The following is a 72089-nucleotide window of genomic DNA, read 5'->3' as shown; positions in this document are numbered from 1 at the left end:
ATATTTTCTCATATTTTAGTTCACTTGTTACAATTGGTGATCTTATTTTTATACTGTTCTTTGTTTAGTGCTTGCCTCTCTACCAGAGCGCGATTAATGCAGCCAAGACGTGCCCCCCGGAAACAACCGATAGAATCACTTCCCAGCAGGATACCTGCCTGCATAACATATATTTTGAATGAGTGAATAAATGTAGGGATACTCCTAGTCCCCCCTTGTTGACTCTTAGTTTTAGAAGAGCTTCTTTAATGAAATTCTGTGCGCATATCAAAATATTCTAGAACATAAAACCAATCAACCGTAACCCAAAAGTGTTTTTGTTAATGAACTAAGGTACTGAACTAAGTAGAAACGTCCTTGGGTGCCGCCTGCAAAAATAGACTGCTCTTTTTGTATGCTTTCAACCTGTAGGGGAGTGGGTGTTGCAACCCTGCTCAGCATTTGTGCTGTTAGAATCCCAGTTACCAGGGGAAGCCAGCAACACCTTTGCTAAAGCTGTTCTGTCTCAACTCACATGTTATTTCTGGTAACGTAACCTACACTAGAAGTCCTTATGTCATCTTGTCCACCCCAGTTTTTCAGCTTCCTGTAATGGCACACCAGCCTTCTACCTTTTAAAATAGGACCACAGCTGATCTGTTCTACATCCTCCACGTTTAGAATTTTCCCTGTGAGGAAGGAGGTGATAAGATGGAGAAATGCAAGAAAATCTCCCTACCAAAAATACCAGTTCTCTGGGAGGAGAAAGACAAGCAGAAATCTAATCCTGTGTTCGTGAGTCAAATGTTGCTTGCTTTTCTTAGATGAAATTTCGTGAAGAGTTTTATTAATGTGCAAACTTTCTTTCCAAGCTCCCAAGTGACATTTGTCTTGTTCTCATTTACCATTTCCGCCAGAAACATCTGCATGTACAATTGATACCAGTCCTAAAGTATTTTACTCTAGGAATTGGTTAAATTTCTTTAAGTCCTATGCAATAGAAACCAGAGAAGATTTTTTAAAAGATAACAAAATACGAAAGAAATGTGTTGGATGGACTCAAAGACATCAAAGAAAACTTGGAAAATGAAGTAGTACAAAGGATGAGGACAAAGCTGGTCCAAATTCATGAGCTTTTTCTCTAAAATTCCAGAATGAACATGTGTCAGATCCTTTCTCCTTATTGTCTGCTGCTTAAAAGTCTCAAGGCACGCTTCCGATCGGACCACTCTGAGTCAGGTATCCGCTTCAGTATCCAACCAGGAAGTGCCAGCCAGGTCCTCTTCTGTGGCTGGAGTGGGCATAGAAAGGCACTTGGGAGATATCTTAGCGGATGCTCATCATACACAGTGTATTGTTGAAACAATTTATTTGCTGATTAATAAAAAAAAAAAAGCCTATACACAAACATGGATAACTCACAGAGAATTTGAAAGAGCCATATTTTTTATTTATTAAGTTTTTATTTTAATTCCAGTATAGTTAACATACGGTGTTGTATTAGTTTCAGATGTGCAACGTAGTGATTCAACAATTCCGTACATGAGCTAGTGCTTAGCACGGCAAGTACCCTCCTTAATCCCCATCACCTATTTCATGCATCCTGCCTCCACCTCCCCTCTAGGAACCATCAGTTTGTTGAAAGAGCCATATGGTAATAGGGTTCTGTAGTGACCTACTTTAACTGTATCCAAATACAGAGAAAGACATAGGAAACTGAGGCTCACAGGAAGTCTGTATGTTTGGGTATAGAATGCTGACCTTTGAGCAATATGGCTTCACTCTTTATAGTCTCCTGTTGGGTGGAAGAGCTTTCTAGTGCATATGGCGTCTTCTTAGTTTTGGTTGTCTGTCTCCTTTCTCACTCATCCAAATTCTCATCCTCCGTTCTTCTGGTCCCTTTGGTTTGTCATTTCCCCCATCCCCCCCCACCACATTATCTTTGTAACCTCACACCTTATTCCCGAAGATTGACATTGGCTCCTAGGCTTTCTTGCTAGTTATTGACCTCCTTTATTTCATCTTGCCTGTGCTACAAGAGGAATCTTCCTCAAACACTACTTTTGTCATGATGTCTTATCTCGGCCAAAACATTTTATCCCCTCTGTTTGCCTACTTAATAAATCCTAATCTCCTCTGCTAATCTGTTCAAGTCCTTTGATAGTTTGGCCATTCTTTACTACGCTTCGGTTTCTATTCTTCCTTAGTCTGAATGCTTTGGTCTCCTTAATGTTCTCCTCCAACTGTAGCTATATCCATCCACCTACTCACAATCCTGACTCACTTTTGGTCTTTTACTGCCCTAGAATGCTATCCTTCATCTCTCTGTTCACCCACTGAAATTCAGATTATTTTTCTAAGCTCATCTCAAGTCTCAGCCTCCTGTGAAGTCTACTTAATGCCTACTGCCCATTTCATTTTTTTAAATTAGTTTCTTTTTGAATGTATTACATGTGATAGCCTTATAAAAGACTATACTATTCTTTAATATCTGCACACATTTTGCAAATTTAACATATCAAAATATAGAAAGAATCTAATATTCTTTCCATTCATTCATTATTCATTCATTATTCACAAAAAATATTAATTAGTTACCTCTTATGTGCCTGACACCATTCTAAACAACACAGATACAAAGACCAAGAATGGTAAAGACATCTACTCTCATTGGCTTTGATTCTGGAGGGAGAAGATAGCCTGCACCCTGGACAGGGAAAGAGGTGATAGTAGTAGGTCATGTAATTACAAGAAATAGGGAGGCCCATACTGTGTAGGAATTTGAAAACTGTGAAGCTAGGAAAATAGGATGATGATTTCTTCTCCTCTTCTTCCCTCTCTCCCACTCCATGACAGTGCAAAAGAGTGTGGATTTTATCTTGAGTGCAATCGATGATCATGGAATTCTATACAGGACAAGATTGTAGGAGGGCAGAAGGAAGAACAAAGGGAACATGAAAAACAATTTAGGGATGAGATTATGGCATCTTGGGCCAGTGTGATAATAATGGAGTTGGAGGGATTATCTTGTATATTTTTGTGCAACCTCTCCTACCATATTAAACGCACTACCAGAGACAAATGTCATATCTTAAACCAGGAGGTATTGCACAGGTAAAAGCACATAGCAGATGTTCCATTTATATATATATATATATATATATATATATATATATATATATATAATCTGTTGGCAAATTGGCCAAATTTAATTTTATCTTTACTTATTAAAAAAAGAATGATTTGCAAGATAGAAGACTGGTAGGACGTACTCCATGAGTTGACCATTCTTTTCATTGATTATTTCCCTTCATCATCATGATGGATAGCTGGTAATTTATTCGTTAGATTTTTCAGGCACAATGATATTAAATCAAGACAGACCCAAACTACTAAATTGAAACTTCTCTACATTGTTGAAATTTTAGATGTGTCCCCAATGTGTCACAATAATTTAAGGATTTTTAATAGGAAAATCTCAAGGCAATGTGAGATATTTTGTCATCCCACAAGTATGTTTCTTTTTAGCCCAACGTGTTTGCTTATATATATCTAAATACCATGGTAATGTTGCAAATAATTATATAGTCCCCAATGTATAGTTTTTGAGTAGGATGTGCCAACGATTAAAGATCTATGTATGGAAATAAAACTGCTGCTTATGAAGGCTGCTAAGTCTCAAGACTGTGCTTGGGTGTGTAATTCATATTTCTTTTTATAACTGCAACTTGGCTATTTGAAAATGAACTTTTCCCAAGTAACTTTTAAAAAAAATATTAAGTGCCCACAGGAGAAAAACATTCATATAAAGAAGTTGACCCAAAGATCTAGGTAATCTGCTCCTCAGAGAACAATGATATGGCTGATGGAAAACCTGGAATATCAGGTTTCTAGTGTAAAGCTCTTCTGAAAAAAAGTTACAGTCAAAGGCAGAGAAAATGAAATAACAGATACGAAAACACTTTGAAGAATTCAAAAAACATCTGGCACTCTTTATCACAACAGCTTCTCAATTCTTCATTCAGACCACCTCCAAGCTCTTGGATTCTAAAGAGTTTATTTGGAATGTTCAATTAAATATTAAAATTCATTTCACCAGCCTAAGCATCTTCTACTACCTTGCTTTAATTTATAGAAGTAATCTTCAATGGGAGAGCGGCTTCCTTCAACTACATCTACAAATACCATTTGAGGGAATACTTTTGGCCGGAATTATGGTCCCATTGGAGCCACAGAGTCACAGAACTTTAGAGATGCAGGAGACCATGTAGCTCAATTCCCTCATTTGTCATATGAGTAGCAGAAAGCAGGCTGCCTTCCTGTGAGAGAGCATGGACAAATGAAAGGGGATCCATGTGCTCTTATATTTACAGTAAATGTGGGCCCAGTTTACTGACTTACCAGAACCGTTTTGCAGCAGTGCCAAGGTTCATCCTCAAGTCTTCTGAAACTGAGGCCAGTTCTCCTTACCCACAACCCGCTTGTTTACCCTAATTTTATTGTATCATTGAAACCATATCTTAACTGTAAAAAAAAATCAAATAAAAATGTTTCTGTGAATTTACTGTGTTCCAGGAACTATTCCAAGCACTCTATTAAATTGTTTAATCATCACTCTACAACCCTATGAGGTACATACCATTATTGCCATTGTGCAGCTGAAAAAAAAAAAAAAAACTGAGGCACTAGAGCTGTCTAGCTATTCATCAAAAGCTACTGAGTGAGAGAGCATAAATATGAGTCCACAATATGGAGGCTAAACACTTGTCTATTGCTTTATCTATGGCTATCCAAAATAGTTAACTTAAAAATATAAGACTTAAGAAATCAAACTGTGTTCTTAAAAACAAAGTGTCTATGAAATTCTGATAATGACTGCTTCTTGTTTTAGAATAATAATTCATCTTTGAGCATTATAATTTTAAATCCATTATCAAAAAGAAAGCCTGAGAGATACTTGTTAATGTAAGGAACATATTTCCTAATTCACATATTCTTTTTTTTATTATTATTGCAGTTCAATTTGCCAACATATAGTATAACACCCAGTGCTCATCCCATCAAGTGCCCCCCCTCAGTGCTCGTCACCCTACCCTCTACCCACCTCCCCTTCTACTACCCCTTGCTTGTTTCCCAGAGTTAGGAGTCTCTCATGTTTGTCTCCCTCTCTAATTTTTACCACTCATTTTCCCCTCCTTTCCCTTATAATCCCTTTCACTATTTCTAAGCCTAACCCTAATTCACATATCCATGTGAAGGCTTCATCTGTTCCAGTTTTGTCTCTGTCCCTAGTTACCAACACAGTGTTTAGGACATGGTAGGATCTCAATAATATCTGTTGAATAAGTGAAGGATTTTAGTGTCTGATGAATTATTAAATTATAAATAAGCTTTATGACTAAAATTGTTAAAGATTTTTATTATAGCAAATCTGAAATGATTCATGTCGCTTCCTAAATATTGCCTAAATCCTAAAATATACTTTACAGAACAAGCTTAAATATTATAGATGTTGTTAAATAAGTTTATAAGTAATTTTATTGTCTTTCTGTAAGCATTATGAGTTGAATTGTACTTTTTCAATCTGGAACATTGGAGTACTTACTATGAGAAAACTGAATTGTAGAAATTGAATTGGTACTATCAACATATTTTTTTTCATAATAAATAAGTTTCTTACCCTTAAAATCAAGCAGATTTAATAATGGCAGATCAATTAATCCACAGATTGAGAGACTTTTACCTGGGAAAATATAAACAAGATCATCCTCTGTCTCCTTCCTCTCCTCACTGCAACCCCCACTCAGTCTTTATTGAACTCCAGAGTGGTAACACACAGGGTATAAATAAATATCTTTACCAGGATTTGTTCTATGTTCTTCACAGAATATTTAAAATTTAGTTACTGAAAGAGAGCCTTTACCAGGAATAAGTTCAGAACCCTTGCAGATGCTCTGGACTGAGGCCCTATTAGCCTTCATTTGATCCCTTTCATCAGAGTTTCCTTCTCCCATTCTTGGAAAATGATTTTCTGGTTTCAAAGAAGCATGTGGTATGCAATTTTTAAAGTGAATTCCACAACTATTTTTCTTCTTGCTCCATGATGTAGAAAGGGCTTCCCATGTTTCGGGGAAAGATCTGTCCGACAACGCCCTAAAGGTCCACCAAATCTGCCTGGTGTCCCTTCTGAGGGGACCCTGTGCTGTTGACAAGTACATGCTCCACGGATGACGCCGTTTTGTCTCCCAGAAACTGCTGACCCTAGTATCACTAGGCTGTAGCCTTACAGAAGTAAGTGAACATCCTTCCTCTGCTCAGCAGTAGGGCGTGCGGCACGGGATCTCCGAGCTCCTAAGCCACGTCTGCCGGCCGGTTCATCGCAGCGTCTGTGTGCGCCATTAGCTATGCGGTAAGGAATTCCACTTGCTCTTTGTGTTCTGTGAAGCAGAACAATAGGTCACTCTCCTCTGGAATAGCTGCTGATGCCTTCAAAGTTCAGTCAAAGCCCACATTTTTTCCCCACTGAATAATGTATGAGTGGGGCTCACCCACGTGCTGCTAATCTAGTAGGGAGGGAACTTCCAACAGCTTTCAGCCTTCTTGGCTGATGCCACTGAACAAACTCACTGGTTCACACAGGAAGACCTTGTGATCCGACTTTGTTTGGCAGAGGGGTGTGATGAAAAGGTACAAGGGGGAGAAACCAGATGCATATGCGTGAGCACGCCGCAGCCTGGAACGCTGACCTGGGAGACGACGTCCGATTCAACGCCACTCACCTCCAGGCTCACCTGGTCCCCCATGCCCAGCAAGAAGTAGCTGTTCTGTGGAGGGAGTACCGCCTCCATTTCCCTTTCTGAAGTTCAAGGCCCAGTCAGTGGTCACTTCTCAAGCCCTATCATTCTACTTAGTCAGCAGCCCCATTGAGAGGCCAACTTCTGTCATCTACCTGTGCACGCATCTCCTAGGGCCGCCATAACAAATTACCACAGACCGAGTGGGTCAAAACAACAGTATCGTATTCTCTCACAGTTTTGCAGACTAGAAGTTCAAGATAAAGGTGTTGACAGGGCCATGCTCCCTTTGAAGGCCCTAAGGAAGCTTTCTTCCTTGCCTTTCCCAGCTTCTGGTGGCTTCTGGTATCCCGTGGCTTGTGGCAGCAGAATTCCAGTCTCTGCCTCCGCCCTCGCATCTCCATCTTCCCTGTGTGTCCTTGCATATCTTCTTATAAGGACACCAGTCATTGGATTTAGGCTCTACCGGAATCCAGTATGTTCTCATCTCAACTAAGTATACTTATGTCTAAAGAAGGTCACATTCTGAGCTTCCATGAGAACATAAATTATAGGGGGATGCTGTTCAACCCGGTGTAATCTATAAAGGTAGAAAAGTGACCCTTAACCTGTAGAACCCTACTCTCATCTCCAAAAATATCTAAAAAGCATGCTTAATACCTAACCATGAGAAGGGGGGTGAAGAGGCTTCTTAGGGTTATATTCCACTTCCACAGGCAGAGGGAGGCACATACATGCCTGCATGCCTGCTGGCCTCCTAAATAGACTGGCTTTCCCTTCAGATGTATTATCAAATGCACATCCATCAAGGTCCTCCTCTCACACCTTTTTCCTAAAGCTGCTTTTTTTTTTTTTCAGACAGTATTTATTCTTCTTTTAACCTCATAATTCAAGGAAAAGTTTTATGGATTTGGAACTTCACGTAGTCCCCAAAAATCCACTGTTCCAGGATTTTTGTGTAGGAGGGACACTCAGAGCAGCCAATGAAGAATCACAAAAACTCAAAGTTTGAAGGAATTTTAGGGGCGAGGTAACTAGACCTTTTTATAAGATGCCATTTTGAATTTTTAGTTAGCACAGTAAGTAGGAGTGACCAAGAATAGAATCTAAGATATTTACCTAGGGAAGATCTCTAAAGATGGAAAAGTCTATCATAAAGAGAGTAGGTGAGCCCCAAACGAGCCTCATGTATTTTATAATTTTGCCTCAAACTGTTGCTGAAGCTCACAGGAAACTCTTTTCATTATCTCAATGCTTGTGCACCTAAAAACCAATGTGGGTGTTGTGTTTATTCCCTGTGTCATAGTTGGCCAATATCTGCCCTACTTGAACTTGTGAAGCCTTCTAAGAGTGGAGGAATGTGAGGGGGTGGAGTGTAAGTGAGGGCATTGTCTATGCTTGGGTTCCAATGAACACACTAGCCCTCTTGTGCCCTGCACAGTGATTGGGGAAAAGCAGGAACTACATTCTCTAGGGGACTGGCTATAAATTTGAACGTCAGAGCAAAACTCCTCTAGCTTAACACCACCCTTCGTCCCTTTCTAGACTTTTTTCATCAATGCGTAATTTTTCCTATCAGTTAGAATACTTTCACTTGTGACTAATGGAAGACCCAAGTAAAAGTGGCCCATAAAACAAGGGATTTATTATCTCAAAAGCAAGAATTCTTGAGTCTGGGCAGTTCTCAAGGTTGGTTAATTTAGTAGCTTAATAATGTTAAAGACCTAGGTACTTTTTGTCTTCTTTAACTTGGCTGTGCTCCTCTAATGGTGTCAGATAGCTGAGGCAGATTGAGGTCACACATGCAGACATGAAGATGAGGGCTGGTTTCATGAGTATGCAGACAGTGTGCTTGCTTGGGGCTTCAGGATCAGAAGAGTGCCATGCCTAGGGGCTATACACTGTAATCACCATCTTGAAATTCTTAATAATGTTACTTTGGATTTGCATTTTGTGAGGTTAAATGGGGCAAAGGAGGATAAGACCAAGAGCTTGGAGCCTTGACTCATGTGCTGTCCTGTCTTACCATCTGAGTTGAACAAGTTTTAGATCATCTGCTCCCTGGCCCCTGCCCAATAATACTGCCCCCCCACCACCACCTCCAACGGGGTTCTGAGCAAAGATGTGGGAAGGGTCAGGGTCAGGGTCAGGGTCAGGGTCAGGGTAGTATGAACTCTGCATGCTGAGTTGCAGGGTGAGGCTTCAGATGCCAGTGAGGTTACCCATGCCTAAATAGCAAGTAAAAAACACCACAGCAGGTGGAGAGTGACAGGTGAAGAAAGGAACAAGGGTCTTCACATTGTAAGTCTTTGCTGATCCACACAAATTTTTTTTTTAATTTTTATTTAAATTCTGGGTAGTTAACATACAGTGCAATGTTAGTTTCAGGAATAGAATTCAATGATTCATCACTTACATACCACACCCAGTGCTCATCACAACAAGTGCCCTCTTTAATAACCATCACCCACATCTAGCCCACCCCCACCTCCCTCCCTCCATCAACCTTCAATTTGTTCTCTATTGTTCAGAGTCTTTTATGGTTTGCTTTCCTCCCTCCTTCCCATATGTTCATCTGTTTTGTTTCTTAAATTCCACAGATGAGTGAAATCATACGGTATTTGTCTTTCTCTGATTGACTTATTTGGCTCAGCATAATACATTCTAGCTCCATCCACTGCAAATGGCAAGATTTCATTCTTTTTGATGGCTGAGTCATATTCCATTGGATATATATACCACATATTCTTTATCCATTCATATCCATAAACTATATGGGGCTGGCCCTAAAAACTGAATTCCAGCAGATGAAACAGATTTACTGTGTGTCTCTTTTTTTTTTTTTTTTTTTTCTAGCAAAGGAAGGCTTTTGCAACCACTCCCAGGAGATTCTAGTTCTACAAAGCCCAGAGTAAGAGCATATGTTCATGTTAAATCAATCACTGGCTAGTGATTAAGATTGCTATGATTGGCTAGACCAGTCAAGATTCACGTAGGCCAGGGTTGGTCTCTATCCCTGAAGCTATGGTTGCTCTAAATATCAGAACAAAGTCAGAGATCTGTGAACAAGGAAAGAAAGGAGTGAGATGGAGTGGAGGGTGGGATCTATATAAAAACTGGTAATGTCTGTCACACTATTCTCTCCTACATTCATCTCTCTCTTTTTTTTCCATTCTATCATATCTGCTACAGAGGCCATAATGATCCTCAGAAATAAACGAATTCAATGCTTTTCTAGTTATTTTAATAGTAGCAACTATTTTTTTCCATGAAATCACACCAAGATCCTCAGTATCAGGAGGCATTTAAGAATAAAAGGGAAAAAAAAAAAGAATAAAAGGGAGCTACTTTGGTTGGAACAGCTGAGTATTGCTTAGGTCCTAATAAATTAGGAAATGGTTATCCCTAAATGAAAGTCTATCAAACCAATTCAGTAGTGTCTCAAGTGTTGTGCTCTGAAACGTCTTTCTGTGCTACTTCAGTTCATTTTCTTCAGGTCTCAAAAATATCCTAAAAATTGGTATTTGGCGAGGTACATGTGCACTGCAGCTTACTTCATTTTCTAACTGAAGTGCAACATTTTTTTTTTCCTCTTTTGGGGCATGTAAAATAAACTAATCCATTAGGAAGTGATACTACAACAGTTATTGTTTTTCTAGTTTAGTTCTTGTTTTATCTAGGATCTAGTATCTCACCATGCCTTCTGATAGTTGGCTCCTACACTTAATCTCTGAAACTCCAGAATTACATTAAAATCATTAAATGTCCCAGTTTCGATGACTTGTTTGACCGGCATAATGTTACTGGGCAAATTGAGAATTGATTTTATTTTCTTTCCACATCAAACTCAGCTTCCAGGCAGGGGGATATTACATCCTTCTTTCCTCATTGTCCGAGAAGATTTTTACACCAACCATTCAGTACCCAGCCACTCAGGTACAGTCCCACGGAAGTACAAATGTAACCAGATGGGAATGTTGGGAAAGGAAATCCACGCCTGTCTGTCCACTTGGGATTTATAGAAAGTATCTGGCAACCTGGAAAGGCCTCAACAGAGTGTGTCCAACGCTCCCACATTCCATCCATCACTTCCACATGGTACAAAATCATACACTACAAGCCTCACCCCAGAAATTCACACCGTAATCCACCATACTGCGCCCCTGTGTCAACCTAGTTGGAAACACAGCGGAATTCTTCTGCACAGAGATTCTGAAAACAAAGGCCAGAGTCTGAGGTTTTCACCACAAAGACTCCACCAGGATTAAAACAACCACCTGGGAAAGAAATGCCTCACACAAGTTTAACTGAGCCAGGCTCATGGAAGGGAAGGAAAGACCCTAAGACTCCTGCAGGCTGCAGTGTCCTACTGGCCTTTTTGTAATTCTCGGGATTAGGCTTTAGTTCAGCAGGTCTGGTGCTCTGAGGCCAGAGATCTGTCTATGATGTCTGCCAGGGTTTCTTAGCTTTGCTCTAATCTTAGCCCTATGACATCAACTAACTTAGGTCGGTTACTTGGAAGGAGCGCGGCAAGAGGACGGGCTAAGTGGTGGGCACGGGTTAGAACTGGAAAACAAAGAAAACCCAAACCCTTAATATACTCAGCTGCTTGAGTGGCACCTTTGATATAAAGAAGGATGTGGTGGAAAACAAGAATCACACCTTGCCCTGCTAGCTCTAGACTGTCCCCCGGCTGCCGAGCTGGCTCCAGCATTTCCAGGGGCGTTGAAGCAGGGCAGGGTACGTGAAAACGTCTTGTAAACCAGAAAGAACCTTTTCTTGCTATTTGGTCCAAACTCCTCATTTCCAGAGTCCAACTGAAACCTGAAGTGGGCGTGACTGACCCATGACTTCAAGCCTCCTGGCCTTCCGTCTAGTCACCACAAAGCAGACAGGTCTAAAAACAAATATGCAGAGCAGATTTTTCTCGGCTTGGCTAACTCTGTCAAATACATCGTTATGCGTGTAAAGCTGGTCGTGCCAATCTCTCTGGAAACCGACATCATTTACTGCAGTAAGTTGTGGATGGCAGTTTTGAGGCAGGCATTTTCCTTGGATCCTTCAGGTGATTTGGGAACTCCTAGAACAAAAATATGTATCCTTTGCCTTCTATGGCCAGTCAACACCTGCCTGAGTCTTCTCGTAAGACAAAGGGGACACAGACCGGTGATGCACACATGACCCAGAGCTTGGGGAGGCTTGTTAGTGTTGCCCTCTCAAGGGCATGCTTACCGTGTGTCCTCAGCCTCCCCAGGTACTCTGAGCTATGCCAGTGTCATGGTCACCGTGGCCCCTGGCCATCAAGTGTGGGATGATGAGTCCGGCAAGCTTGAATCAAGAGCGTGAGCCAGGGAGAAATTAAAGTTCCGTGTTATTGCACTGTTAGTGCTGAGGAGAGTGATAATGGGCCAACAGGGAACAATTTCGATCAAGGAGAGGACTACTTTATGGAGGGGTACTTCTTTGACTCTGGCTCTATTTAAAAAAATAAATAAATGAAGTATGCGTACTTCACCCCCAGTTTTGCTGCTTTCCTGGTATAACGTTGGTATAAATTGAACATAAGCGTCTTTTTGACCTGATTTTTCTTGCCCATAGCATGTGATCTAGTCATTCCCCTAAACCACTGGGTTCTCTTACCAAGGGGTCAGCCCATCTTTTTAGTAAAGGGCCAGGCAGTAAATATTTTAGGCTTTGGGTCCGTATTCTCTCTTCTGTAGGAAGCAACCTCACCATTCCAGCATGAAAACAGCCACAGACAATTGGTACAGAAATGAGTATTGCTGTGCTCCAGGAAAGCTTTATTTATAAATCAGGCAGCTGGTGGGATCTGGCCTGTGGAGTCATAATTTGACAACCTCTGCTCTCATAGTTCTGAAGCTTCTAGACTCACTACAGCGAGCGAGAAGGCAACTCTTGACGGGCTCTGAGAAGCTCTCAACCTGGAAGAGAACCATGTAAGAGTGGAAAGAAGAGGTCAGAGTTCTCTGCTTTACTCATCATTAGGAATCTGGGGAGGGAGAGATTTATGAAGTTCAAGGCACACTAAAGATCCACCGCGGCTCCCCTAGAAAGGTTCCGGATTCTCCGTGTGTGGGGCAGCTGGTTGAACTGATCCTTTTGCCACATTCTGCAAGTCCTTTTTATTAAAAACAGTAGAAATCATTTCAAGGAGGCACCGCCAACTCTCCACAGTGCTCCCACTGCAAGCTTGGAAACAAGCTGAACCCCATTCGACGTGGTTGCAGATGCCAACCAACGTATATGTGGAGCTGACACCGCAGCGTGTGGTTAAGTAGAGTTTTGGCCAGGGCCAGGTGGCCTGGAGGCACGGAGGCGTCGAGTCCGCGTGGCCGGGGCCCTGCTCAGTGTGCAGGTGCACCTGGCAACACAGAACAACGGTGGCCAACTAAGTGGGAGCTCAGAGCCAGACGCCGAGCCGCAGACACAGGCACCCGAGCCCGCCAGCTAGCCTTAGCCTCCACTTCCTCCTCTTCCAAGAATCTATTAAAGGCCTCAAAAGGGCTGTTCAGCATCAGAGAGAGGAACACGATGCTCAGGACACACGCTGCAGTGTCGGAATGGCCCCGTTTGGGTGGCAGTCCGGGCAGCGGCCCTGCCCAGCACAGCCCAGAGGTCGGGGTGGCGATGGGCCCGAGAGGGACCCAGCCTCCCCCCGACAGAGCCGGGGCCACACAGCTGCGGGGGCAAACTCTGGGCTGCTGCTGCTCCGCACTCGGCTTCCACCTACCTGCGAAATGTGTAGCTTGGCGCTCTCAGGTAAAACTTGGGAAAAGTAAGTTCAGTGACAAAGAAGACTTTGATCCATGCGCAGAAGGGGCCCGAATCCCAGGGACTCCGGAGCTTGCCGGTTCTTCCAAATGTTTGCCTTTACACAAAGTGAATTGCTTATCAAGTGAATAGCATTTTCACATCAAATATATATTATAGAACTTCTCACACGTGAGAGAATGTACTAGAATATGTAACAAACTCCTCTGTATCCACTACGCAAACGTACCGAGTACTAACCCGTCGCCTTCCTTGTGTCACTTTTTAGAGGAATATTACAGATATAGTTGAAGACCCCTGTGTCTCACCCTCGTCTCCTCCGCTGCAGTTCCCTCTCAGAGGTACCCCCGTAGTTCCCGCATTTGTCTTTCCCAAGCATATTTTATACTATTATACATGCTTAATATATATATAAATAATCTACAGCCATTTTGTATGTTTTTACTTTTTATATACATTTTTGAAGATTTTATTTATTTATTCATGAGAGACACACAGAGAAAGGCAGAGACCCAGGCAGAGGGAGAAGCAGGCTCCCTGCGGGGAGCCCGACGTGGGATTTGATCCTGGGACCCCAGGGTCATGCCCTGGGCTGAAGGCAGACGCTCAACCACTGAGCACCCCAGGTTACAATACTTATGACACACATGTGTATTTTATACATACAATTACATATATATATATATATGTATACGCACTCTGTATATATAGAAAGAGTTTTTCAACCTTTTTTATAAATTACACTTTTAAGAAACTCTCCATGTTGGTACATTGGACCCTAATTGCTACACTTTAACTTTTGTAAGGTTTTATGAATATACACAATTAAACTGGAAAATGGACATTCATTAGATAATGAAGAAAGCATGCTACTGTCCTCTGTGCTTCATACTGTTTTATGCTCTGAGTATGGAGAAGTGAATAAAATAGACACAGTTTCCTGCCCCATGGAACTGACCCGGTGGAGGTAACCAGGAAACAAGCACATAATAGAATATCCCTTTTGAGGAAATGTGATGTGAATAAAGAGCAAAGTAAGGGTCAGAGCGAAGAGATGCAACTTTAGAAGATCCTCTTGGAGTTGGGACGGTTCAAATGAATCCACCAAGTGGCTTCCAAGGCTTTGTCATCATAAACAATGCCGTCTGACAGTGTAGACGATGCTGTAGGCCCGTATTTGCAGCCCCTGTGCTTATCACCTGGTGAAAGCGAAGGCACACGTTCCGGGCCAGGGATGGGTAACATTTTCCGTGCGTAGTGAATGAAGACACGTATGCGGCATATTTATGGAGACGGGCGAGTGTCCAGAAGAAACCAACACAGGGCTTCCGGCCACTGTGGTCCCTTCCCTGCCCTCCTGTCCCCGAGCCTCCCGGATCAAAGTCCGAGCACCCGCGAGGCCCAGGCAGAGCTCGCTGCCCCGTCTGCGGGAAGCCTGCTCTAGAACGAATTCCTGGGCAAGGGCGTGGGGGCATCTCCCACCTTGGGAGATAATGTCAAGTATCTCCTCCCCAAAGCGGCTTTACCAAATCACGCTGCCCTCGGGCAGCACCTGAGACTTGTCGTTCCACCATTGCCCCAGAATGTGACATTATGAGCGTCGAAAATTTTTGCCAAAACTGTTTATAGCTGCATCTCCCTAATTATTTGTCACATGGAACATCTTTTCCTCGCTTTATCGGCCAATGCTGTTTCCACTTCTGGGATTTACATCTTTTTTCCATTTTTCTACTCTGCCATTAGTTTTTTCTTATTAATGTCTGGAACTACTTTCTATAATCCAGGTACTAATCTGTCACTTATGTGCAGATGTCACCTCCCAGTCGGTGGCTTGTCTGCTCATTTTGTTTATTAGTACTTTTTGTTCTGCAGACATCTTAAACTTTGATGTAGTAAAATCTGGTAATATTTCCCTCTAGGGTTTGTGCATTTTGGCCTTATTTGAGACTCCTTCCCTGACTCGAGGTCATATGGTAGATGTCCATAGTCTCTTAGGAAGATTTTCCTGTTCACATTGAAGTTCACATTGAACTTTGTCATTGATTTCCTGAGATCCACATTGTGAGGTTTATTTTATTTAATGATGACTTTTGGTCCTATGACCATTTATTGAATTATCCTTCATTTCCCCATTGACTTACAGACCACCTTCATAGACATGCAAGCCTTCTTTTTGCAACATGTGCTCCCCTATTTGAGAAAAAGAGAGCCTAGGAGCAACATTTAGCACCTCAACACGAGCTCCCTTGATGGCCTGGGAGTTGACGCTTGCACGGCCCAACACAGCAGCTGGGAGAAACTCCAATGCTGGAGGGAATCTCTCTTTGTGCGTTTATGACTCGTGGTAATTAAACTTTGGGAGAACTTTTTGACTCAAGACCCATTTGAAAATTTCAGTGAATTAGTCATGCCAAAGCTCATGTGCTATTATCATGAGCTCCAGCCGTCAGAGCTTCAGAATAAATCACAGCCAAGATACAGTGTGTGCCCGTAGTTCTCTACAGACTGGAGCCAACCATCAAATTTCATATATTCCAGGTTTAAGAAATGTAATTAGTTGACCTACAATAAACACACTGTATCACTTATGGGTGTTTTGCTCTGTTCCCTGCAAACTGTGAGACACGTGCACTATAATCCTCATACATTATTAAAACAGCTTATTTTCTTTAAAAAAAAATAGCTTGGCAAAATAATATTGGAATTAAACCAGAAATTCAACTTTGTGGACTTAAAAATGGCACAGATCCAGACCAAGAATCAGAAAAAAACAAAACAAAAAAACAAAAACAAACCCTCAGCTATTTTAATTAATACACCACCACCACCACAAATCAGCAATTTGAAGAAAAACTTCAGAAATAACCTTATGGTAGAAATTTCTGTTAATGGAAACACCATGGCAATGCTAACAAAGGCAAAGAGAAGGGGATCTACCCTTTACTGGACACCTACTATCAATCGGTCACCACGGAAAGCACTTCTATATAGACTGTGCCATTTAAAACCTACCACAATTGTAAATGGGATTGACTCCTTAATTTCTCTTTCTTCAGTCTCATTGTTAGTGTATAGAAATGCCACTGATTTCTGGGCATTGATTTTGTATCCTGCCACGCTACCGAATTGCTGTATGAGTTCTAGCAATCTTGGGGTGGAGAATTTTGGGTTTTCTATGTAGAGTATCATGTCATCGGCGAAGAGAGAGAGTTTGACTTCTTCTTTGCCAATTTGAATGTCTTTAATGTCTTTTTGTTGTCTGATTGCTGAGGCTAGGACTTCCAGTATTATGTTGAACAGCAGTGGTGAGAGTGGACATCCCTGTCTTGTTCCTGATCTTAGGGGAAAGGCTCCTAGTGCTTCCCCATTGAGAATGATATTTGCTGTGGGCTTTTCATAGATGGCTTTTAAGATGTCGAGGAATGTTCCCTCTATCCCTACACTCTGAAGAGTTTTGATCAGAAATGGATGCTGTATTTTGTCAAATGCTATCTCTGCATCTAATGAGAGGATCATATGGTTCTTGGTTTTTCTCTTGCTGATCTGATGAATCACATTGATTGTTTTACGGGTGTTGAACCAGCCTTGTGTCCCAGGGATAAATCCTACTTGGTCATGGTGAATAAAGCATAAGATACCTAGGAATAAACCTAACCAAAGATGTAAAGGATCTATACCCTCAAAACTATAGAACACTTCTGAAAGAAATTGAGGAAGACACAAAGAGATGGAAAAATATTCCATGCTCATGGATTGGCAGAATTAATATTGTGAAAATGTCAATGTTACCCAGGGCAATATACACGTTTAATGCAATCCCTATCAAAATACCATGGACTTTCTTCAGAGAGTTAGAACAAATTATTTTAAGATTTGTGTGGAATCAGAAAAGACCCCGAATAGCCAGGGGAATCTTAAAAAAGAAAACCATATCTGGGGGCATCACAATGCCAGATTTCAGGTTGTACTACAAAGCTGTGGTCATCAAGACAGTGTGGTCCTGGCACAAACACAGACACATAGATCAGTGGAACAGAATAGAGAACCCAGAAGTGGACCCTGAACTTTATGGGCAACTAATATTCGATAAAGGAGGAAAGACTATCCATTGGAAGAAAGACAGTCTCTTCAATAAATGGTGCTGGGAAAATTGGACATCCACATGCAGAAGAATGAAACTAGACCACTCTCTTACCCCAGACACAAAGATAAACTCAAAATGGATGAAAGATCTCAATGTGAGACAAGATTCCATCAAAATCCTACAGAAGAACACAGGCAACACCCTTTTTGAACTCGGCCATAGTAACTTCTTGCAAGATACATCCACGAAGGCAAAAGAAACAAAAGCAAAAATGAACTATTGGGACTTCATCAAGATAAGAAGCTTTTGCACAGCAAAGGATACAGTCAACAAAACTCAAAGACAACCTACAGAATGGGAGAGGATATTTGCAAATGACATATCAGATAAAGGGCTAGTTTCCAAGATCTATAAAGAACTTATTAAACTCAACACCAAAGAAACAAACAATCCAATCATGAAATGGGCAAAAGACATGAACAGAAATCTCACAGAGGAAGACCTAGACATGGCCAACATGCATATGAGAAAATGCTCTGCATCACTTGCCATCAGGGAAATACAAATCAAAACTACAATGAGATCCCACCTCACACCAGTGAGAATGGGGAAAATTAACAAGGCAGGAAACAACAAATGTTGGAGAGGATGCGGAGAAAAGGGAACCCTCTTACACTGTTGGTGGGAATGTGAACTGGTGCAGCCACTCTGGAAAACTGTGTGGAGGTTCCTCAAACAGTTAAAAATAGATCTGTCCTACGACCCAGCAATTGCACTGTTGGGGATTTACCCCAAAGATACAAATGCAATGAAACGCCGGGACACCTGCATCCCGATGTTTATAGCAGCAATGGCCACGATAGCCAAACTGTGGAAGGAGCCTCGGTGTCCATCGAAAGATGAATGGATAAAGAAGATGTGGTTTATGTATACAATGGAATATTACTCAGCTATTAGAAATGACAAATACCCACCATTTGCTTCAACGTGGTTGGAACTGGAGGGTATTATGCTGAGTGAAGTAAGCCAGTCGGAGAAGGACAAACATTATATGTTCTCATTCATTTGGGGAATATAAATAATAGTAAAAGGGAATATAAGGGAAGGGAGAAGAAATGTGTGGGAAATATCAGAAAGGGAGACAGAACGTAAAGACTGCTAACTCTGGGAAACAAACTAGGGGTGGTAGAAGGGGAGGAGGGCGGGGGGTGGGAGTGAATGGGTGACGGGCACTGGGGGTTATTCTGTATGTTAGTAAATTGAACACCAATAAAAAATAAATTAAAAAAAATAAATAAAAAAAAATAAAACCTACCACAGCCCTCAGATGGATTATTTAAATTTCCACTTTAAGGATGAAAAGATCAGATTTAAAGATCTTGGTAATCCTGTCAAAGGTGCAGGGCTGGTAAACAGTAGTTTGGGGATCTAGACGCAGATCCCTGTTGCCCAGTGTCTTTGCACACCCATTTCCCGCCATAGCTTCTGGTTCTAGCACTTGGATGTGTCACTGTGAGAAGAATCATTCAAATAGCCTCCGTAGTTTCAGGACCAGGGATCAAGTGGAAGCGTGGGACTGGAAATGCGTGACATCCCTGATGCTGTCTTGAGCCTCCTCTGGAGCAGACCCAACACGTGGCTGGTGATTGAACAACACACCAAATCCACCCAGAATTGTGACATCTTGTCATCAGGACATCTTTAAGCTGGGTCGCAGGGACTCTACTCCATATGACGAGCCCCATGATGCTCCAAAATCTCTAGGGCTATATACACATTGCGATCCTGGATGCGTGAGTTTTAGAAAGATAATGTGCTGTGTTAGCAACTATTACAGGACACGACCTACAGGCGTGAGGCAGCAACTAATAATTATATTGATATTTCTGCTACGCAACAAATGAATATTCATACTGAATAGGGGAAAACAAGATAATAAATAGGCCTGTCAGTTCAGGGAAGACTTTGCTGCTAAACGAGTTAAAAATACTTTTGGTTTAGAGTTCTGGGGATTTCAGAATTGCAGATAATGGATTACGTACCTGTTTTTCAAAAACTGCATGCTACCGGAAACCTATATACTGTCAGCTATTTGCAGGGGAGTAAAGGAGAAAATATGACATAAACCTTGAATAATACTTTGCTGTTGACAAACTGTTTTCACACGTTATTTCGCCCTCAGAGTAACAATGTGAGAGATTTTTATCCTATTTTATTAGTGAGGCTGTTGAAGTTCAGAGCTTGAGAATCTTGCAGACGGTCACGTAGATAGGAAACAGTAGGACTGTAAATCTGACCTCTATACAAAATCTGACCAGATCTACAGGTTCTAATTCTAATTTCATCTCTTTGTACTGTGGGGCCTTACAAGCCACTTGAGTCCTCCTCCCAGGTTTTCCTTGATTCTCACCATGACTACCACATGGTGAGAGTCACTTCTGACACCAGCTATGTGGGATGTGTTCCTGCACCAAGCAATTCTGTATCACCAGCCGGGGGTCCTACAATTTAACTCCATTCTGACACTATCTACCTGGAGATAGTATTGATCCCACATGTTAAGGGTTCAGTTAAAGTGGGTTAAGTATCCCCCCACTTCAGATACCAATCCCAAGTCTAGGTAGTTACCTGTCCTTTTGCTTGATCAGCTATAAATTGGAGGTTCCTTCAACATCCCTCCTTAGATTTGATTCATTCACTCGAGTGGCTCCTAGGACTCAAGAAAACAGTTGACTTAGTATTTATCAGCTCATTATAAAAGGATGTGATAAAGGATACATATGAACCTCCAGATGGTAGAGATGCAGAAGGCAAGGTATGTTTAAGGGCCACAGTTTCCATGTCTTCCCACAGCGTCTCCATGTGTTCACCAACCCAGAAGTGGAAGTGCTCCCAACCACATACTTTTGGGGTTTTTAATGGAGTTTTCACCATATAAGCATGATCCATTACTATCTTCTTTTCCAATCCCTCTCTCTTCTCTGGAGAAGGGGGTGAGGCCAAAAGTTCCAAGGCTCTAATCATAGCTTGGTCTTTTTGGTGACCAGCCTCATCCAGGTGTCCACTCAGAGTCACCTCATTAGAAGAGGAGACACTCCTATCACTGAGGATAGTCCAAGGGATTTAGGAGCCCAGTGTCAGGGACCAGGGTCAAAGACCAAATATTATAAAAAAAAAAAAGTGCTTCTAATGGCTCTTACCACTTAGGAAATTGTAAGGGTTTTACGAGGTCTGTCAGGAACCGGGGACAGAGACGAATTACATGGTTTTTATTATCTCATACCCCTAAGCCTCGCCAAAGTTTGGTTTCCTTGCTTATAACGTAGAGACAATTAGTTTTCTGCCTAATTCAACAGGTTGCAGTGAGAAGCAGATCATACTGTGCTATACAAATGTAAGATCTTATTACTGTACACCTGCGTCGTTTGGCTCAAAATCCATGCGGCCTGGTCAGGACAGGGAGTATTATCTGTGACTCCCGGGGGGGCTCATCAGAACTTACAGAATGGCCAGAAAGGGACCTGTCTTCTCCTGCTGAGTCGAAGCCTATAGCCACAGCTGCAGAGTTCTCATGTTTTAAACTTTCAGCTGATCCCTGAGCACATTCCATTCTCATGATGTGCAAATTTTAAAGGACATTTGCCTTCAAGCGTACTGGAAAAAAATAAATTGAAACCTCTTTTTCAGTCTTTGGACCTTGGGATATATAATTCAAGCAATAAAAACTATGTCACATGTTTTATTGTACATTTCTATGTAATACAGAAATAGATATTAGGGTGGAAGTTATCTTTCTTTTCAATACAGTCTTTTCAGGACCTCATGAGAAAGCAGCTATGCCAAAATCTGCTTCATGGAAAAACTCTTTAAAAGCGTGTCCAGAAAAATGCAATAAAGGTCATTATTATGCCAGGAATTCGGTTGAAATACTGACCAAACCAGTTCCCACCTACATATTTTGTAGGTTACTACCACTCGTCCTCTAATACCACAGGACAAATTGGGCATAGCCTTGTTTTCTCAACACTGGCGTGACGGAAATCTTATACTATGCTTGTCATTTTCTTCCCTCTGATTTTACACGCCCACCAGATTTCTCATAAATAAATAATTAATTAATTTTAATAATTTAAAATTATTGTGTGCCTGCATATAAATGTTGCACATATATGTATGTGTATGTGTGTGTACATTGGACGCATCTTTCTATTGCACATTCATGTACAGATACATACACGTACATAATGTATGTACACATATAGACATAAACACGTTCTATGGGCGGTCTTTCATTCAACAAACAAATATTAGTTATCTCAAGTGAGGCATTGGGAACAGAAAAAAATAACATAGCCTAATTCCTAGCCTCTAGCAGACATACATTCATGAAAATGAGTAATTTCACTAGTGTAGTAGAAGAATATCATCATAGTTTTGAGGATCCAAGGAAATTGCATAAGAGAGTCTATCTTTTCAATTAGAGAATCTAGGGCTACAGGGTTACTATTTTATATTTTCAGACATGGAATATTGTTTCGTATATAGTATATGCTTAATTTGTATTTCGTTGATTAATATTGGTTGGTTTAAAAAATCTGGAATGCATTATTCTGAAAAAGCAATCAAACGTGTGTCATCCTTGTGCAGGGGCCGTGCAGATCTTCTCTGTATTGTTCCAACTTTAGTATAAGTGTTGCCAAAGCGAGCACTCAAACTTCAGATTTGAAGGTAATGCTTGCTGGAGTGATTTCTGTATAGGACCAACCCGAACTAATGCTTTTTAGATCCAGATTGTGCAGACAATATGCTGTCTTTTCATTTGTTAATAACTTCTTAAACTCCAAAACACAGCAATTAGAATTGGATGACACATATAAAAATTCAGATAAAATGGAAGAAAAGTTATGAATTAAAAATATGTGTGTGGTTTCAAAATGCTTTGGTCATTTCTTTGCTAGCCTCTCATATTTCAAGCCAGACTTTCTCTCTTTAGAGTCAGATATACCAAGTTTCACCGTTGCTTATTGGAAATTTTGATAGGCGATAAGACGGGGAGAGGTCAAAATTCATAAAAAAATATATATATATGTATATATATGGATGATTACCTGTGGGTTTTAGTGACCCTTGGGGGACTGAAGATGGCTCTGACAGCTGAGACAAAAGAGGCCAGGAATGTGCCTCAGATGAGACATTAGGGAGAGAAATTCTCGAAAGTATTCAGTTAGTGGCCTTGGCTTTCCTTGGCATCCTGTTGGTAGGGTCATACACGGAGACAGGGTTGTCACTGTTAATTTCTGTTTATGAGGCATTCCAAAGATATTGCCGAATAAAAACAATAAACCGACATTGTTATTCTCAGGTATGCGAGCTGTAAAGCTGACACTTTAGCCCTCTGGCCATTTTTCAAGACGTTACCTAATACCTAACCTCATCATGGCGACTGGAGGGAAACATTTTCCAAAGCACGGCCATAGACTGCTGCGACAGAGTCCACCCTAAGCCGTGGACACGAAGGCCTCCTGAAGGGAGTTGGAGGCCCTTCCCCAGAACCGCGTGCGGAAGCCAGGGTGTGAGCTCACACGGCTGGTGAGCGGCTCCCTCTCCACCTGCGCCGCGGAGTCCGACTCTCTGGGCCTCAGACCCGCGGCCTCCACAAGAAACACCTCAACGGGCCCCGTTCTCCTCGGTCGTGATGGGTCTGACTTTCTTTCTTACTCATTTCCTACCCTACATCCCACGCCTTTCCCTCCGCCCTCTCCGATCCAGAGCTCCTGAGAGCTTGTCCCAGGTGAGAGGTTGCCCCACGCCCAGCTCGACACTCGGTGTGCATCAGGGTCACCCGAGAAGCCCTAAGAAATGCCTGCGCCCGCGCCTCGCTGCTCAGCTCTTGTAACTCGATGGCCCAGGCCTCAGCACGTGTACGGAACTCGCCGGGTGACTCCGATGGGCAGCCAACACTAACAACCATTGACCTCAGGAGTTGGGGCTTTTTAAACTAAGTGATGAGTCGACAGCAATGCTTCTGGATTTGGGAATGTGTGAGAACGACAACTCCGGTGACATTTGGCAGGGCGTATCGGAGGGGCAGAAAACGGAGGTGGAAACCATGGGTTTATCAAGCCCATCCACATTCGAAGGGGGATCATCCGTGGTGGCTGGAATGTCATTGCAGGTGAAATGGCTCCACTCAAAATCTTCGTCTAGGCCCCATTAAATATTTTGTTTAGATGTCATTTAAAATGTCTTCCGTGATAAAAGATAAAATACTCTCAGAATGCATTTCTGGGGAGGGGGGTTTGTAATTGACAGTGATTCGCACTTGGAGCTAAGGGAAGGTACTTTGTCTATGAATTCTGGGATTAGCTGTCCTTCAGACCGAGGAGAGATGCAGATACCTTCAAACCTATTCTCCATTTTTATGGTAGGTGGTGAATTTCTCCCTGAGATAGTCTGGCTGGGGCCACGCGGCTTATGTCAGTCCAATTGGAGATGGGGAATAGAATAATCCCATCGATTCACTCGGGATCAGAAGCCATGGAGTCACGGAAGCCACCGCTCTGCAAAGGTAATCTGGCCAGAAGATAGGGAAATTGGGAGAAGTTAATTAGAGAACATATTCAGGCCACTGATATGGAAGTACAATTACATGTTCATATTGCTCTCTTGTGCAAAATGGAAGCCGAGAGAAAAAAGTGATCCTGATTTGCCAGCTAAATGCTAGAAAGATATAATAATCCATTCAATCATGAATTCATTCTTTTAAAATGATTCTACTGAGGTGAAATTTCAAGCAACATAAAATTAACCATTTAAAAGAGGAGTGAAATGTCATTTACTGCATTATACAGTAATGCATAATATTGTATATTGTGCCATCACTACCTCCACCTAATTCTAAAACATTTTTTAACATCTCAACATTAATTTACTCTTTAAATATTTATCCGTGACCCTGTATACAACCCCTGCTGTGCCAAGCATAAGAAACTTTATGAGGAACAATAAAACAATAAAACTTACTTTACTTAAAAAAAAATAAATTTTGGAGGGCACCTGGGTGGCTCTGTGGTTGAGCATCTGCCTTTGGTTCATGTTAAGATCCTGGGGTCTTAGGATCAAGTCCTGCATCAGGCTCCCCGCAGGGAGCCTGCTTCTCCTCTGCCTATGTCTCTACCTCTCTCTGTGTGTGTCTCTCATGGATAAATAGATAAAACCTTTACAAAATAAATAAATTTTCAGTAGGGATCATGGCCATTCTCCTATTAAAATATAAGACAATATACGGTAATGTCTATAAGACCATGACACCGAGTAAAGGAGAGCTGATTTCTGATTTGTGGATGCCAGTAGGTTTGGTGTGAAAAACTTCATAAAGGAGGCAGTATTTGAGACAGGCTTCAAATGATGGGTGGAAGGAGACAGCATACTCCTGGTAGCGGGAGTACCATGAGCCAAGCAAAGAAAGGAAAAGCATGAGAAATACTCAGGGAGTGTTGCATGACTATACCTGGGCAGGATGGGAGGAGTGGAAGGTCAGACTGGAAAAGTAGGTTAAGCCAGTATCATTCCTAGAGATCTTTGAATAACTGATGAAGAGTTTTGGATTTTATTTGCTAAGCAATGACCAGCTCCTGAGTATTTTTTTAAGCAGGAAGAAATACAGACAATGCGGTATTTTAGGGAGATAAGTTATGTAATGACCAATTAAGGATGGATTAGAGAGAGGGAAACTGTCCCTTTAGGTAACTCCAGCAACAGCAAGGGCACTGGTCTATCGGTGTGTAAATTGGAGGAGAGAAGCCTCCAAGCCCCTGAAAGCGAGCTAGTGGTGGCCATAAAGGAGGAGGGGGTTTTTTTTGTTTGTTTGCTAGTTGGATTTTTTAAGTAGGCTCCATGCCTAAAATGGAACTTGAACCCATGACCCCAAGATCAAGAGTCGATACACTATGGACTGAGCCAGCCGGGCACCTCAAGGATGAGGTTTAAGGAACCTCAACCACCACAGTGGCTTCTAGTCTAAGAACCAACCTTAGTTGCCTTGTCTTAGAGACTCTGTCTAAATACTTGGCCAGTCTTATTGATAAATCTCAGGACCGGCTATATAGGTAAATCATGGTCAGGAAGTTAGTAATTTTCTTTCAGTGACAGCCCCTCTAGAGACTCCAGTCCAGTGACACATGGGCCTCTACTGTGACCAGGGCCTGTTTGACCACATGCATGTCATGGAAGGGATGGCTATTCAATTGACAAAGGCAATGTCCTCTTTAGCAGAAGCTGATGGTCAGATATGCAAAGAATCCTCTAGCACATGAGGTATGTAGATTTGCTCCACTAGTCATGTTATTGTCGTTCAACAAAAATGTACTGAATGCCTACTCTGTGTTAGTCCCTTTCTCATACTCTCTCTCAGGGCTCTCCCAGGGTGGAGAGAGAATATCAAGTCCATTTGCACTGTTTCCCTAAATAATTTACAAATGACGGGTACATGGCATGTTTGCCTCCGCTTCCTGTTTCTCAGTCCAGGTAGCGCAGCCCACAGTCCTCAACATGCTCAACATGGAGCTGCGGGCAACCTCCACATACACTGAGTAGAGGGGACCTATCCGTGTGCCTGCCTCGAAACAGTCTCTTCTTGCTTCCAGTGCTAAAATCCCTAAGCCAGGGCAGTATGGCTTTATCCTCTCCTTCAATTTTAAATGTCTGCCTTGTTTGGGCCTCCTTCAAACTAGGAGAAGTACAAGGAATAAAATAGGTTTATTCAGTCTCTCTTTGATATGTTTGCTACAGACTCCATGTTATCTCCTATTTTCTAGGGTCAATTAAAATGTGTAGGATCAGAAAAGGTCTTATGGGACTGGAAAAGTTTCACTGGAGACCTCTGGGTGCAATATTCGAAGATGAGTCTCCATTGGGTATTTGTATGACTCATCCTTTCACCTGCTGGCAGCCCTCAAGCTTTGAATAGTCCTTCTGTCTCCATCCATCTCCTCACTCCTGCAGAGTCCCTCTTGAGGACACTCTTCCAGGTGGGCATCTGGACCACAAGGACATTTTTTTTTTCCTTTTCCCTTCAATTGTGGAAATAGAGCCACCTCAAATCTGACCCTTCCCTCTGCCACCAAAAAGGAGAAACTCCAGAGGCACCTGGGTGGCTCAGTGGTTGAGCACCCACCTTCCACCCAGGTCGTGATCCCGGACTCCCGGAATAGAGCCCCACATCGGGCGCCCTGCTCACTTGTGAGTCTGCTTGTCTCTCTCCTTTGCCTCTCTCCCTGCTGGTGCTCGCTCTTACTCTCTCTCTCACCTAAATATAATCTTTAAAAAAATTCTAAAAATGGAAAAACTCCAGATATAACCTTGTTCATTGACTAAGTCAAATCCAGTCCTCACATCTTCTAGTTGTTCATAGGTCAGATTCTCTCTGAGCTCCTCCTGAAGCCATCCCTCACTTGGATTGAGATGAAGAGTAAGTGCCCATCATGTCCTCCATGACGAATGTTCAGAATGCCAACAATTCTCCCTTTAAAATCTTACTATTAATCCCTTTAGCCCCCAAATGAATTCTTGGCCATATCTTCTATAGCCCGGAGGTGGATGAGGGGGCTAATCTTGACGGAGTAAGTACACAGTCTCCCAGTATGTCCTTCACGAGTGGTTTAGCATCTGCTTTAGGCCACTGCATTTTTCTCTCTGAAAATCCAAGACAATAGGAAAAGTTAAATTTAACGTCCAATTATATTTCTATTTTTTGTGTGAATTAAAGTCCTGACAAAATTTGCAAAACTATGTGTCTCTGTCCCTTGCCTGGAACTCCTCAGAGCAGATACGTTTCCGAACTCATGATTTTTCAGATTTAATAAAAGCAATATGATGCACACATCATAGATTACGCCATAATGACAAATGAATGGCCTTTTGTTGGTTCTGGTCAGATTTGGCCGCCAAATGACTGGTTGCCCGGACGAAATCGGTAGTGGTAGGAATCATGCTCTGCTTTCTCTCCTCCTTCTATTCCCTAACCTTCCACCAATGACTTCCATTGGCCATTAACCAGCAGGTGAGAGAACTTGAGAAATCCAGTCTATGGAGTGAGCCTCCCTCGGAGGGGGAAAGGTGGGAAAATGATGTGAGGCAAGCAAGTCTGGGAAGGCACATTTACCTTCTTCAGTCAGGACTCCCCTTTCAAGGGTCTACCATCCCTGATTGTATGATTCATCCCCGTCTCCTTTCCGTCACCAACATTTCTTCTCAGCAAACTTTAAACAGAGACCAGCATTGAACTGAAAACTAGATAGTCTGGACTCTCATTGAGGGTCTGCCATCATCTCTTACTGTATCTAAAGTTTCTACAATGAGAGAGAGCTTTCGGAAAGTGCGCATAATAATTGTGTACCGTCAGAAATGCCAGAGGGCTGAATCTATGTGGTTCAAGCATATCTAGCTAAAGGTTGGACTCAAGAGATTCAGAGTGAATAAGAATGAAGGATAGATGAAGCAGTAGTTGATAATTTAAAGATCAAGACCTCTCTACGCGTTTGGTTAAATCTTTATATGACAAAGACAAAAAAAATCACTAATAAATACATATTCATAATGTCCTTCTACAAGGGGTCATGTTGGTCTTGGCCTTTTCGAATTGTTCTACTCTGTTGTGAAGAACTGATACAGAACCGACATAGTTGAAAAGACTAAACTAATTTCCATGCGGAGTCACATGCCATTTCATTATAAAGAGTAATTGCCGGGGCTCCTGGGTGGCTCAGTCGGTTGGTTAGGCGTCTTGATTTTGGCTCAAGTCATGATCTCAGGATCGTAAGACTGAGCCCCCACACTGGGCTCCACGCTGGGCATGGAGCCTGCCGAAGATTCTCTCTCCCTCTGCTCCCCTCCCCGCCCCACTGCTCACACGCATGCTCATTCTCTCTCTCAAAAAATAAAAACTAAAAAAAAAAAAAAAAAAAAAAATTGCTATTCTTGGTCCTGGGTGTAAATACGTGAGTGTAGGGGCAGAGGGAAAAGCAGAGCCAACACGCACTCAATTGAGGGAGAGAAAGTCTGATTGTATGTGGAGGAAAGTACTGAGGGCATCAACTCTGCTGTGCAAACTCCGGGAAAGAATCTTTAGGAAGTTTTGGTTTTGTGCGGTCAATGGCAGTCCCCTTTGGTGCCTCTTCACGAGACTTCCCTGTGTCTTTAACTGCTTCTCGATACCTCTTGGGGTGTTTCTTTTTTTGTAGGACACGTGCTGAGATAGGTCACAGAGAGGTCCAGTTTTATTGGTTATATTTTTATGACCTCTTTTTGAGCGCTCTTCAATGCCGCTGTTTGACCTTATGAAATAATTCTTCTTTTGAATTTTAAACAGTGAGTAAAAAAGGCTCAGTAATCTTTCTCTCCCTCAACCGCGGCTCCATTGGAACCCTGGCAATTCTGCACAGGTAGAGAGAACTGAAGCAAAGCCCCTGGGGCAGTCTTTGAGCGGCAAATTTGAAAACCGGAACCCAAGATGTTATGGCATGAACTATCCCAACAGAAAATGTGTTTTGTTTCCTAGTTTGTGAACATTCTGGGTTCTTAACTCAGAAACAGGCACACTGAGATTTCTACAGGCGTTCCCACGGATGCACTTCAGGAAAGCTGCCTCGTTGTTTGTGATGAAGTGTGTGAGGGACTCGGCCTCGACTCTCGTTAATGCCATATGCCATCCCCCCAGCCTGTAGGATCCCAGCCCCACATGCCCTCCCCCCAAGCTGTAGGATCCCAGCCCCTCATTCCCTCCCCTGCAGGCCACATGCCCTCCCCACCAGGCTGTAGGATCCCAGCCCTACATCCTCTCCCCAGCAGGCCACATACCCTCTCCTCCACCACATGCCCTCCCCTCCAGGCTATAGGATCCCAGCCCCACATCCCCTCCCCTGCAGGCCACATGCCCTCCCCTCCAGGCTATAGGATCCCAGCCCCACATCCTCTCCCTTGCAGGCCACATGCCCTCCTCCCAGGCTGTAGGATCCCAGCCCCACATCCCCTCCCCTGCAGGTCACATGCCCTCCTCCCAAGCTGTAGGATCCCAGCACCTCATTACCTACCCTGCAGGCCACATGCCCTCCCCACCAGGCTATAGAATCCCAGCCCCACATCCCCTCCCCTGCAGGCCACATGCCCTCCTCCCAGGCTGTAGGATCCCAGCACCTCATTACCTACCCTGCAGGCCACATACCCTCCCCTCCAGGCTATAGAATCCCAGCCCCACATCCTGTCCCTTGCAGGCCACATACCCTCCCCTCCAGGCTATAGAATCCCAACCCCACATCCCCTCCCCTGCAGGCCACATGCCCTCCCCTCCAGGCTGTAGGATCCCAGCCCCACATCCCCTCCCAGAGGCTCACCGCCCCTTCCCTCCCTGCAGCTTTCAGCGCGCTGCACCTTCCACACGTTGTGTGTCTGTCCGGCCTGAACATGAGCACGTGTCCTTTTCCCAACGATCGCAGACCTGGGTGTTAAGTTCCCATCCCTTTTCCAGTTCATTTTGTTTATGGAAAAGTATTTCTGGTTATTTTCTAGATTCTGACTGTTAGCTGATGGACTGATAGGTTCTGCTGGCAAAGTTGAGCAGTTCTCTGTGTTTCCATCTGTTTCTTCTCAGGAGCACCCAGTGCTCGCCTGCTTGCTGGCCAGCAGCCCATTTCCTCCTCTTTGGCCAGGTCCCCATTTTAAAACCATAGGACCTCCACGATGCGCCCCGAAGTAATTACCAGTGCTTCGCCCAGATGCGTGATGACAGGAGCGCGGGAGGCATTTCTTTCTGCTGGAAGCCCCCTCCCAATAGATGTGAGGTATTTCCTTTCTCTGAAGTGACTTCAAGCGTCCTATGGTGGCTCTTTCACCGCCGTGCACCAGTGCCTTGCCTCGGGTTGGTTTATCAGCCTTTGCTTTGTTCTGTTCAGCGTCTGTGCACGAGACCCTGTCCGTTTAGCTGCACTTACGGTTCTCTTTGTGTCACCGTACTTTTTCAAAAGGTGGTTCTAGGGACTCCGAAGGATACAATGGGTCGTATCTTGGTGTGTGTTCATGTCTATGATTTTTCAGGTTAAAAAAAAAAAAAAAAAAAGAAATCTGAAGTGGTTGACAAAAGCTCTGATTAAGAGGCATTTCTCATCTACTAAGAAGGCCTATCACTTCACGACGAAATATTGTTAACGGGTCAGCTATGCAGAACTCTAATAATGTTTTTACTTTCCAGTTATCTAGAGAACGCATGCGGTCCAGTCAGGCTTCAGGATGGCCGAGTTTGAACACTTAGCTTCAGGAGGCAGGGTTGCAGAATGGAAAGGACGCGGACTCTAGACGGGACAGACTCGAATTCAAGTTGTGCCGTTGAATAGCTCTCACAGCCTCGTCTCTCCAGTTAATAAAATGGGAACAACAGGGGCGCCCAGGTGGCTCAGTTGGTTACGTGTCTGACTTTGGCTCAGATCCTGATCTCAGGGTTGTGGGATCAAGTGTCCCATTGAGCTCCCTGCTGGGCGGGGAGTCTGCTTGTCCCTGTCCCCCTCCCTCTGCCCCTCCTCCTGCTCATGTGCGTGCTCTCTGTCCCTCTCTCTCAAATAAATAAATAAAACCTTTACAAAGAAGTACAGAGAATGGGAACAATAATGTGTGCTGTGCAAGATAGTTAAGGTCCATCATACCTAAAAATGCCTGGCCTATAGTAAGCATCCCCCCAGGTGGTAGCCGCTTCTACTTTTATTACTGATGTTTCTGAAAATGCCCTCAGTCTGCCTCACTCAAGTGCTCTCACTGGCATGATTAATTATTATTCTTGAATTTCATAAACCACATTTGGCTTTAATGAAATGATGCATATGTCCATCTGGAAAGTAAGTTTAAAAAATAAATATAATTCTACAGAATGACTAATAGCCCCTTGGGAAAAAAAGCAAAGCACTTGGCAGGCTGAGGATTTTTAGGTATAGGACATAGAGATTTTGTCTGGGAATAAACAATCAACGCCTACTTTTTCATTAAAAATGCCAGGAGAAATGTGTTCCGAGTCTATATTTCCAAAGGTTCATTTCTGCAACTCCCCCACTGTAAACTTTTATTGTATTCAATTTATCTCCTTGGAAAACCAACTTAGTTCTGGGATATGAGGTCTGAAGGAATATTCCACTCGCTGACTCGACTCTCAAAAGTTTTCTGAGATGCATCATGAATGAGCTTTAAAGAATTTAATTTCTCAGGAAACATAATCATTCTTGCTTGTCTGGATTAAAAGCCAAAAGATGTAAATGGGATAAGGGTCTCTTGATTTGGCAATAGAAACTTTTTGAACTCTCTCAGGGATTCCCATGTAAGGCAAATGGTTTCGTAGCAGCGTTGGTCCGACCCTAGAGAACCAGAGAAAAAAGAATGGAGACAAAAAGGAGTTCTATAAAAATCATAACAGAAGATTAAGTTTATGAGTTATAATAAAGATATTCATGGATGGTTTCATTTTCTGGCAATTCTGTGACTTAAAAATTTTCCTTGTTGCAATTAAATTCAAAGCATGTGTAAAAAGGTACCATGCATATGAGAAAAAGCAAGTTTAATTACTTACTGGAAAATATATTTTGCATGTTTAAAGTAAATCTTTTAAGCCAGGTACTCTTTTGATGCTTCATTATGCATGGGGCTAGAGTGGAGCATTGTTTTAATTCATTCATTCATTCATTCATTCATTCATTCATTCTTACATCCACCGAGACGGTGGCTCTTTTCTTAATGCTTCCCCATTTACTCTGAGCAAGTACTTTACACTACTTCACCAACATTCTAATAATTCATATGTAAGTTACTTGACATAAAGCTTCTAATATGAACAACAGCCCGATGTCTTCAAACGATCTGAATTTTGCGGCGAGGTTTCTAATGGCAAAGTAAAACTCTTCCAAGGAACAGACTTAAAAATCCGGTCTTAATTTTTAAGGCTCCCAGAGACCAAAGACAGATTCACCATTGGTTATGATAAAGGGACGTGAGAATTGCTCACAAAATGTGGGTGGAACTGGAACTGACGACCAGGAAGAGGGGTGGTGCCGGGTCCTGAGAACAGGGAGTACGGCTGTGTCAGGGATCATCAACTTTGACATTTAACTACGCCTTGTCTCCAGAAGGTGGTGCTTGTCAGTCGCTCCTGGACGGTGTGAGACTGGACTAGACTATATCCTGGTTCTTTAATAAGAGTTCCCCTCTCTAAAAGAAGCCAGTGGACACAGAAGCACTACTAGTAGGGCAAGGAGACCTAATGTGTCCCCCTATCCACGACTCCCACGAAATGGGCACCAGGGAACTTGTGCTGGAGGAGTGGGTGGGGCTAGACCAGCCCTTGAGCCCTGGAGAGGGAAAATCCATGGAACCACGAAATTTTAAGCTGAACGAGTCTTTATTTAAACATCATCTGACCTAAGAATTCTTAACCAAACCCTAAGAGGTGTGTGGAATATTTGGGGTCTGGAGTTATATTACTTCGAAGTCCTTTTCAATTTTCATATGTGTATTTACTGAGGAGGGGGGTTGATAGCTTTCGCTATGTTCCAAGAGACGTCTAAAAATAAATACGATTAAGTAACGCTCATTCTAAAAAGGAGGAAGTGGAACCAGAGCATGGTTAGGGGACCTGTTTGTGTCTCTCTCAGCACAGCGGTGGCAGGGCTGGACATGGGACTCTGAGGGATCTTGCAACTACACAGAATTTCAACAGGATTTCTGTATTTTTTTTTTTTAATAGGGGTGTTTACAGGGTACTCTGCTGAATTTGTTTCTGTGTCGTCTCAAAATAACTGCAGGGTTGGTTAAATATCCAAAGCTATTAACATTATGCTAATCATTTGAAAAATGCTTAATTGACCAAATGTTTCCATTTTGATTGATTATGTGGGCATTATCCAGACATAGTCCAAATAACAGCACACTCCCATGACCATGATCCTGTAAATACTCTGGCATCTCCCCCATTACCAATAAAACTATTCAGCACAAGTATGCGGCATAAAAGGGAGAAAAATGGGAAACATATGTCGGAGTTCTCCATGTGAAATCTATAGTCATTAAGGGAATGATTTGCATTATGTGACCTAAGCATGCAGTTAGTTAGCAACCATGGGACTCAGCAAAGTGAAAAGAAAGAGCAATGTTGGAAGAGGTATTTCCAAAGGAGACAGGATTACAACTCTTGTTTTCTAAACCAAAACAGCCAAAACAAAGCAAAAGTAGTGAGAAAGCATTTATACAGGACAAAAGAAGTACAACACCTTGTACTCCTATGATAGCACATAGTTCCTAAAGATTTAGGGTGGGCTGATAAAAAAGGCAAATATTCTGAGAAAACCTACAAACTAGTAACTGTTACAAAGTGACTTTAATCACGTGGCCCAAACCTGAGTGAACTAAAAACCCTCCACGACACTATCCACCAAGTTATACCTGTGTCCAAATGGGGTGTCATAGCATGACAGTTATTAGCCTGACCAGTGTTCATGTCCTTCCCCACCTCTTAGCACTTCGCTTTTCTTACCACTGAGAAAGGTTAGACGTCAAATTTTCATGAGAAACCAGAATAAAAAGAAGGTAAATTCCCTGGGGTCGCTGCATTGAGCAGGAGCCTGAGAGCGTGAGCTCACATGACAGTACGCAATAGGGCACAGGGCCTCGGGGCGGCAAGGGGAAGAGAAGGCTGTGGGGCAGAAGAGGGAAAGACTCTGGGGGACAGGGTTATAGAAAATAGGAGAAGATGAGACAGCTTAATGGGGTTGGCATGAGCCAGTGTAACGGAAGCCATGATAATCTTGAGAGAAATGCTTGACAATTCCATTTTGGGGGATGTCTCCCTAAATGTGACTCAGCGGAGGGGGAGGCAAGGGCAGAAAGCACCCAAGGCTCTATGAGAGACTCACACAGGCAAAAAAGCAAAATAGCAGGATTCTCTAAAAAAATGTCCGGGTCGCCCGTGTTTCTGCAGATACCTCAGGGGTGACCAAATTTTCGCAACGGGGCAATTCACCTTCCATGTAATGGGTATGTTTGTCACCGCACCTGCCATAAAAAGAGATGTTCGGTGCGCAGCGGAATCGCATCATATTGATGGTGATAAGGACTGGGCTAGAGGGAAGCGACGGGTGGACGACAAAGGCTAGATACTGAAGCATGTGTCGAGGTCAACTGCAAGTCCCAACGCTTGGTGACGCCAGGAAGCGGGTTAAGTTAGTAGATCCTTTCTATATTTGGGACGGCTGCCATCCACATTCGTCAACCAAAAAAATAAACCAGCCTTACTCTTCGTGCTTGCGGAGGTGTGGAGCACAGCAGGTCACAGTGAGTGTCCGTGGCCGTAAGGGACCAGCTCAATCCTGCCGTAAACAGGCAGCGTCTCGGCTGCTGTTTCCTTTGTCCTGTGTCCTGGAAGTCTTCACTGCAGTGACTTGCTTGCCAGGGCAGCCTTTGGCGCAGGGATCACACATCGAATCTTCAGATTGGGATTCCGTGAAAACGGCTAGGAAGGAAGAAGTCTGTCGGCTTGTCCTTCGGTGGAAGCCGTCTCCAGGTTTATGTGGCCAGCTGTCCAGAGAATACCCTTCCTGTGGGGCAGTCACGCTTCAGTGGCATCGAAGCCGAGTTTGGATCCACTTTACCAGAACTCCGGTAGGCCAGGCCGCATTCCGGGCGGTGGGTCTTGCCCACTTACCGTTCAGCATCGGCCAGCGTCCGCAGGATTCAGGTCCAGCCCCGCCTCGGTTCGCGTATATGCGATGTTTCCATTGTGTTCAATAATCTGGAACTCTTGCCAAATCAGACACCCATCCCATTGTTTGCGAACTAGGTCGACAGTGACACTTCCTAGCAGATACTATTTTTCTCTTCAAAACTTAGAGGAGAATGCCCCCATCTACAGCATTTTTTTTTAATTGAGGTATAATTGACATGGAACATTACATTGGCTTCAGGTCTACAACACAATGATTTGTTATTTGTATATATTGTGATGTGATCACTACAATGAGTCTAGTTAACATCCATCACTGTACGTAATTACAATTCTTTTTTTTTAATTTTTTTTTTAAGATTTATTTATCTATGATAGACATAGAGAGAGAGAGAGACAGAGAGAGAGAAAGAGAGAGAGGCAGAGACACAGGAGGAGGGAGAAGCAGGCTCCATGCCAGGAGCCCGACATGGGACTCGATCCCCGGAGACTCCAGGATCGCTCCCTGGGCCAAAGGCAGGTGTGAAACCGCTGAGCCACCCAGGGATCCCCAATTACAATTCTTTTTCTTATCATGAGCACTTTTAAGATCAGTCTCTTAGTAAATTTCGGATGTACGATCCGGCGTTATTGACGATAGGCACCAGGTTGTATATTACATCCCTAGGATTTACTTATTTTATAACTAGATGTTTGCACCTTTGGACCCGCTTTCACCCATTCTGCGCACCTCCCACCTCCTGCTTCTGGCAACCACCAATCTGTTCTCTGTATGTATGAATTTGTTTGTTTTTTTAAGAGTCTACATGTAAGTGAGATCATATGGTATTTTCCTTTCTCTAACTTATTTCACTTACCGTAATGCCCTCAAGATCCATCCATGTTGTCACAGAGGGCAAGATTTCCTTCCTGTTTATGGACAAATAATATTCCATTGTATATATGCCACATTTTTTTTTTTTTTTTTTTATGATAGGCACACAGTGAGAGAGAGAGAGAGGCAGAGACACAGGCAGAGGGAGAAGCAGGCCCCATGCACCGGGAGCCCGACGTGGGATTCGATCCCGGGTCTCCAGGATCGCGCCCTGGGCCAAAGGCAGGCGCCAAACCGCTGCACCACCCAGGGATCCCTATGCCACATTTTCTTTATCCATTCACCTATCCATGGACCCTTTGATCCTTTCCATACCTTGGCTATTGTAAATAACACTGCAATGTGTGTGTGGGAGTGCATTTTTTATTTTTTTATTTTTTTTTTTGAGTTAGTGTTTTTATTTCCTTTGACTCAATACCCAGAAGTGGAATCACCGGATCTTATGGTAGTTCCTTTTTTTTTTTTTTTTTTTTTTTAAGGAAACTCTATACTGTTTTCCATAGAGGTGGCACCAATTTACATTCCCACCAGCAGTGCACACTGGTTCCCTTTTCTCCACATCCTTGCCGATGCTTATTTCCTGTCTTTTTTATAATGGCCATTTTAAGGTGTCAGGCGACATCTCATTGTGGTTTTGATTGTTTTTCCCTGATGATTAGTAACGTTGAACACTTTCTTCATGTACCTGTTGGTCATCTGTATGTCTTCTTTGGAAGAATGTCACTTGAGATCCTCCATAGAATTTTCATGCCTTCAAAATCCCACCACGTGAAATGTATCTGGGGCATGCTATTTCACAATGTGGTTTATGAATAATTTGCCCCAGAGGGCATCACTCAGTAACCACTAGTCCAGATTAGTAGGCAATCCAGCCTCCTTCCTCTAGATGTGTCCCCCTTCAATATTTCCAAGTATTACCTGGGATGTGCTTACATGTATCCAGACAGATGGTCCTGTTTGCACCCAGTTGCCCCTGGAATGTGATTCCCACCCGCTCCCCTAGATTTGGAGATGAGCCGACTCCACAGACCACTGCCACAGAGCGTATCCCACCCATCTTATCACAACTGTTGCTGACAAGCTAGAGAACCGCCAGGCGTCTAAAGACCCAGACAAAAGAGATCTGCTGCCAGGTCTGAAGCAGCGTGTCGGTGTGTGTCATTCATACCTGAAGCAGGATTGCTTGGGTCTGAAAACTCCTATTCAGTCACTTTCATTAGTGCAAGTCTTTGCCCAGGCCCCAAAAGATTTCAAGACTTGAAATTTCATCCAAGGGCATTCCGTTCCAAGAGAGTGTCTGTTCCCGAAGTCTCTAGATTTCCAGATGCACTTTCCATCGAACATGTGTAAGACCAACACAGGTTCCGGTGTTCACGTACTCACACGTGGGTCAGGCCACTGATCTTATTTTTTTCTTACTATCAAGAACATTTTTTCTCTCTGGAGCTTTCATTGCCCTTCCCAGCCACTGGGCATTGGTGAATGCCACCGTGACAGGCTACAGAAGCTTTAAAATTCAGCAGAAATTTAAGAAGAGCTACGGATCTGCGCACATTTGTCAATTCTGCTTCTGGGTCTTGATTCAAAGGGAACAAAAACGCTAACTCAAGAAAACATATGCACTCTCTAGTCATCATGGAAGTTCATGTATCAATCGTTTGCTTACTCCTGTCGTTAGATAGTCCGCTACCCTGAGTATAACACAGAAGAAAAATGTGAACATTTGCAGTAGGAAGGCCTGGGTCAGAAAATGAACTCCATTCCAGGCATGTGCCCTTGAGGGAGTTACTGATTCTCTTTAACTTCTTTCCGCATCTGCACGCTGAAAATGATAAAGAGCACAATAACCTTAGGGGGTGGTTAATGAGTTTCAAATCAGTGATAGAGAGTTTAGAGCAGGATTTAACACAGAGTAGGTACACAACAAAGGGTAGTTCTTATGAATATCAATTATGGCCTTTAATAAATATCTACTGGAAGTTGAAGATATGCCCCCCCCCCGTGACCAATGGGGCTTATGAAAGAATCACGCTGTAGGGGACTTCTCTGCTCTGTCCCTCTTGAGCAACAGAATCTCAGCCACAATTGGCAGGTGGGGCGCTCTTATTCCAGATACCTATCTATAATGATGGGTGGCCTGATCCGTAAGTGAGGACTTTGCAGAGATAACAAAATTATTAGCTGAAGATGACTAGGCCCACCCGATGGAACGGAAATTATATACAAGTCACTACACAGTTAACTCAAACATATTAAAACACAATAAGCATGTGGCTACGATATGAACGTCTAGCTTCTCCTCACTTAAGAAGCTGTGGGATTGATTCTTTTTTTTTTTTCAATTATTTTTTTTATTCTTCTCTTCCTTTTTTTCTTGAAATGTTTCAGAATTCTAAGAAGTTCTTGTATTGTAAAATAAATGCTCAGTGTTACGACAACTCGTGTATCTAAAATTATCTCCAAATAATAAAAAGCTAGGTTCTAAAAATGCTAAAGTATAAAACTGTATCAAGAATGGAAGTCCCTATGAACCTTTTTCCCTACTCCTTATCCTCTCACTCCAGAGGTGTAGACAAGATCAAGAATTTGGCGTATGCACGTCTATACATTTGCTACCCACATACAAAGATGCATGTATGTGGATGTATGTACTTTTTTTCTTTGCATAAACTGTTATATTACACATGCTGTTCTATGACTTCCTGTTTCCCTTAGTATGTATTTTGGGCAGCTTCTCACATGAGGACATTTACATTTTCTTGATTTTTAACCATTGTACAATTTGGATTGAATTCACTTGTTTAAAAGACTTAAGCAAAAGGCACTTAGATGTCTCTTGGTTTTGGCTCCGGTCGTGATCTCAGGGTCATGAGATCGAGCCCTGCATCAGGCTCCGGGCTCAGTGCAGAGTCGGCTTGGGATTCCCTATCCTCTCCATCTACCCTCACCCCTCAATCTCAAATACATAAATAAAATATTAAATTTTATTTAATTAATATTAATAAAATATAATAATTTAATTTAATATTAAATTTAAATTTTTAAATCAATATTATTTAATTATTTAATATTATTATTAATGTTATTTAATTAAAATATTAATAAAATATAATAATTTAATTTAATATTAAATTTAAAATTTAGGAAAGACTTAAGCAATGTATTTCGTTATGTTTATTTATGAACAAGCCTGTGCAGTTTCAATGTTTGTTTGTTTGTTCGTTTTTGGTGACTTGTACTTCTTCTATGTGACCTGCATTCTTGTACCCTTTGTCAAACTTCGTACAGGATGAATTGTCTTCCTATTGATTTATAAGAACTTTCTGTTAAATTCAACCCTTTAAGAGTCACGTGTGTGGCAACTATATTTATCCAGGCTGTTATGTTATTGTTTTATTTTATTTATATTTTATGTTAAGTACATATTAAATTTCAGCAGTCAGTTTATCTAGGTTTTGGCTTATTTATGAATTTATTTTCATGCTAAGAAATGTATTTCCTAATTTAAGATCACCAAAAAAAAAAAAGAGTTCTTTTTTTTTCTTCAGGTATTTTATACTTTTAAAACTTGTTTCAACTTTTACTCTGGCAAGAATTTGTTATGATGTAAGGAGCGAGTATTGTATTTTGTTCAAATGCCTATACATTTGAACCAATAACATTTACTAAATAATTTATCTTTATTTAACTGTTTTGAAAATCCATTTTAACATAACTTTTCATTTTTCCATGAATATAATTTTGGGCTTCCCATTCTCTTTCATTGATGTCCTTGTCTATTCCTATACCTTTGCTTTAAACATTATCTCTTTTTAACGTATTTTAACATTTTTGTATATTATTCTTCCCCTTGTTAGTTTTATACATTTTCCCTTACTTCCCATTAGTTTATTCTTTCCAATAAATTTTAAAATATTTTTACAAAAATAAGTCATTTTTTTAACCAAAATTACAAATAATTTCAACATTATTTTAGGGTGAATTTGCATCTTTACGCTGCAGAGTGATCCTCCTCTGGTGGTGTTCTTCCACCCCAGGAACAAGTGTTTGCCTTTCTATTCGCTCAAGCCTTCCATTATATGACTCAATAAAATACAAATATTTCTCTTCACATATATCCTGTGCATTTCTTGTCAATTTCTTGACATTTTAACATTTATTTGAAAGGGATCTAATGTTTAATTTTATTTCTTTTTTATATAAAGGACAGTTATTTATTGTGTTTGTTTTTTTAACTGCCACCTTGAGTGATTTTTCATCTTTTCTGTAATGTTTTTTCATGTGCCTTTTAGGCATAAAAATCATATTATTTGATAGAATTTAGATGATGAGTTTCTTGGTATTTGCTGTACAAGTCTTTCAGATTTTTTGAATGTTTAAATGTTTTCTGTATTTTTGAAAAATTTCATAATAGGATGTGGGAGTGAAATAATTTTATCTGACTGCACTAGCCCAAGCCTCAAATATTTCCCTATAACCTACTCATATAGCTACATAGGTATTACCCATCTTAGATATTATTTGGCAAAATGCTTATTAGCTCACTAATTATTCTTGTTATTGAATACATTTTCATTCCTTTAAAATTTTTTTTTTTTATCTATTTATTTGAAAGAGAGAGAAGAGAAAGAGGCTGGGAGCTGGGTGGGGGAGAAGAGAGAAGAGCAGAGGGAGAGAAGCAGACTCTGTGCTGAGCATGAAGCTGGTCACAGGGCTCGATCTCAGGACCTTGAGCTCACGCCTGAGCCGAAACCAAGAGTCAGACGCTTAACCAGCTGAACCACCTAGGCGTCAGGGAATACATTTTTTCTTATTCCTTTTATCTCTAATTCCCCTTCTTGCCCTTTAAAATCAGAGTAGTGGTTAATTAACCCAATGATTAGGAGTTATTTTATAATTTCTATATTGAGAAATTTTTAAAAAGAAAGTCATTGTGGATTTAACTGATTTTAGCATAATTCATTATTTGTATTATTAATTGTCATTATCATTTGTAAGCACATGCTGCACAAGGTCCCTGCCCTGGGGAGCATATCAAAGCTCACATTTAATTATTATCTTGAATTTTCATGGTACTCCAGGTAATAACAAAAGCTACGAGAACCTAGAAATAATTAAAGCATATAATTAATATTACCAGTTAAATGTTACCATACACAATGTCCAATCAACCAAATAAATAATTATTAAAATCTCCAAGATTATTAAAATTTACTAACATCTGTTGGGACAGTTTGGCAATAACCTCAAGTCATGAGACCTTATCGTGCACACGCCATTAATTTTATTGCTTTTATGCTTCAATGTTCAAATAGAATAAAAGGATTAACTCTGGTTGAGGTTTTATATGAGGGTAAGTACACAGATGCCTAGTTTATAAACTGATTCATTTATTCTATAACATGATACACTTTCCCAATAGGTTTATAGAGCAGGACTTTGCTATAATCTAGTTTTTAGACAAGTCCAAACACGTGGACTTTCATGATGAACTTCTTAAGAATTCAAGGTGCACGTGTGCATATGCTGCGTGTCATTAAGATGATTTTGGTAAAAGGACATATGAATTCCTTGATACACTTCTAAGCCTTCTTTAACTGCCTGACAAGAATATCTTTCCCATTAGATTTTAAGTTCCTACAGGACAAAAACATGTTCTTCCTTTTTCATTTTACCTCCATGAACCAATGGGGGTTTTGTTTTGTTCATAGAGAAGCCTCAGTAAACTATTATATGAATGACAGAGCTTGTAGGAAGAGTAGACTTCTTGCTGTAAACATTAAATGCCCTCCCTATTTTTATCTCTGGTCATGAGGAGGCTAGGGCAGGACCCTAATAAGACCCTAAGTGTTTTTGGACATCGGCCACATGAAGACTTACGGACAGAGCAAGTGCCTCATTGGGCCTGATTGGGTTCTGGCACCCTGATTCTGTCCCTGAATGGGAACTTTGATTAATTGTTGCACTAGCCTCACAACATTGAATGGTTCCTAAAACAATGCAGCTTTTACTTGTTAAATGAACAAATAATAAGGACACCATGAAAGGTTGTTTTTCAAATATAGAAACCAAAATGAAGAGTGTGATTCAAACCACTCCCAACTGTGCACCATCCATTCATCAAATGATCTGATTCCTCCCTCCTGTGGTACAGATGCTGCTGGAAATTGCCTTTGAAATGCTCTAGGGAAAAAAAAAAAAAATGAAATGCTCTAGGGTGCAGGAGGACAGCCAGGAACCTATGTATTAACAAAAGCTGTGAACTAGAACAGTAATGTCTGTTGGATTTTCAAACAGTCCCACTCTTCTTCTGGCTACATAATTTGTCTCTTCTTAATATTCTCTCCTCCCGACCGTATCTTCCTTAAGTGCATTTTGTCATTGACTGTGGTTTCTCCTCTGACTTCCATCTTTGCTTTTCAGAGCCATCTGGTGGGTTTAGCGGCATCTCTGGGCCTGGCTCCTTCTCTGGTCACGGTGGCCATCATGAGAGCCAGCCTCTCAGGTAGTACTTATAAGTTTTAACTCATGGCCAATTCAAGGGCTGCCCATTGTTCTCGAATCCTGGGATTTGGGTATATAGTCTTCCTTCTGGTCCACTTCTTTTATAGAAACAAATCACTCACCTGTTCTGCACTTTATTTAATGATCTCAAGTCTTTTTTACCAGTTACCTCTGTGTCTACTGCATATTTCCAAGGTCCATTGACCGGAGCTCTCTGCCCTATTCTATTCCAAGGCACTAAGTCATCCTACAAGGCATGCACAATGTTTTCTGATAATACTCAGCACTTTGCTAATCTTTTTGGCTTCAGCAGCCCACTGATATCTTCCGACAACAGTCTAGTGTGCCTGAGAGACCTTTCTCCTGTCATGTTAGTATTTGGAAAGTATCCCGTTCCTTCAGAATTTTTGAGAGTTTCTTATTTCTTATTCTGGAGCCAGCTTTTGTCAAGCCTTGAGATATTCAAACTGTTGCAGTTTTTTTATGAGAAGCAGTTTGATCACAGGTATCAGGTGAGTGCCCTGCATAGAACAGCAGAATTTTTCACTTGTAGTCTCCCAGACGTACCTGTAGAAGATGAACAATATTCACATTTTCCTATGTCCTATTTCTCTTAATCTATAATGGGTAGCTTTAGAACTGGAGTTGATATTTCTTGCCTTTTTCTTTATATATTTAATTTTTATATTATTAATTACTTATTTTTTTAAAGATTTATTTATTTATTTATGATAGACATAGAGAGAGAGAGGCAGAGACACAGGCAGAGGGAGAAGCAGGCTCCATGCCGGGACCCCAGTGCGAGACTCGATCCCAGGACTCCAAGATCTCACCCTGGGCCAAAGGCAGGCGCGAAACCGCTGAGCCATCCAGGGATCCCCATTAATTACTTATTTTATTATATATGCACTATTTATTATATTATTAAATATTAAACTATTACATATTTAATATTTAATAAAACATGTATACATATTTTTGTATATTTAAAAAATTTTTGATAAAACACTTGACCATGATAGAGTATTTGGGAAGTATATTAGAAGATATAGGATATACTCTTAATTGCTCATCCTATAGCAGTGCTCTTCTTCCCCTTGGTGATGCAGCCTTGGTTTTTTTCCCACTGGCCCTGTAAGCTTCAGGGGATGGACCATAATTGATCTGTGCCACATGTGGTAATCTTAGGTCCATAGAAGGGCATATGACCCAGTTGGGCTAATGTGAAATAGGGTGAGAAGCTTTTGGGAAAGATTCTCTTCCCCGATGGAGGGAGGGCTGCATCACAAGGACTGCATTCTTTCTTTCTTTCCTGCTTTGAACATTGCCATGTGATAATATGATGCTTGGAGCTGCTGCAGCCACCTAGCTTTATGACAGGCCAAGAAAACTCAGAACTATCAATTCGAGTGCTTACATCACTGAGCTACTCAGCCAACTCCTTGAATCACGTATCTCCAGATATCTGTGATGATAAAATACTATTATTTAAGCCATACTAGTTGTAGATTGTTTCCTTCTGTCAAAATAACTATATCCAAACCAAAATGTGAGAAATGGAGAAGTTTGTGAAAGTATCCCACCAGATATAATAAAAATATTTGCCACATTTCCGTTCACTTTCCTATGCATGTATACAAATACATTTAATTTCTATTTTTATAAAACTAAGATCATATTGATGTGCAGTTTTGTATTTTGCTTTTTTTTTTTATAAATTTTTATTTATTTATGATAGTCTCACAGAGAGAGAGAGAGGCAGAGACACAGGCAGAGGGAGAAGCAGGCTCCATGCAGGGAGCCCGACGTGGGATTCGATCCCGAGTCTTCCAGGATCGCGCCCTGGGCCAAAGGCAGGCGCCAAAGCGCTGCGCCACCCAGGGATCCCGTATTTTGCTTTTTTTATCATTGTATTGTCTTAGAGTGTCATTGAAAAATCTCTAAAACCACGATTTACCATATGAATTACTATAATTAATTTACATATCCATTTTTTAATGCTTTTTGTTATAATTCCAGTATGGTTAATGTGCAGTGTTATATTAGTTCCAGGAGCTAATACAGTGATTCAACAGCTCTAAACATTACCCAACACTCATTGTGATAAGTGTATTCTTCATCCCCATTCTCTATTTCACCCTAATTTACATATTCTTAAACAGAGTGTATCTTTTCTTATTTTGTATAGTGTTTGAGACAGAAATTCTGGTTGCCTAAAAGCCACGATCCCACGTTCAGGGGAAAGAACAGATACACCATAATTATTAGGAGCAAAGAAACTTTTAAGGGAACTTAAGATCAACCTTTCCTTTGGAAACTAATAATCACAGGGAGAAATCAGACAAAACACAACTTAAGAGCTGTGACCTTTCCAAAATATAGCCATGGATAGCTTTAAAGATCCAAGACAAGAAAGCTAAGGTTAAGTGTTGGGTGTAGGAACAGTGATTGCTCTAAAGTTGGTTTCCTCTAAGGAGTGATTAGTGAAGACTCTCCCTCTGCTGCTTTAGCTTCAGGCCCTGAAGTGATTTCAGCTGTTTATGAAGCCAAGGGGCACAGGGCTCCCCATGGTACATGTGGGACACCAAGTTCCTTGCGTTTTCTGGAATTGTGACTGAGAGACCACTAAACACTAGTTGAAATTTCTTCTGAAATGTCTGGCATGTTTCTTCTCATATCAAGCAGAAAAAGCATGAGGAAGGAAAGTTCCCTAGCTCACGGGCTCCACAGGGCACAGGTCTCCAACCTCACAGCATCTGTATTTGCCTGATGCAGCAGCAGCACACCACTACCACTGCCTTTGGTTGCGGCTTAGCGTAGATGCATCATAGCTAATACTTACGGGGAGGACATGTGCTCTGCACCTGGCCCTCTTCTCCCTGGCCTGGGTAAACTGACCTATTAACGCCCAGAATAACGCTACTGAGATATGCCTCATTGTAATCTCCATTTTGCAGATGAAGAGTGGAGGTTAAGTTCATGGCAGCCCAGCTGATGTGTGGTGAGGCTGGGATTTTAAGTCTGGAGTCCACATCCTTAACCATTAGGACAAAGATTCTCAAACATTTGTGGCTCACAGTGTCCTGAGTATCTCAGAATATTTTTTACTACCCCACGGCCACAAGAAAAATCTAGTGGTTTCCTTTATTTAAGTAGTTGAATCAAAACTAATTAATTTTATGTCCTAACAACTTACAAGCCATTTCGAAAAAGAATGCAAACACACTGAAAGAAAACGTGTTTTAGCTCACTCTTATGTAGCCACGATTCTTGTGAATGTGATGCGTGCACCTGCTGGGCCCTGCATAGCTTCTCATATCTTGGAATCAGATGGGACACTGCAACCTTCGCTTCGCATTCCCACTGATTATGGCACCACACTCACTTTTTATTATAGCAACTGCCAAAAATTCACTTTGTAATAATAAGCTATCATTGAAAGAAATATAGCATGACCTAATGCTTAAATTATGGGCTACATCAAACTAGTAGTTCTCATTGTGTCAACAGATGTCAGTTATTACCATGTTTCCCTCCAAAATTTAAAAGCCCCCATGTGGCCCCTGTGAGTTCCCTGTGCCGCTCTGGGGCACCTTAGTGCAGTTTGGGAACTGGGGCTTAAGGGGAACATTGCCACTTCAGTTCAGGACCCAGTAGGGGAGTGAATCACAATTACTTTTGATTTAAATATACTAGTGTTGTAAAATTACACTCCGTGTTGCCAGCTTGGTTATCCAAAGCTTTATATGTATTTAATTGAGGGATTCTTTCACTTGGTTGCATTTTCCTGAAAGAGGAGGGTCACAAATCAGTGGAAATGGAATGACAAGAGGCCATTTTGAGTCTCAGCCATTGGGGGCTTCTATAGCAAAACATGATACTGGACTATCTAGTTGCCCCCCTTCCTTTTTTTTCTTTCTTTCTTTTTTTGATTGAATGGTTTCTAAAGTTCTTCTTAAACTTTGGTCACTGAAATTTATACACTCAGTTCTTTTCTTTCCACATGTGGGCATAACATTGTCGCTCCACACCCAGATTTTCTTCCCTCAATTTCCTTAAGTATGGAGCCATAGACTGTAGTAAAATGGGAGACACACACAGAGAGGCAGAGACACAGGCAGAGGGAGAAGCAGGCTCGATGTGGGACTCAATCCTGAGATCCCAGGATCATGACCTGAGCCGAAGGCAGATGCTCAAACACTGAGCCACCCAGGTGCCCTCTTTAGCGGATTTTTCTTTATCTTAGTATCTGATCATTGTGACAGTGGTAACAAATTTTTTAGCATCTTGAGCATATTTTTAAACAAAAAATGGACACCTCTCATATTACTCCAGACTTACTCATCATTACAAGTTAGAGCTCATCAAAAGTTAGCTTCCCTAACCGTCCACTCCTGCCCCACCCTCCCCCTAAAATTGAAAACATAACCTTGTTAGTACATTATATACAGGTTTTTCTCAGCAAAAAATCATAGTGGTCAGACAGTAATATTTTGATGCTTTGGGGAATAAGACATCATAAAAACATTTTCATCTGATTCATGAGGTCATTGAGAATGTGGTTAAATCTACCACTTATTGCATTAGTTTTCTCTTTGTCTTAATGGAATTTTCTCTCTTCTAGGTATGAAGAATGTTGTGCTTCTGTAACCTTCATTTTCAACTTTCTTTTTTTCTCTTTTGCTTTGGCTACTAGTAAGTTGAAAGCCAAGTTTAGCACATTCATAAGACTTCATGGTTTCTGTTGTATGCACTAATAGAACTCTTGATCCAATGGACTCCTTGCCCCTATCTTCCCTTTGCCTCACTCATTTTATCTGAACAATAATTTATTTTATTCTATCTTTTCTATTTGATGCATTATTTTAAAATATACCAAATCCTGTGTAGAAAGATTCATGGAATAGAGGTTAATTATCATATATTTTAAAAGTATTAAAATGAATGAAAATACATCAAGCTGATTGTCTATCAGTCCAGGTCCTGAAGAAGAATAAATGGCAAACCCAAAGGGGAACAAACACCTCAAGTTTTTTTTTTTTTTTTTTGGCTCAGTAATCTCCTACCAGCATTCAAACCCAAAAAGAAGATGAATGCAGGGCGAGGGAGACCAGTGATGTCGTCCAAATAAAGCAGCCTCTGCCAAGGGGCAGAAAATAAGGTAGAGATGGGTGGTGAGTGGTTCTGCACAGAACGAAAGATTTCCAACATATCTAGCAATGAGTAGTAATGGAGATGAATAGTAAAAGATGAATTTATAGACTGGAGGGAAACAATATATGGCACCTACATTCCTATAAATCAGTATTTCAAAGAGCAATATTCAAGAAATCCATGTCATCTAATCATATAGAAGCAAGCATACCAAAGGAGACTCAACACTGAATGCATAGAATTTCACCATGTAAAATAAAATAAAAATTATAGCATATTCTACAGACCAGAAGTTGTAAAAATAAGAATTACATACATGTTTTGCTCATCATTGACTACACTCAAATTAAATAGAAAATTTGGTGTTGAAATTCAGAACATCTATATACTCTTTGTTGTTTTTTCATGGTAGATGCTCAGAGCAATAATTGCAGAAATAACAAGACAAAGATGAAGTACACTTGGAATAGTAAAATTCAGCACATAATACATTGGAATAATTTCAGACATTTGGATGTGGACATTTAGAGTCTTGAAGATAGATATTTTTGCCAGCCAACCTGTTATGTGCAAATAAGAATTTAATAAGGATGAAAATATACGAACTGATATTTTAAAATGTTTTTTTACATCCCCTGTTCACCATCCCCTGTTCAACAACCCCCGCCCCAAGCCTAAATAAGTTAGTATAATTATTAGCATTTTCCTCAATCTGGTTTCTTTGCTCTAGCCTGGAGATGAAATAATTCCTTGATTTCTCAAAGTAAAAGAAAGAAAGGAAGGAAAAAAAAAACGTAAAGGAAAAGGAAAAGAAAAGAATGCTGGAGACTTCGGGGAGACAGGATGAATTTAAATGATGAAATAGCTTGAACGGGGTGTAGTCAGGAAAATAACCCCTTGCTGTTATGTCACTGAAATATTTACCATTGTCACTTGCTTTGATAATTACTGTGGGTCTTTGTGGATTTTAAATTAGTTTTGCCAATTGTGCCTGTTCATGTTCTCTGCTCATTTGGATCCAAACATTTATCAGCGAGTTAAATAATAAATTTTGCTTGATTTGAAAAATTGGACTGTTGTTCTTTCCATCAGTCACTTGGTGAATTAAATCAGATTCCAAACGCTACTTAATAGCAACTAAGTCTACTGAGTATTGACTTTAATTAATTTTCTGCCTCTGCCTCTGACAAGCAATCAACAATTAAAACAAATTTAACTGCTTGAAATGCAATCGCCTTCCTTGGTATATCTTCAAATCCCTGTTAATATAATAGCTTAAACCCATTCCTTGTTCTTACAGTGAAAACTCTGTGTAGGTGGCAAATTTTTTTTTTTAATTGAGTTCTCCATCTTGAATGCATCAAGTTGCTGAAATTCTTGATCTAAAACTCAGGCATTTTAGAAACATTAGTTAACTCCTATCTCCTAACTAAACAATACTCTTAATTTTCTGATAGTCTTCAAGTCGTGTCTACCAAACCATTTACTCCATTCCTGGGAAGCTTCAGTTTCTGAAATGAGCTTTCACGTCTTCCTGATAAAATAACAGCTTTGTTGGACATGCTACCGGATACTTATACGTTAGCCTTCAACTGGATTGTCTTACATCCCAGAAGAAGCGTGTATGGGAACAAATAAATGGAGGTGACTCCAAGGGTCATGGGAAATTTCCATGGCATACAGAGCAATGTGAGATATGTCTAAGGAAAATATTTAGTTTCATAATTTGGGAATAGGATTTCATTTAGCACTTTTGGAACATATGTTTAAATCAGTAGGCAGTATGCTCAGGAAAATAGTACTGACGTGCATGAGGTTGCTGTCATTGGGTCATTAGCTCCGATGGCTCACAAATACCAACAGAGCATTGAAGCAGCGTGGACATATAACCCACTCTGTTTCCTAGGTACTGGATGTAAAAGTGTCCTGGGGTTGTTTTTGTTGTTTTTGCTGTGTTATGCCCAGAATGTATCACAATATTACCTTAGTGCTCCACTTCCTTTAGGCTTAACGGGACTCTGAGCTTTGAGGCTGTTTTGTCCAATCTACCATCTGGTGCCAAGTCTGTGCACCCCCTTTGCATTTCCCACTCTCCCCAGCAAGTAGCAGATGTTGAAGGAAACGCATTAAATGAGCTATAAATTTCTCTGTTATTTCCTTACCTTGGACTTGTCAATTATCAGTAAGTCCCAGTTCTCCGTGAACCAGGTGAAAGGGGGACCACATTGAGGCTACCTAGAAACGTATGGCTTTGACAGGCAGAGAACCCTCTTCCAATCCCTGTAGGCTTCTATCGCCTCCAGTTTTTGACCACCATCAAGGTTGACTTCTATGGTCCCGACCATGCCAGTTGCCAAAACCAAACAAAACAAGTCAGGGTTGGATCCTTGTAGGACCACCCTGCTGCAGACGCTGGCCAGTTGATGGGCACAGGGCAGGCTCTACTACCCCCAGCCCCAGCGTGACAGTGCAAATATTGGTCACCACTGTCTTTTTCAGTCTAACAGGCTGTATCTGAAAAGTACTTTACTGTGTTTTTGGAAATGATCTGATGCTTTTCAGACACAGGTCTCTTTTAGAACCACATCAATGCCATTTAATCACTAGTCATTTTATTTATGGCACAGAGTATGCAGATAGAATCACAGAGCAGTGTAAAGTCAGGATTGTATACGGAGTGTGTGATTTGAATCCTGCAACCATCACTTGCTGACTGCATTGCATGACCTTTTTTGTTTTTTTAAGATTTATTTATGTATTTGAGAGAAAGTGAGTGGGGGAGGAGAGGAAGAGGGAGAGAGAATCCTGAAGCAAACTCTACACTGAGCGCAGAGCCTGGCTCAGGCCTCAATCCCAAAATCAGAAGTTGGCTGCTTAACTGACTGAGCCACCCAGGGGCCCCTGCATTGTATGACCTTAAGCAAGTTACTTAAACCTCTTTGTTTCTCCATTTACCAATGAGAATAATAAAAAGACATGAAAAGTGCCATGGACAGTGTTCGCCTTTGTAAGTGTAAAATGACCATTAGCTATTATTATTATTATTAGTTTTGGATAAACTCTGTTGAGGCCGTCCTTAACAAAGTGCCAGGCCAGAACTTTTGACATTTCCTGTACTTACTTTAGATGCTCCGGACATTTCAAGGAATTGTCCCACTAGATCATCCAACCTTTGTCTTTAGGTGAGTTTACTGTACTTCAATCTCAAATCACGGATGACAAAGAACTATATCCCGAAAGAGATCTGGGAAAGGATATTCCTCTTATAACAAGCAGATGCTAGCACCGGGGAATTGCTTTGCATCTTACCTAAATCATCTGTGTTGCCATTTGGACCTATTTCCTTATTCTGTTCTTGGTCAGGAGGAAGGGCTCCTGGCCACCTGATTTTGTAAATTGTAAATGGGTGAGGATGGAGGCAGGGAGTGGGGGGGGAAGGGGGCAGGAAATGAGAACGCCCGACTTGAGATAGGAGGTCATTATTCTAGACCCAGTTATGTCCCAACTTTTCCAGGATCATCAAGTTTCTCACCTGTAGAAGATCTTTCAGGTTTATTTCGCCTCCATTGTGCTGTGGCTCTCATAAACATATTGACAGGTGAATACTTCTTTGAAATCATCTTTTGGTTATAATACAAATAAATTGTCTGCCACCGGGCCTGGTTTATAGTAGGAATGCAATGCATTTTTGTTCCCCTTTCATCTTTCTTCCCCCTTTGTACCTCTCTTAGCATTAAGAGGAATTTCGTTATCAGAAGATGGTTTCTGTGGTGACGGTTTATTGTAATTCTTAGATCACTCACATATTGTGACTTAATTAAGAGCCCTTTAACAATAAACATTAGAAAAGAAATAGAGCTTGTTCATTAAAGATAATGGACAAAAAAGGAAATAACAATATCAATTGCCCTTTGCTCCCCTGGTCAGGGTGCTCTTCCCTGGGATATAGGGTGGTTGATGGAGTTAAAGACTCTTATTATTCCAGGACTGCACTATGGCTGGTCCCAGACCCCCAGTTTGAGTTGTTTTGCTTATTTTTCTGGTAGAAATTAAAGGGGCTAGTTTGGTTTCAAAATATATTTCAATTCCATAGCAGCCCCACACCCACCTATAGGGGGCTTCACTCTATTTTCATATCCTCTGCACTTACTTTTTAATGATCAGGGGAAAATTAGCTTCTCCCAAGTCATTTATTTGTCTTTACTGATTACAGTAAGTGTCCGTGTGTGTGTGTGTGTGTGTGTGTGCGTGTGCGTGTGTGTGTGTGCTGAGGGAATAGAGAGAATCGAGCTTACCTTTAATGAACTCAATTATTTTCTGCAACATGAGATACCAAAATATTTCTCCAGCCAGATTCTGCTGACTGGTACAAAATTATATCTGATTCTCTCTCGCCATTTGCACCCTGAACATGAGTATATCCAGGAGTGGAAACATAAACATTTTGTAAAAAGACTGTCTCCTGTGGAGAACATAACGCATGCCTTACCTTTCCAAGGCAAATAAGAGCGACCACGTTTAATTAATCACAAACAGAACTCAAAAATGCTGTGTATGAATGGTTCTCAAACTTGGCTGCACCTTGGAATTACCTGAAGAGCTTGTAAAATACTGATGTCCAGGTCCTGCTCCCTAAGGTACTGCTGGCAGTTGTCTGAGATGTAGCCTGAGCATCAGATTTTTAAAACCTCTCCCGATGACTCTAACAGGTAGCCAACTTTGAGGATCACTGATCTATATCTGTGTACCTCAGAGTTCACTTATCAAAAAATTTCTGTGAGGGGAGAGGCGGCTTTCAATGTAGATTCCTTAATGACAAATCAGTTGTTTCTGAATTGTGAACATAAATGATTCCCTCTTTAGATTACTGGGTCACAGAAAATAATTGAAGGTTAGGTATGAGAATTGTGTCTTCTTTAGTGAACCCACATGGCAATGATGTAAAGGAGATGGAAACGTGTGCTGTTCTTATGTAACATGTCCAGAGATGTGCAGACGGTGGCTATCAGGTGGCTCCACAAGTCATAGGGTTGCTGTCTCCTCCTATCTTGTTGCCCTTCTGTTTTTAACAATGTGGTTCCTCTTATTTTCCCGGAATTGCTGCTCAAGCTCTAACCATCACAGCAGGAACAGGAAGGAGCCAAGAATGAACCATTTAAAGATACCTGCTAGAAGTTGAACGCTGATGCTTCCACTTCCATTCCTGTAGCTCATTGGTTTTCAGCCAGGGATAACTTCGGCCCTGGGGGGTGGGGGTGGGGTGTTTGACAATGTCTTGAGACATTTTTGGTTATTACGACTAGAAGAGAGTGAAGGTTGGGGTATTGGAATGTGGTAGGTAGGGGTCAGAGATGCTGCTGAATGTTGCACACTGCCCAAGATAGCTCCCACAACAGTGAATTATCTGACCTAAAGTGTCGAGGGCAGAAATGTTGAGAAAGTTTAGCTGTCGGTTGATCATGTGGCTGTACCTAGCTTCAAGGAAGAAAGAAAATTGTAGTCTGTGTTCGAGAGGTTATCTGCCAATTTAAAAATCAAGGATTTTATTCCTAAAAAGGGTAGAATGGACATGGCGGGGGGCGAGGAGGAGGGCAACTGCTTCTCTGTACCATATTGTCCTATAACTTCCAACTCTGGTCAAAGAGGTTTGAAAGCTGAAGTTTGCTTCCTTATTCATGAACCATCATTTTGCCATGGTGCAAACTCACGCCCTGCATTGACAGGCCAATTTTTGAAGCAAAACCAGCCATTTGCATAAAGAGAAATGCAATTTTAATGAGGGCTTTTCTGGCTACTGTTCCTGGGAAGCTGGGGTTATATTTTCATGAGTTAATCTCTCATGAATATTCAGGAGAAGCCTGCTGGGCATTGACTACAGCAGTAGTGGGTCACAAAAGGAGTTGCCAGTACATAATGTGCACTTTGCATTTGCATTTTCCTTCCCCTTCCCCTTAGGTAGAAACAGGAGCTAGAGCAGGGGTGCCATGATATCCACCTCCTGTGGTCTCTCCCAGTGCTGAACGTGCACAGAAACAATATAATAGAATCAAGCGAACCTTCAAGTACGTCCAAGCCACCTCTTTATTTTACGGATGAGAAAAGCAGGCCCTGGAGACTGAGCTTCTAGTCCCAGCCCTTCTTTAAAGTAAACGTGTGATCTCAGGCAAGTTCCTTATCAACTCTCAGCATCAATTTTCCAGTCTCTAATGGGAAAGCATTGGAGCAGACGTTGTCTTGGGTCCCTTGTAACCATAAATTATGTGGTGCCAGGAAGCTCTGATTCTAGGAGGTGATCACGGAGTTTCACCTCGTCTTACGGCGCGTCAGTGAAAGAGCTGAGACTAGAACCTGCTTTCTCTACTGAGCTCTCTTGCGGGGTTTGCATTTCTGCTTTTGTTTTCAGGCTTATACTGGCTATCAGCTAGCATAATGGCGATATGAATATCCTGATGGGCCAGCCTTTCCACGAAGACAAAGTTGTTAAACAATGTTAACACTGGAACATTCCAACGACTTTCTCAGTTCTATTTCAACTCAATTCAGTTTCAATTCCGGGACAGTAATAACTCAGAGATAATGAATAAAGTTGTCTGAACTTTGGAAGAAAAATCAATGAGGGGGATCCCTGGGTGGCTCAGTGGTTTAGCACCTGCCTTCGGCCCAAGGTGTGACCCGGGGTCCCGGGATCGAGTCCCACATTGGGCTCCCTGCGTGGAGCCTGCGTCTCCCTCTGTCTGTGTCTCTGCCTCTCTGTTTCTCTTTGTGTCTCTCAGGAATAAATTTTTAAAAATAATAATAAATAAATAAAAATAAATAAATAAATAAATAAATAAATAAATAAATAAATAAATAAAAATAAGTTTTTAAGAAAGCCCATGCCCTTTTATAATGACTTTATATGTAATTCAAATAAGCTCTTTCTATTTTTTTTTAAATCAAGGCAAACTGTTATATCTGATCTGGTCTTATTATTGGGTTTAGAAAATTAAAAGAAAGGACATCAAGATAGTGTTTAGCAGACTGCCCTTAAGTTTTCCTCAGACACAGAAAGTTTCCCCACTGTGAACGTTTTTCATCTGATTGGTACGCTTATGTACAGCGAGCTTCGTCTACTGTGCAGAAAGCTTTACAAACATGCTGTTCTCTAGAAAGTTATGAAGACTCCTTGGTTTTCTGGAATACCTTTTCTTGGGCTTGAGACCTTGTGAATGTGGGAGACAAACACAGCCATATTGGGGCAATGGCATCGTACTGACCGCCTCCCCTCCTAAACTACACAGCTCCCTTCAAAGGGAGAGAGAAGACTCCCACTCACTGCAGAGACAGTGGACTGTCCCACCAATGCGTGCTGCCCAGTGCCATTCAAATGCCACGGTGTGGATTAATAATTTCCTTATAATTTTTATAACCTGTTGTCTCTTCCCAAAATTGCTCTATGCCTTCTGAGGAAAAGTCATGGGTCAGGGCTAATCTCCCTTATAGATGAAATGGTCTTTAAAAACTTAATATAAATCCTACCAGTTTACATGTGTTGGGCATGTTTTGCAGTCTAGAATCCAGAATAATGTTGGCCTCAATTGCATCATAATCTCAACGTTGATGTCATGTTTTCCAACATTTCACATTTTACTTCTTGCAAACACTGCCTTATTTGCTTTTCATCTCGTTGAGTCTAACCTCTATAAAACAAGTTGACAAAACTTACAATGAACAGGAGTATTTTTAACAAGTAGATACAAATATGCCTAGTTCATATCAGAGAGTTTTGGAAAAGTTAGTAAATTTTTAAAGAGCTCTCAGTATATCCAAATATTTTGAAAAGTGAGTTCTTCGGAAGTTGCCATAGCAGCAGATATTTGAGGCTAGAAATTTCTTTGAGATTATATGTTATGTCAGTGTTGAAATTGTCTTATTATAGAAAATGTCACAGATTTTCAGTTCAACATTACTTGGTAACAGTCACGGCAGGTAAGAAAAATCTGAGAAAGCGGTAAGGAATGCAGCTATTGCTAATACTTAACCTTCCTAGACAATTTTAAAAAGAACAAAATACATTACCTTGTTCACATTTCTTTCATTCAGAATAACCTCATTTCTCTGATAATGACATTCAGCACGTATCAATAACCAGGTGTAGATATCTGCCAAAGATGCAGCTTGCATTTCACATCATATGTCCAATTTTGCTAGGCTAGTTGTGTAAACAGAAGATGATCACTTATTCAACTGTGATCAAACAAAGTAAAAGAGCAAAAATGTTAGCTGTTACCTCCATGGTGACATCCGGGGAGTCTCCCTCAGGGTTGATTAACTTTACATGGAATCTGAACTAATTATGACTACACATGCTGGAGAATGAAATGTTCCCATCAGGCAATGATTACAACCAACATCAAGAAAGAATTTCAGGCAGGCAATCAGAAATCACCAATTATGCAGAGTTATCTGCAAGAGATGATGTTAGCTCATAAAAGTGCTGAAGTGAATAACTCGATAAGATTTTAAAGGAACCAGATGGGCCCATTTGGGCGCCTTACAGTTGACTTATCCAAACTATTTACACGGGTTAAAACAGATTATGACCCATCGTAACAGCCAACTTGTATTGTTACATCCGTTGTTACCCACAAGCCTTTGCAAAATGGTTAACAAAGCAGAGCAATGATTGATCAAACTGATTGTATTTCTTTTATCGTTTGGCTGCCCAAACCCCACAGTTTTCCTCAAAATATGAATTTCTAACTTACATGTCAACGAGGCACAAAACAACTATTTTATTTGTTTGCCTGCATGCGCTGGAGGCATGTTGTTGCGCCACAAGATAGCCACTTTGTGTCTCCATCTTTAAGATTTGTCCTGTTGGTCTCTCTTGATGAAATAACATCAAACCTCCCACTGGCTCAGGGATTTTCAGGGAAGTTCCCACGACACTGGAGCAAGAAGGGACTTCAGCTTTAGGTAACTCACATTTCCACATTTTAAATGTGAGGTGGCGAAAGTACACAGAATCGAGTATCTTGTCCACATAACACATCTAATTAGTGGTGAGGCCCAAGCCAGAATGGAGATATTTCCATTACTATTTATTGCTAATTTAGAATGCACACCCAAACTTAGGGACTTAAAACACAATGGTTTATTTCTCATGATTTTTCTAAGTTGACCGGGAAGGTTTTCTGCTAGTTTCCCCCGGGCCTATACGCGTGGTTGCATCTAGCTGCAATGTCAGGTGGGCCCAAAGGAACAAGATAGGTTTCCTCGCCTGCCTAGTAGTTGCTTCTAGCTGTCAGCGGGGCCACTTGGGATCTAGGTAGCTTGTCGTCCTCAAGGGAGCTAGACAAGTTGCCTCACATGACAATCTCAATCGGTGTCCAAGACAGCAAAAGCAAAAGTGGTTAAGACCTCTTAAGACCTGGGCTCAGAACTGGCGGTGTCTCTCTCGTTCCTTTCCATTGCTCAAAATGAGCCATAGGGACAAGCCAGGGGAAAGACGGAGAAATGCCTTCCCTCCTTAATGGGCGGAGCAGCCAAGTCCCACCGCAAAGGCGCAGAAGAAGGCATGGCCATAGGCATTTCTGAATGTGCCCTTCCGGTTGTCAGTTCAATAGGTGAGGCCGACGTTCTGGCCAAGTCTAGCCCCTGTGCCATTTGTGTCACTGCCGCTTTCACAGTGAATGGGCTCAATCTCGTCTGTCTGTAAACACTTGGCCAGCGTCCAATTTGTAGAGAAAGAGCTTCCTAATTGTGGTTGTTTGGTTTCATATATTAGCGAAAACTTTAAAACCATCTAGTAAAAATAACGAGGTTCTCTTTTAAAATTACATTGATTTGAAACCTAATACATTTTACGAAGTAATAAAACCTTGAGAAAGCCTTTTTCTGCTCTTAAGTAGAACCCTTAAAGTTTGATTAGTTTCCAACTGAAAGCTGTCAAGTTGAGCAAAAAGCCTGTGTTCACAGTTTACGAGGGATGCCATTTGGTAACCTGAAGGTGGCAGATGTGAAGGCCAACAGCGGAGGATGGCGGTGGGGCCAGGGGCCAGGGGCCTCCAGCTGCTTTCCTGATGGGCTGTTTGTCAGAGTCTCTCTTCTAAGGAACGTGACTCCTTGTGAGTGGCTGTAAGTCTTAGAATAAATATTTCACTAGTCATGATGGTTTTGAAAACTTAAAGCTGTGAAGGACACATTGGAATCTCTGTGATTTATGATAAAGCTGAAAGAAACTTGATCTTTCCAGTCCTGCCATATGTAGCTGTGTGGAATGTGCAAATGAATTAAACTGGCAAACCCCACAGATTTTGTTTCTTGATTAAAAAAAAAAAGTCCTAAGTCAGATCAGCTAACAGGCAATTTGAAACAGGGATTTAGCAAGGCAGCTGTTTTCGATGAAATTCCTTCCAAATGCTTCTCTCTCCCTTCCCCCTCCATATTTTTTCTTGCAAGGCCTCAGAGACGCTTCTCTTCCAAATTTTCTTGGTTCTGCATATAAGTGAGTAAAAAATAAATAAATAAATACCTGCAATAGTCCTATAACTTCACATGTCACTCCTCTTCTCGGTTTGCTCTTGGAGGTTACATGTCCTGTCCTTCCTGGCACGCCCGTGTCTTATGTCCCGCGCGTTGTAATTCTTTGTATCGTACATGTAAAGCACTTAACATAGAAGACCAATAAAATGTGCAAATGTGTCTTTTGGTATATTTCTAAATTTAATTATTACAAGTATCTTTTTAAATTAAAAAATTATTTTTTATTACAAGGATCTGAAGAGAAGATCAGAGGAAACCTCTGTTTTTTTTTTTTTCTTTTGTAAAATGAGCATTAAATGACTCAAAGACGTTAAATGACTTGCCAAACTGTATACGATAGTTAGGTGGCTAAACCAGTTAGAGCCTAAGTCTCTTGACCTGTAGCTCTGTTCTTTCTCTCATATTCCATGTTGATATTCCATGATAGGTGTTTCAATACATAGTCCTTGAATGAATGAGTAAATCTTCTTATTATGGTCTTTGTTACTGGACACTACAGCCTCATGACTACAGCATATTTCAGAATCTAAAATTCAGATCAGCACTCTTGTCCTAGAACACAGGGGTTCTTTGACTCTAGTCTCTAGTAACCCATGAACAAATCGGACTGGCCAAGAGCAAGGAAATGATTCAGGTCCTTTGGATAAGGACTGGTCTGAAATGATAGGGGCTAGGAGGTGGTCGGAGCTGAATTTTCTCTTCCCTGTGGGATACATCCATAATCACTGGTCTAAAACTCTTGAACAATTCTAAATATTTTAGATTTTGGAAAAAAGTGTAATGTATATTTTGAATGTTTATATATATAATATATGTTACATATTATATATATATTAGGTAGCACCACATAACAAATGTATTAATGTTTCCGCAGTGAAATGAATATTTTCAGTAGGATAAAGTCTATTAATAACCTCAGGTCAGATCTTGCCACTCAATAAGCTTTAGAGCCAAACGTACAAAAGCACGTATAGTTTCTGAGTTTGCAATTTTGGAATTCTGGTTAAGAGACTGTGGAATTGAATGCCAGTGAGAAGGCTGGTCATGTGGAAGTAGATTGTCTTCAAGAAAGGGAAGACTTTCTTTGAGTGACAGCCATTTGGAAAGCAGACAATCAAACAAAGCAAGCACACCCCACTGCTCGACTTATGGCAACAGAAGAGAAAAGGCAAGGTTTCTTTTCTAGATGGAGAGTCACTCGTCCACTGCACCTCTGTGGTATACATTTCTCTATGTATTTGTAATGTGGTATACATTTCTCTACAAATCTCTATGAACAAATCTCATCTCTTGAGGGGAGAGCGTCATGTTGAAGCCTTTTAATGCCCATTTGAGTGAACTTTATAAATAATAAATATTTTCAGAGAAATCCATGGCTTATGTTTATTGTATATCAACCCAATATCTTACCTGACATGTCTTAAGAAAACAAAGATCTTAAGCTACGTTTTTTTTCCATCTGTGTGCTCCAAGGGTCCGATTGACAGCTACTGCTTTTTTTTTTGGCCCAAAGCTGTCATATTCCCATAAGAGACACCCAGTGGAGGAAAGGATCAATGCAGAAGCACAGATGCTGTAGATCATGCAGCAGCCATCAGTGCAACCCTGAAGAAGGGAATGGGGATGGGATGCTTTAAAATAATGACTTTACAAATCCCACTTCTTGAAATCAGAGCCCAAATTTCCTCCATGACATTTTCAAAGTTGAAAGAGAATTATTTTCTTAAATTGTGTTTTTTTTTTCCTAGGAACATCTTCCCTGCTGGTTTCATCTTGTGTATACATGAACTACCATAGCAACGATTTCTGTCATCCTTGTTACTGATCTGGAGTCAAAGTTACCAGAGAGCCTCTTGAGAAAATGTGTGGTAGGAAGAAGTGTGGATCCTGCAAAAAAAAAAAATGTGAGTCCTGCATTGCTTGAGGTCAACCAAAGATCCTGGCAAATGGCTATTATTTCCAACCACCAAAATATCTCTGCATAAATCATATATAAAGAATGTCCCCCAAAAATGTGCAGCTTCAGATAAAAGTGGGCTTTTAACAAAAGACAGTGTTTTCTTAAAAAACTGAGCCTGGAATGATTACAAAACCCAACTGGAGGAATGACATTAATAAGAAATCAGCCGTAGCTAAGGAGCAAAACAGGTATTTATGTTTCAAAGTATCTTAGAGCTCAGATTAGGAAAATTAGCAAAATGAGATTAAGTCATGTGGGAAGAGAAGAAGGAAACGGCCTACGGCATCCCTAGTCTGAGCCAGTCACTGAACTCATGTGTGTGTGTGTGTGTGTGTGTGTGTGTGTTCCTATTTTATCATTACAATAATTCTATTGAATCCTTTGAAATAGCCCCTGACTCACCCTCTTCCTACTCCCATCTTTCTTTGTACCTAACAGCTATAATAATTGGTTTATAAATGGAGGCATAATTACTCGCCTAGTTGGAACTCTTCAGTGGCTTCCCATCTCACTTCAGAAATACACAAAATGTGTAACATGCCCACAGGACTCCCTATAACCTAGCCTGGGTCTACCTCTGAAGCCCTGTCAGGTGCCACCCACTCCCCTGCTCCCCGTGCTTTCAACATATCAGCCTCCTTCCAGTTCCTTGCCCATGCTACTTTCTTTCTTGTCTGCAGGTCTTTGCAGATGCTAAGATGCCCTTATTCCAGCTTGCTGGCTAGTTTCAATTTAAATGTCAGATCTGGGAAATTTCCCTTGGTTGCACACTTGATTTCTCCTACTTTTTCGTAAAACCTATCCTTTCCTTTGCCGTGAGTCCTTGGTATTTTCAATTAGTTACTGGAGTGCTTGTGAATTCATAATTTTCCAATAAGCTTCTAAGCTCATTTAGGTGTGGAATTGTGTCTGCTTGTTCCTTTCTCAATTCCCAGGACCAAGCAGAGCTCCAGGAGCATATAAACCATTCAATAAATACTTAAATAAAAGAGACAGATGTCACCTGTATCATATGCATCTTCTCTTATTGACGATTTGCGTGCTTGTCAAGTGAGTCCCTTGCCCTGTGTTACCTGACTAGACGTGCAATGCGCAGGAGCTCATATTTCTTACTCAGTTGGGGTGGGACCTGCAAGCAGAACCTCACAATGCTGTAGAGAAAGCCCCGGATAAGGAGCAAGAGCACCCAGCTCTCTTCCAGGCTCCCCAGCCAGGTCGGTGGCTTTGCACAAAGTTACACTTCTCATTTGGAAAATGTGATAGTATCTCTTCCGCTGCTTCATAAAATCATATCGGAAGTAAGGTGATGAAGATGAAGGTTGCCTGGAACGTCCTATATAACTTAATTATGTAGTAAATTTCTTATTTAATTAAAGTCATGTTTCCATACATCTAATCTTTTTAAAATAAAATTTATTTATTTATTCATAAGAGACAGAGAGAGAGAGGCAGAGACACAGGCAGAGGGAGCAGCAGGCTCCCTGTGGGGATCCTGGGATCACACCCCGAGCCGAAGGCGGACGCTCAACCGCCGAGCCACCCGGGCGCCCCTATACTTCTAATCTAAATGAAGCTATATTGAAGGGAAGAGGATCTAGTTTTCCAAATACACCTTCAAAATGGTAAGAGAACTGTAATGAAGAAGTAACAGAAGTCCTCGGGACTATATCTCAGCTTTCCAGAACACAAAAGACAATACTGATCTGAAATTTCTGCATCTGAAAAGCCAAAGCCCTTCTTAGAAGGGGGATCAGGTACACCTGTGGAATGATGTAGGAGAAACAGCCTGTCCCAAATAAGTCATCATATGCCTCATTAAATAACTCCTTAGAACAAGACAGTTCTAGCTGACAAAAGGCAGATGGAGACACGGAAAAATAATACTAGGTCGTTAATTTGAAAACAGGCTTGATGGTCTTCCAGATTCAACAAAGTCTTAGACTATAATAAAGGTGGCCTTTATTCTGAGGGGATCGGAAGGAAGGAGATGGAAACAATTAATTCTTTGCCCTTTAAAAACCTGATGTATTTATCTTGGAGTTGGGGGGAGATTGGGATGCAGATCATTTCTGATGAGATATTTCTCTTCACTGCCTTACTCACTTGTGGTTTAGTGCTAATTTGTGTGTGTGTGTGTGTGTGTGTGTGTGTGTGTGTGTGTGAGAAAGAGAGAGAGAAAAGGGGGAAGAAGGAGACAGGGAGAGAGAGAGGAGAGTGTTTTAAGAGTGCTATGGTACTTCAAACAAATAATCCTGCAGCCAACGGCAGCTGTTCCTGATTTTTTTAATAATCCATGACAAAAATATTGAGTGTACAGTAATGCAAACAGCCAAACAATGAAATGAAAACAGGCAGAAGCAATCATTTGCTCTAACTCCTTCCATTTTACAGGAATACGCTGAGTGTGTTGAGATGTTAAAATAACTGTTAGTATTTTGGAGATCGTCAGCCCAGTTGTGGCACTGGTGTGTGTGTGTGTGTGTTTTAATTGGATTTTGGGGCTGAAGAATGGGAAGCCAGTATAGCCACTCTTGTCCTGTTCCTGAAAGGTCTTTCTGCTTTGCTAATTTGTCCTTATTTCTTTCTCCTTTGTGTAACCCACTGATTCTTTCATGATCCCACTCAGCCAGACGTTGGGGAACCACCTCAGATGAAGAAGGGGATGATGAGTTAAAATCTGTATTATCTTAGCAGCTGGTACCAGAAGTCCTGTTAGATGGGAAGCTCCTTTGTCGGGAAAGAGCCTCATCAGGTGCCACTGGGTCACTAGGCTCCTGACATGCTGGCTTTCCTCTAGTCCCTTGAACAGGCCATTTTCTTTCCCGCCTCCGGGCTTCGACATGTGCTGTCTGTCGGGCTAGAAGGTGACACTGTGAGGGCAGCAGGTGGCACAGGACAGGGGATGGAAGAGGTGGGTACAATACATTAAACACGAATTGAGAATTGTGCGCTTCAAAGTCCTACCCTGCCTTCTACGTGTGTGGGTTTTCTGGAGCTGCTGTAACAAATTACCATCAACTTGGAGGCTTAGAAGGGCGTAAGATTTACGCTGGCGCAGTTCTGGAGGCCAGACGTCCGAAGGCAAGGTGCCAGCAGGGCGGCGCGCCCTCTGAAGCTCCCGGGGAAGCCGCGCTTCGCCTCTCGCAGCTTCTGTTGGTTGGAGGCATTCCTTAGCTTGTGGCCACATCACTGCAGTCTCTGCCTCGTGGCCACATGGCCTCCTCTCCTGTGTCTCGCCCTCTTCCGTCCCTCGTTCACTAGCACGCTTGTCATCGGATTTCAAACCTGCCTGAATAATCCCGGGTAATCTCCTTTCTCAAAACCTTTAACTCAGTCATATCTGCAAAGACCCTTGTCCCAAATAAGGGGACATTTATGCATTCCAGGGATTTGAGCTTGATGGCTTTGGATGGTCGTTATCCCTTTAAGCTCTTCAGACTGAACTGCAAAATGTTTAAGTTGTGTTTTTAAGGGTATTTTAAAAATAAACTCTTTGGTTATTCCCACATTGTAATTTTTTTGTTCACGTATCCCTACATTCTCCATTTTTTCATAAGTAAGTTAGGCTAGAATATTGACATTTTATAGACTATTTTAAGAAACAACTCATGAATTTGGTTGCTTTGTAATTGTCGTTATTTTTGATAGACATGTTTGCATGTGTATTACTTTTTTTAGAGAGAGTGCACGGGTACACGAGTGGGGTGAAGGGTGAGGAGCGGATGGAGAGACAGTATCTTAAGCAGGTGCCATCCCCAACGTGGAGCCCGACTTGGGGCTCAATCTCATGAACCTGACATCATGACCTAAGCTAAAAACAAGAGTTGGTCGCTAACCAAGTGAGTCACCCAGGCATCCCTTGTTTTATTTATTTGTTTTATTGACTATATTCCCTATGCTATGCTTTTTATACCTGTGACTTATTTATCCAATACCTGGAAGTTCCTGCTTCTTAATCCCCTTCACATTTGTCTTTCCCTTGCATTTGTCTTATTAATTATTTCTATTTTTGAGACACCTGGGAGGCTCAGCGGTTGGGCATCTGCCTTTGGCTCAGGCCATGACCCTGGGGTCCTGGAATCCAGTTCCCACGTTGGGCTCCCTGCATGGAGCCTGCTTCTCCCTCTGCCTGTGTCTCTGCCCCTCTCTTTCTCTCGGTGTCTCTCATAAATAAATAAATAAAATATTTATTTATTTATAAATTTATAAATATTTATAAATAAATAAAATCTTAAAAAAATAATTATTTCTGCTTTCATTTGGTTTGTTTTTGTTTTTTTTCCAGCTTTTTTTATTTGGATATTTAATTTATGCATTGTATTCTTTCTTGTTGGTTGACCTAAGATTTCATTGCTGGATGTCTTCTTCCATCTTAATCAAATCCACAGTTATATGTGCTCAAATCTTTGCTCCAAGTGTTGGTTTAACGAGAGATCTCCGATTTAGAGTCGCATGGTATTTCTGTGTGCTTCCTAATTTGTACATTGATTTAACTACTATTATATATTATCAGAGGATGTTGCCTCTGTTAATGCTCAATTTTTTGAATTGTCCTTGCGGCCAGATTTGGTGACTGTTCCGTGAGCACCTAAAGAACATGTTCTGTGTTCAGAATTGAAAATTGGATAGAATTCTCTTATTAATTATGTTATATAGGTCTCCCGTATCCTTAATTGATTTCCTCCTTTATTTCTTTATTTCAAGTCAATTAATTAACTTACAGTGTATTATTAATTTCAGAGGGAGAGTTCAGTTTCATCGGCCTTCTGTATCACCCAGTGCTCGTCACATCACGTGCCCTCCTTCATGCCTGTCACCCAGCTACCCCGTCCTCCCTCCCCCCTCCCCCCCAGCAGCCCTCAGTTGGTTTCCTATGATTAAGAGTCTCTTATGAAAAAAAAAAAAAAAAAAGAGTCTCTTATGGTTTGTCTCCCTCTCTGATTTCATCTTGTTTTATTTTTCCCTCCCTTCCCCTATGGTCTTCTGTTTTGTTTCTTAAATTCCACATATGATTGAGTTTATATGATAACGATCTTTCTCTGACTTATTTTACTTACCATAATGCCCTCTAGCTCCATCCACGTCGTTGCAAATGGCAAGATCCCATTTTTCGACGGCCGAGTAGTATTCCATCGTGTACATACTCCACATCTTCCTTATCCGTGCATCTGTCGATGGACATCTGGGCTCTAGTTGTTTTTCAAACTCGATCAAGCGTGGAACGATACTAAATCAGATTCTGTTTCTCCTAATGTGATTCTTATTTTTATTTGCAGTCCCTGTGCTGTTTGCTTTGTGATTATTAATGCTGGATTATTTGCTTTACGGGTGTTCATAGTCACCAAATATCACAGTAAATTTTACTTTTAATTTAAGTTGCCCATAATTCTGTCATCTAATGCATTTGCTCCCAATTCTCTTGAATACTAAGATTGTGACTCCTGCTTTTCTACCTGTTTGCATTTTCCTTACGTGCATGTTCCCATGCCTTGTCAACCTTTCTGAGTCATTTGAAGTACGTATTATATAAAGCATGTAAGTTAGCTTTGTAATTCCAATAAGTCTTTTTTCTTTGAATAGGTAAATCTATCCTTTAGTACAGTTATTAATATGAAAATAATATTTGATCTTAGGTGTGTGTCACATTTTAAGTGATCATTTCTCTTTTCTTTCTTACTTTACAAGGTTTTCTTTAAGTTCTGTATTCCCTTGCTGTGTGTGTACCTTTGTTCTTTTTTTTTTTTTTTTTTTTTTTTTATTTTAAAGATCTTATTTATTTATTCATGAGAGTGTGTACACAGAGAGAGAGAGGGAGGCAGAGACACAGGCAGAGAGAGAAGCAGGCTCCTTGTAGGAAGCCCGATGCGGGACTCGATCCCGGGACTCCAGGATCACACCCTGGGCCAAAGGCAGGCACCAAACCACTGAGCCACCCAGGGATCCCTGTACCTTTGTTCTTGAAATTTGAAAGGTTTTCATGTTTGTTCTGTGCAACTGCCATTATATAGCTCTACACAATGTCCTTAATCCTCTATTCCTTTTGAAAAATCTCTCTTAATTCCCTTGTATGAGCAATGACAGAACAGGTATTGTTCTATTGCCTATCCCCCCTCTTCTTGGCACCATCCAATGCATGATCTTATGTCTTTAAATATGCCTCATTCTCTGTTGCTTACCTGCGGGCTGAAATCAACTGGCACGTCCACTCCTCCTGGGTCGAGTGTTGCCCTGGGAGCTTTCCCCAGCCCCAGTCCCTTTTTAAGTTGAGTAGGCTTCCTTGACTTTGACGGAAGCCCTGAGGCAGAAAAGCAAAGAGCCTGCCCTGAGCTGCCCGCACAACTGCTCTGGAGTCGGAAGTGGGTCCGAGGATGGGAGTTAAGCCCTGAGAACTACAGCGTCTCCGCAAGGGTGGGTGCTAATTCGCGCAGCAGCAGTGGTGCTGGAGCCTCAGGTTGCATCCCCTCTATGACACCTGTAAGTGCGGGAAGGGCTGGAAGAGGCCGTCTATCTCTCCGGCTTATCTTCCCTTTGTGTTCTGAGCTACAGCGGCTGTTGTTGCTAGTCTTGTTCCCGGGAGAACAAGCACAGGCCACGAGACTTGTGATGGAACATGCTAGTGCCCGGTGAGCTGCCTGACTTGGAGACAGACACCAAGCCCATGTCTGGTCTAAGAAACACAGGTCAAAAAATACCGTATTTGTGATTGTCAGAGGAGGTTAATTACAGCCTCATAAATCAAGCATTTAGAAAAGTCACCAAAAGGTGAATTTCCATGCCTTTTCCTGGCCTAAAACAAGAAGAAACAGAGCATTTTTGTAGGCTGCCTAGATATATGTGTTGTTCTAATCTCCAGTTATTAAACTCATAGGCACTTAGGCATTACATCCTGGATTAAAATCCTGCCTTTACCATACACTGGCCATGTGACTTTTGGCAAATTACTGAAACTTTCTGTGACTCAGTTTCCTTTTTTAAAGAAAGGTTTTATTTATTTATTCATGAGAGACACAAAGAGAGAGGCAGAGACACAGGCAGAGGGAAAAGCGGGCTCCCTGCAGGGAGCTGATGTGGGACTCAATCCCGGGACCCTGGGGTCACGCCCTGAGCTGAAGGCAGACGCCCAAGTGCTGGGCCACCCAGGAGCCCTAAACATACCTTTTAAAACTATACTTGTCTTTAAGCTTTGGTGGAGGGATATGAATCAGACTGACAGATCTACCCGACCCCTAAGTCTCCTCTCTTCCCCAGCCGCCAAGCGGGCATCACCTTAGATTACCCAGACACCCCATAGTTTTCCTCATTGAATGATTCAGGCTGCATGACCATTTAGGCAAAAATTTTAGAAGATTCTCGGTTCTGCCCACACCCCCATCCTCTTCCTATTCTCCTGGAAAATAGTCACCAATAGTTTTGCTGCTCTCTGTATGCATTGATGGATTCATTTCAAACTTCTCTGATATGGAAAATTACTTATTTGGGGCATCCCCCATTCTTTTTTAAATTAGTCTCCTAAAAGCCAGAATTGCCAAGCTTCACACTGCACACGGAGACATTGACCCACACGGTTTTGATTTCCAAGGAATTGGGATGCTTTACGGGTGTACGCACTGTGATGAGGCAGCCTCGGATGAGATGCAATTGTCTTTTTCCCGGGGCTCTGCTCCAAGTCCCTTGAGATGCTGCATTCAGCTGACACGTTGACGATAACAGCCATGGGCTGGGCATGCCTGAGAGCAGACTGTGAAGAGGGGCAAGTCTGCAAGGACACTAACGTTTATCAAATCCCCGTCACACCAAGTGCATCATCTCATTTAATACAACTATCCTGTGAATCCTATAATCATACCTCTTTTAGATGAGATGAAACTGAGATTCAGAGAGTTGAAGCTACTTGTTCAGGGTCGACATAGAAAGAAGCAGCTGTTCTTTGATCATCCCTCACCGTGGACAACTGTCACTGGCTCCTCCCAAGCCTCGGTTGTATCACTTGGGCTCCACTCTTTATTCACCCCCGCAGTGTGTGGTCATGCGTGCGTAGGGAAGGCTTTCTTTGCTGTGTCCACCACCGCACCTGCAACTGTGCCCACCTGCCCATCCCCAGACGCTGGTCTCTCTGTCAAACAGGCCCCGTTTACATGGAGACTCTACTCTTTGTCCTACTCATGTGGAAAATAATTAATGGCTTATTTTTGTATTTGCATGTTGTTGAGCCTATAGACTCCAGTACATGAGATCTGTTCTTTCTCAACTGGGCCATTTTCTTCCTGAGTCCTTCTCCAAACTCCGTTTTTACTTTTCAGTCTCCCTTACTGACTCTTACCCCAGGTATGAGTCTTTATCCTCCCTTAACCTCCTTTGTGAGCTACAAAATGTTTTCTTAACCAAGCTCATGCCTTTATGACTTTCACTATCATTTCTATTCAGATGAATCATGTCTCTGTTGCTGATCCCTCAGTTTTGCTCAAGACTTGCATTTCCAATACCCAGTGGGACATCCGGTAGGTGCCCGCTTAGGTTTAGACATGTTGATTTGGGGATGCTGGCTTAATACCCATTTGAAGACTTCAGATTCATCTCTGCATTAGTTGGTTCATCTTTAAGTGGATGCCAAGCTAATAACTCAAGATCAACAAGCCCAGTCTGGTCTTTCTTTCACAGCCTGATGAATATTATCACTCAGCCCCTCAAATGTAAAGCCTCACAGTCATCGTTGTCTTTCCCTAAGCAGCCGCATCTATAGGTCACCAAATTTTGTGCATTCTATTCAGCCCCTTTATGTTGATCCTTTGTTAGAATCCTAGTTAATGCTTGAACCCTTCCTACCTTTTGCTTGACCCCTTCCTATCTTCTAACTAGTCTCTGTTCCTTCACATCTTTCTGCAAGTTCATTGGCTCTGACACCATAGTTATTTTTGTAAATCACAGATCTGATCATATTTTTCCTTTACCAAAAAACACCAGTTCACTCTATTATCTGTAGAATAGCAGTACAGACCTGAGTAAGCATTTTAGGACCTTCAGAGAATCAGCTCGATCTTCCTTTCTCACCAGTCCTAATCATAATGGACTATGCTGGAACCATGCCAGATTTACTCAGAAACCCTGAAGGCCCCACCCTTTCCCAGCCTCTATGCCTTGCTCATGGTATATGCTGCTGTGCTCAGGATGGCCGTCACAGTCAGCCCAAATCCACCATGCCCCAGTCCTCCCCTGATCAGAGTCCATTGCTCCCTCATTTATTTTTCTATTACATTTAGTTGAAATCATGTAAAAGTCTATTTTTCTATCATTTTTCAGACTTTTTGGTCAGAGAAACTTTCATAAGCATTTCTACAATTAAGTTACTTAAATTCTATGAAAATTCCAGATTAGTCTCCAAATCTCTTATATCTTGGACTAGAAATCTATCGATAAGTGCAACCCAGGTGGCTCAGCAGTTTAGCCTCGCCTTCAGCCCAGGGTGTGATCCTGGAGACCCGGGATCAAGTCCCACATCAGGCTCCCTGCATGGAGCCTGCTTCTCCCTCTGCCTGTGTCTTTGCTTCTCTCTCTCTGTGTCTCTCATGAATAAATAAGTAAAATCTTAAAAAAAAATTCTAAAAAAAAAAATCTATCAATAAGACTTTTATACTTAAGGAGCTCATGTCAAGTCATATTGACATGACATCTTTACTTTGGGACTATAAATTGTTAGCACCATTTTAAAGGTAAGAGAATAGGGATACAAAGGAAATATTTGATGAAAATCAACTAATCAAACTGTGAAAGATTTTGGAGTTCAGTATTCTTCATTGTTAGTGCTACTTTCGAGACTTAAGATGCCTAAGACTGAAGCCACTAGCCAAATATAACTATTCAAATTTAATATATACAATGGAATATTATGCAGCTTTGAAAAAGGGATGAAATCTTGTCATTTGTGACTACATGGATGCAGCTAGGGGGTATTTTGCAAAGTGAAATAAATCAGACCGAGACAAACAAATACCATATGATTTAACTCATATATGGAATTCACAAAAACAGAACAAGTGAATAAGCCAACAAATAAAAACAGAATCAGACCTATAAATACAGAGAACAAACAAACAATCAGACCTATAAATACAGAGAACAAACGGTTGCCAGAGAGAAGGGGGATTAGGTCGGGTGGGAAAAATTGGTGAAAGGGAGTGGGAGGTACAGGCTTCCAGCTGTGGAACGAATAAATCATCAGAATAAAAGGCATAGCTTAGGGAAAATAGTCAATGGCATTGTAATAGCATTACATGGTGACAGATAGTGTGAGCACAGAGCAACAGGTGGAGAAGTTGAGTCACTGTGTTGTACACCTGAAACTAATAGTCTGTGGATCAACTACACTCAAATAAAAAATGAAAATAAGAATTAACAAAGATTAAAGAAAAATTAACAGTCCTTTCTTCAGTCATACTAGAAATATTTCAAGCGCTCAACGGCCACGTGTGGCTGGTGGCTGCTGTATTGGATAGCAGATACAAAACATTTATATCGTCACAGAGAGTTCTTCTCAACAGCACTGTTTTATTCCCTTGGTAGGATAGACTTGATAATGCATTCCTCATTAAGGAAATTTTCTGGTTCTTTTTTTGGTGTTTTTGTTATTTATTTTCATTTGCTTCTACGAATGTCTGTTCTGGTGTTTGTGGTGTGCCAGAAAGAAAAAGGAACAAGAGGATTTTTCGAAGACCTTTTATTAACTGGCTTGATTTCTTCCATGTTCTCAGAATTTCTTTCAACCCAATTTCTTCTCTGCTGGGATCATGAAAAAAATGACTCCCTTGCATATAATATTTTCTTTAAGGAATTAAAAAAATTGTATTATTTTGTGCAAATCCATTACATATCTTAGTTATGAATCCATATGGCTCCCACTTCACTTATCCCGGCTTAGTTTTCAGCACAAGCCTTAGTTTTTAGCATAAGCCTTTTACTTCAGTAAAAGTCAAATTTGGCCGACAAATGGGAAGTAATAGCAAAGAGATCTAAGGACAATTTGGCCCACTTAGGAAGAATGGGAAGCCGGGGAAGAAAAACATTTGCTCCATCAACAGTTTCACTAACACGTGCACACACACACCCCCCTCAATATTATAACTTACTTCTTGAATATGAGGACATTGGGGTCCTGATAAAAGCTACAAAGTACTCTACTGTGATGATCTTTTGCCAACTGTACCTTCTCAAGAAAGATTCTCTCTTAATGTATGGGAAACCCAAACTTGTCCTCAAGACAATGAAGCGATCGTTCCTATCTCTGCACTACTTCTGTGCTTTAAATATTATCACACACGTTGTATAGGTTTGCGAAGTCATCTATTTGCATAGAAGTCTCTCTAGCCAAACTGAAATTATTTAAGGCAGGGAGGCTCGCCTGTCTTCTTAGCCCCAGTGTATAGTGTAATGCTTGGCAAAAAGTGGAAGAGCTGGTATGTATAGCTGATCCAGTCCTTAGATGCATTCCTCAAGTCTGGAGAGGCCCTACCTTCCATATCCCTAGCCACATTCTCCATCCACCATCACCAGGGCTTGCTCATCACGGTGTTTTAGGACAAGAAGAGGCCCAGAGGCAAATTAATCATCTCTCTTTCCAGCGATGAACAACTCTCTGCTGTGCCAAATGCAGTCCTGTTCACCACCCCTCCCAACTTTACACCTCC

At 41.4% G+C, this 72089-nt stretch overlaps 1 long non-coding RNA gene and 1 pseudogene across 2 annotated transcripts; both read right to left on the bottom strand.

The window, feature by feature from the left end:
• Positions 1 to 22238: 22238 nt before the first annotated feature.
• LOC140612193 (U6 spliceosomal RNA) lies at positions 22239 to 22358 on the bottom strand (annotated as a pseudogene).
• Positions 22359 to 31738: 9380 nt separating this feature from the next.
• On the bottom strand, positions 31739 to 56212 carry LOC140612147 (uncharacterized). 2 transcript variants are annotated; one of them, XR_012013462.1, is made up of 3 exons: positions 55983 to 56212; positions 55443 to 55603; positions 31739 to 32039 (listed from the first exon to the last, which is right to left on the bottom strand). It is a non-coding gene; the product is annotated as an uncharacterized lncRNA (long non-coding RNA). The 2 variants fall into 2 exon arrangements; XR_012013461.1 differs by lacking the exon at positions 31739 to 32039 and adding an exon at positions 41602 to 43337.
• Positions 56213 to 72089: the final 15877 nt, after the last annotated feature.

This window comes from Canis lupus, chromosome 20 (assembly GCF_048164855.1).
Source record: "Canis lupus baileyi chromosome 20, mCanLup2.hap1, whole genome shotgun sequence".
Lineage (NCBI taxonomy): Eukaryota > Metazoa > Chordata > Mammalia > Carnivora > Canidae > Canis > Canis lupus.
The sequence above is the reverse complement of the archived record's forward strand: the minus strand, read 5'-3'. Positions and strand labels throughout refer to the sequence as shown.